This window comes from Pleurodeles waltl, chromosome 3_1 (genome assembly GCF_031143425.1).
Source record: "Pleurodeles waltl isolate 20211129_DDA chromosome 3_1, aPleWal1.hap1.20221129, whole genome shotgun sequence".
Taxonomy (NCBI): domain Eukaryota; kingdom Metazoa; phylum Chordata; class Amphibia; order Caudata; family Salamandridae; genus Pleurodeles; species Pleurodeles waltl.
The window spans coordinates 1,184,353,675-1,184,425,763 of NC_090440.1; positions in this window are offsets into that span (position 1 = coordinate 1,184,353,675).

Here is a 72,089-nt window from a genome sequence, read left to right on the forward strand (position 1 = left end):
CCAAAGGACTCACCTGTCTGCTTTCTGTGAAGGACTGCTGCCTTGCTGTTGCCCTGCTGCCTTGCTGCTCTCTGGCTGTGGTGAGAAGTGCTTGGATATAGTTTGCCTCCTGTTCCTGAAGTCTCAGGCCCAAAAAGACTTCCTCTCTACAAGAAGGACTCCTTGTTTGACGCACAGCCTGCCAGAAACGACGCACAGCCTGCACCGCAGTGAAAAATTCACTGCACGCCGAACTGGAACGACGCAGCGCGACTTCGCAATGAGAAGATCGACGCAGCACCAGCGTAGCGACCAGAAATTCGACGCGCGGCCCACTGGATCGACGTCCAGCCGAGCCGGAACGAGACAGCCCGACTTCCAGAGAGGAATCAACGCAGCACCTGCCGTGTGGTGGAAATTTAGATGCAGCACCCACCGAATCGACACAGTTCTTGTGACTTTGTCCTGTCAGCACAGGAAATCCACGCATCGTCCCCGTGGCGTCTGAAAACCCCACAACCCGAAGAGGATCCACGACCGAGCGCCGGAAATCGATGCACAGCTGTCCCTGCGTGAAAACTAAACGACGCATGGCCGTGTGCATGATGCATTTGTCCTGAGGAATAGCAGCATCCCAAATGTGATGGGCCAACTGCAGAGGCACAGTGTGTGGCTAATATGTGATCCCTAGTTCCCACACTATGGATTATGTTGGTGTATGGGTATGGTGTGGGCCATATAGGATACATATAAATCTTTACACATTGTCTTCTAAGTTAAGCCTGACTGCTCAGTACTGAGCTACCAGAGGGTGGGCACAGGATAATTTGGATTGTGTGTGACTTACCCTGACTAGAGTGAGGGTCCTTGCTTGGACAGGGGGTAACCTGACTCCCAACCAAAGACCCCATTTCTAACAGCGGTGAATTGCTTTTGTGTAGAATATTGACCAGGGGTAGTCTCCCTCATCACCAGCACCGGTAGCTGATTGTCAAGCAATGACGTTGTGACCGCTTTGATCTTTTATATATATATACATATATATTATCTGCTGGCGATCACCAGTAGGTAGGTGCAGTAAGGAACTAGTTTCCACCGAAAATGAGTTGCCTATATCTTTGTCACCATTTGACAAATCTTCATGACATTTTCCAAAAAAAGATGCCTTCTAGCTTCTTGTTGCACATGGAAAGTTTCGGGATGATCTTTTCAAACGGGATCCAAGCAGAAGGGGGGGGTCAAAAAAAGTGCAATTCCCATGTTAATTCCCACAGACTCTTTGGACACGCCTGCAGCCCGAACCACTAATTGGAATTATGCCACATTTGGCAAAAAGGTAGCTTATGCTCACAGATCGCTTTGTTTGTTATTTGGTGTAAATCCGTTCAGTAGTTTTCAATGTATTAAAGGAAATACAAATTTGTATATCTGGGTGGAGCCTAAACACAAGCCTTTTGGTGAGATCTTATTGGCTGTTAGCACTTCAGCTGGAAAGTGCTGGCAGTCCTCTTGGGACTAATATACGTGATAGCACCCCATTGAAATGCATTGTAGTGAATGGCAGGTTTTGAAGGTTACAAAAAAGGGAACATATATAGGGTGATAACAGATTTTAGTTACAGTATAAATCATTTGTTAATGGTGCTGTGCTGATTTTAGGAACTTTTGTATGTTCTAAGGTGGTTTTACCCTGTGAGAAAGCCTTCTGCTGGGATTTCATGAATCATGTTTGAGAGTGAACTGTTTTCTCATGATTTTCTCATAGAGGTTATAGAAGGTGTTCCAGAAGCTAAAATGGGAGCATATTTCTGTTAATTCACACTGTCTTTCTCAGCCATATGAAAATGAAGTCTGACATTATCAATAGAGCATACTTCCAACAGGAGCAGCTTGTCTGTTGATTCCCTTGTGTTCTACTGCAGTCTCCCAGAGTGTTCTAAAGAACACATAGAGTTTGAATAGTCTTACGTATGACAAAAGTGTGGCACACCTGAAGCCATCTTGATGAATCAGACTTAAAACATTTATTTTAAAAAGGAACATGAGAGGGTTAATTTTGTCATAGGAATTTTGTTTAGTGCTGTAGAAAGAAAAATTAGGACGTTTTAAGTGAGTTCTCAAATATTTTCCTCTTCTGTTTCATTATACCATTCTGACATGCAGACTGCAACATGCACTTTCAACACCAGCACAAGACTGCCAGTTATGTTCATGGTGATCAGCAGCTTTACTAGAGTATTCTGTCAGCGCACCTTGTCCTTAGTAAGTACACTTACAAAGGGACGCGTATAGGTTGTTGAACCTTTTGATTAGCATGGAGTATCCTCGCCATGTAGTAATCGATGACCATCAATAATCAATACATGAATCAATAACCAATAAGCAAAAACATTAATTATCTATGAATAGTGTCAACATCTTATGAATAACCACAACTCAATTATACGTTTTATCAATTTTATTTCCCTATTTGTTACAATTCTAAGTCATATGGTTAATTAAAACTTTATTCAATTCACTCAAGATTAATTCATTAGTGACCACCAATGGCATAACCTAATCATAACTTCAGAAAACATGCATTCTAATGCCTCAACATAAGCCAATAAAGAAGAAAGTGTTAACATGAATAGCAGAGTTCAGCAAATCAGTCCATCAATCCTTTGTCACCGTATAAGTCCACGTCTCATAATTGGAACCCTACCTAACCCAGATTAGCATTGGCATGTGGGACTTCATGCAAAAACAGTTTAGAACATGAATTTAGAAAAACATCTAGCTAGGAGACAAACTATAAAAAAAACAGCGCAGTTGGTACCTAGAAAGAAAAGGCACAAAAAGTAAATCAGTCACATGTCATAGCTACCTATCCACGGTATGGATCAGCAACAAAGTCAGTCTTTGTCTTCAGGTCATCAATCGATCAGCAACACATCAGGCTCTCAAGAGCATGAACCCGATGACAGACTCTCGAATCTCTAATATTTCGCCGTTCTCTGGGTGTCGATTGGTTGACTGTACGATGTCCTCATCACCCAGCTCGAAAATGTTGCATCTTCTTCCCCAGTCAGTGTCTCTGTTGTTCAAGTCCTGGGAAAGAACATCTTGTCTGCTTTACACTGGGTTTGATACAAATTTGATTCCCTCATCTCCTGTCCTTTGGTTCACTGCAGAATATTCTAGCTAAGCAGATTTTATTAACATAAAGTGGTTCATGGTCAGTTCAACGCATCAGCTTTTCTACACTGCATGATTATTCAGCTTCTGCATGAGGCCTGGCAAGACTAGGCCACAACTTTGGTTAAGTTAACTCTACAATATAATGCAAAACATACGTTATACCTATAGGACATATTACTACATTATTATTACGCATTTTTAATATTTCACGCATTTTTATTCATTTTAGTACAACTCGTGCATTCTAGTGGCCAATCTCCGTAGGCACATTTTCAAACATGCACATTATTTCTCTGCATGAATTTTCTGTACATATTATTATTATTATTCAAAATGCATAAACACTCATTAATCATTTTTAATTAACATATCTGCGTCAGCCATTCTAATGAGCAACTTGAATGCTGACATTCTGAATTTATGCCAAAAGTGTGGCCCATCCGAAAGTCATCTTGATGTAATCAAATTGGAAGACTGGAAGCATTTTCTACTGAGGATACTGAAGTAAATGAGGATATTAGGGAGCTTCATAACAAATCAGTTTTCCAAGATGGCCACCAGAGAAAAAAGAGCCCAAATGTAACACAAATATCGCCCAAATGTAGCCCAAAAATAGCCCAATGACAAAAGTGTGCATAACACTTAGGTCCTCATTACGACTTTGGAGGTGTGACCATCGAACTGCCAAAGCCACGGGGATGAGGCCGTCATCAACCCGACGGCCTCACCTCCATCACATTACAAAGTTTTCATCTGGCTGCCCGGTGGAAACATCCTATTACGACTTTCCCGCCTGTCAGCCCGGCGTAAACAATGCAGCAGCATTGGTCTCGGCTCCCTTAAGGGCCAATGCCATCGCACACTAGCACCCTCGGAATGTGCACTGTCTGAATAGCACATTCCAAGAGTGCTGGCAGGGGACTGGCCACAACATGGCCGTGGGCAGTGCAGGGCCCCCCTGTGGCCCACAGCACTGGATTTCCACCAGCCTTGCTGCAGCAACGCCACAGCAAACACTTCGAGGTTTGACAGTGAGACCTTTAAAGCAGGTCCCACTATTAAAAACTGAAGCTTTCATCTCTGTCCCCGGCACTCGTGCAAAGGAAGAGATAAAATACTTAAGCAAGCACGAAGCTGCTGTCAAAGCAGCTTCGTGCTTGCCGAAGCAATGGCACTGCATGGAAGCTTTAAGGCTTCCCTCGTGCTGCCAGATAGCCTGTTAAGGGCTTTTTTATTAAAAATAAATAAAAATAAAGTAAAAAATAATAAATATTAAAAAATAATCAGTAGGGACAGTGGGGGAGCCCTTGAGGGCTCCTTCGTGTTCCCACATAGCCCATAAATGGCTGAAAAAAAAGAAGAAAAACCCTATAGTTTGAAGGTTGCACACCTTCACACTGAGCATTGGGGGTTCGAGTCCAGCTGGACTTATTTTCTTTTTTTTCTTCTTTTTTTTAAATTGATATATTTTTCCAAAATAATAAATACATGTTTTATTTTAAATTGTACAAAAATATGTCATTCTAAGTACATCAGACATCAAAGCCTAAACAAATTCTATTTCTCTCCCTCTCACTTTCTTTCTCTCTTTCTGTCTCTCTTTCAGTCAAGTTCTTCCACTCACACACCCACTCAGACACTTACGCACCCACTCACACACCCACTCAGGCACTCACACACCCTCCCACAGACACACTCAGACAGTCACGCACCCACTCACAGACTCACTCAGACCCTCATGCACTCACTTACAGCTCCTGTCAGACCCTCACGCACCCACACATATACACACTCAGATAGTTACACATCCATCCACACACCCACTTAGACTATCACACACACACACACACACACTCACAGACCCACTGACACCCTCATGCACCATCTCACAGACCCGCACTGTTGCACTCACTAAAACATAGATGTATGCACTCTCACACCCAGACAATCTGACAGCCACTCTCACCCCCAGATACACCCTCTCACACCTATTGTCACACCCAGTGAGGCTGCAGACAACTCCTGCCACACTCAGCCAAAGGGCAATGTGCAGCATGGGGTTCGGTGATTAGGAAGGTTGGCTGCAGGGTCTGGCTGCAGGCCAGGTCTTGCGGGCAACCTCCGGTGCACATTGGTGAAGGCCATGCACAGTGTAAGGTTAGGTGCTTATAGGGGGTTGGCCATATATATATATACAGGGAGTGCAGAATTATTAGGCAAGTTGTATTTTTGAGGATTAATTTTATTATTGAACAACAACCATGTTCTCAATGAACCCAAAAAACTCATTAATATCAAAGCTGAATATTTTTGGAAGTAGTTTTTAGTTTGTTTTTAGTTTAATCTATGTTAGGGGGATATCTGTGTGTGCAGGTGACTATTACTGTGCATAATTATTAGGCAACTTAACAAAAAAAATATATATACCCATTTCAATTATTTATTATTACCAGTGAAACCAATATAACATCTCAACATTCACAAATATACATTTCTGACATTCAAAAACAAAACAAAAACAAATCAGTGACCAATATAGCCACCTTTCTTTGCAAGGACACTCAAAAGCCTGCCATCCATGGATTCTGTCAGTGTTTTGATCTGTTCACCATCAACATTGCGTGCAGCAGCAACCACAGCCTCCCAGACACTGTTCAGAGAGGTGTACTGTTTTCCCTCCTTGTAAATCTCACATTTGATGATGGACCACAGGTTCTCAATGGGGTTCAGATCAGGTGAACAAGGAGGCCATGTCATTAGATTTCCTTCTTTTATACCCTTTCTTGCCAGCCACGCTGTGGAGTACTTGGACGCGTGTGATGGAGCATTGCCCTGCATGAAAATCATGTTTTTCTTGAAGGATGCAGACCTCTTCCTGTACCACTGCTTGAAGAAGGTGTCTTCCAGGAACTGGCAGTAGGACTGGGAGTTGAGCTTGACTCCATCCTCAACCCGAAAAGGCCCCACAAGCTCATCTTTGATGATACCAGCCCAAACCAGTACTCCACCTCCACCTTGCTGGCGTCTGAGTCGGACTGGAGCTCTCTGCCCTTTACCAATCCAGCCACGGGCCCATCCATCTGGCCCATCAAGACTCACTCTCATTTCATCAGTCCATAAAACCTTAGAAAAATCAGTCTTGAGATATTTCTTGACCCAGTCTTGACGTTTCAGCTTGTGTGTCTTGTTCAGTGGTGGTCGTCTTTCAGCCTTTCTTACCTTGGCCATGTCTCTGAGTATTGCACACCTTGTGCTTTTGGGCACTCCAGTGATGTTGCAGCTCTGAAATATGGCAAAACTGGTGGCAAGTGGCATCGTGGCAGCTGCACGCTTGACTTTTCTCAGTTCATGGGCAGTTATTTTGCGCCTTGGTTTTTCCACACGCTTCTTGCGACCCTGTTGACTATTTTGAATGAAACGCTTGATTGTTCGATGATCACGCTTCAGAAGCTTTGCAATTTTAAGAGTGCGGCATCCCTCTGCAAGATATCTCACTATTTTTGACTTTTCTGAGCCTGTCAAGTCCTTCTTTTGACCCATTTTGCCAAAGGAAAGGAAGTTGCCTAATAATTATGCACACCTGATATAGGGTGTTGATGTCATTAGACCACACCCCTTCTCATTACAGAGATGCACATCACCTAATATGCTTAATTGGTAGTAGGCTTTCGAGCCTATACAGCTTGGAGTAAGACAACATGCATAAAGAGGATGATGTGGTCAAAATACTCATTTGCCTAATAATTCTGCACTCCCTGTATGTGTATTGCTCCGTAAATGCCAATGCGCACCCCTGTCAGGAGCACTGTGGAGTGCAGCAATCTGTAGGAGAGCATATATATATATATATATATTACCTACCTGCGTTCGCCAGTAGGTTGTTATAGTTAGGACCTAGTTTCCATAGAAAGAGCCTTTTTTGTTTTGACAATAACTTTGGTGCCACTCGACAAATTTTCACGAAATTGTCCAAATTTATACTTTGGTCAGTTCAGCTGCTGCCTTGAAAGTTTCAAAGTGATCTGTTAAGTGGGGGCAGAGAGAAAGAAGGGGTTGCAACAGGCATTTTCCCCATTCATTTCATAGGGTTTTTAGACTTGCTAACAGCTTAAACCGCTGAACGGAATTACACCATATTTGGCAGGAAGCTAGCTCTTGTTCCGCAGATTGTGCTTTTTGTGATTTGGTGTAAATCGATACACTAGTTTTGGACATATTAAATGATAATAAATATAGATATCTAACTGTCTCTGTGCTGATATCTGCTTGGCTGCCAACACTTCAACAAGAAAGTGTTGGCAGCCATCTTGGAACTCGACTTCAGCCGAGTCCCACCAAAAAAGTGAAAAAAAAGAAAAGGGGGCAGGGAAGGGTCACCTTGAGCCCCTAGCCTTGGTCTAGGGTCCCAATGGACCCCCCAAGGCTAAAAAGTATTTTTTTTTTAAATATTGGGAAAATCTAAGGATCCAGATCTGTGGATTTTCCCACCCCTGGTGGGCCAGGTCCGGGGGACATTGAGGACTTTAAAAGGGAGAGAGGCACACAGCCCCTTCCCCTCCTATGGGCTTATACTAGCCCCAGGGACCGCCTTTCCCCAAGCAATCAGAGATAAAAATGCAAGGTGGCCTCATGCCCCCCCACCGCAGGCCCAGGAACCACCACCTCCCCCACTACAGACATTGAATTTAATGCAGCACTCTAGCAGCCCCAGGAACGTCCACCTCCCTGATGCTAAAATAAAAACATTAAGGGGGACAATTGCGGGCCCTGGGGCCACCTCCCCATGGCAAATACAATGTTGGAGGGGGGTGGGCTGCCCCCTTTGTGGAGCCATACAGGGCCAGCTCCTGCTACGTCCCCAGGTGCTCACCCCGAGGACATAGCTGTTTGCTTTTTCTTGGTGGGAGCTGACAGCTCCCACCAAGCAAAAAGCAAACATAACTCTGATTTCTGCAAGCAGGAGCTGTCAAACAGCTCCTGCTTGCAGAAAGCAGAGTTTGGGAAACAGATGAAAACATTGCTTCCGTAAGCAGGGAGCTGCTATTTAAAGTAGCTCCCTGCTGGCGGGAGCAATGCTGATTCCCGCAGTACGCAGTGAGCTGGTTAAGACCGCAGGTACCTTCAGGCTTCCCCACAGCCCTCCTTTGGCAGCAAGCATCTTGCTTGTATGCCACTTTGAAGTTATTTCATGGAGAGACTATTGCAATAACAATAGTCTCGCCATAGAATGACTTCTAAGCCGTACACAAGCAAGATGTTTGTTTTCAAATGTTATAGTTATGTTTTGAGGCTCAGCAAAAGAGAGTCTGTTTTGGCCTACTGGTAAGGCTCTTGGGCTGTTACTCGGTAGGTTGAAGGTTCAAGTCCTTTTATGTCATGCAGTGTGTCTGTTTATTTGCCAGTGTTTTGAATGTTAAACATTTGTAGTGATGTAATATTTCAGTCTTTTTCACCAGCAGAATCTTTGGCTTTAATGTCAAAGTTATATCTGGACGCTAAACACAAAGGAGTCATCTATGGATTTATGGTTAAGGTTTCAGACCCTAACACAGAAGGTTGCGAGTTCCAGTCTTAGGGGGTCATTCCGACCCTGGCGGTCCATGACCGCCAGGGCCGGGGACCACAGAAGCACCGCCAACAGGCTGGCGGTGCTTCCAGGGCCATTCTGACCGTGGCGGTAAAGCCGCGGTCAGAAAAGGGGAACCGGCGGTTTCCCGCCGGTTTTCTCCTGGTCCAGGGAATCAGCGCCGCCATGGGGATTCCGACCCCTTTCCCGCCAGCCTGTTTCTGGTGGTTTACACCGCCAGAACCAGGATGGCGGGAACGGGTGTCGCGGGGGCCCCTGCACTGCCCATGCCACTGGCATGGGCAGTGCAGGGGCCCCCTAACAGGGCCCCATGAAGATTTTTACTGTCTGCTTTGCAGACAGTGAAAATCGCGACGGGTGCTACTGCACCCGTCGCACCCCTGCAACACCGCCGGCTCCATTCGGAGCCGGCTTCTATGTTGCAGGGGCTTTCCCGCTGGGCCGGCGGGCGGCCTTTTGGCGGTCGCCCGCCGGCCCAGCGGGAAAGCCAGAATGGCATCCGTGGTCTCCTGACCGCAGAGCGGCCATTTGGCGGTGACCGCATGGCGGGCGGCGACCGCCGCCCGCCGCGGTCAGAATGACCGCCTTAGTGTGTTACTGGCCGTTTAGCTAGTTAAATGTCTTGTCAACTTCAAACGTTTAAGGTATGTACTGAAAAGTGATCTCACTCTTTTTACTTGACATTTACATTTTTCTTTTTAATTTGTTCTAAAATATATCATTCTAACTATATGATTTATTAAAGCTTAGAAAAACTCTGTGGGTGGTTGCAGGGAATTGGCCGCAAGGCCTGGGTACTGGCCAGGCCTTGGAACCAACTCCTGCCACACATGGTCAAAGGCCTTGTGCACCACAAGGTAGGGAGGTTATAGGAGCTTGGCTGCAGGGCCAAACCAGAGACCAGGCCACAACTCGGGGTTGGGTGGTTAAGTCAGCCTCCGCTGTGCACGGCAGAAGGCCATGTGTGGTGGTGGTTGGATTAACATATAGTAATTAAAATTACTTTATGTTAAAAAACTTTGAAATTCACTAAAAACACCAAAGGTTACAAGGATGTTATTGTTACAAAATACAATTAAAAGAAACGTAGAAATTCACGTAAAAAAACATAGGTTTCAGGAACGTTAGTTAGGTTCTGAATTTATGTGCACAAAACCAGAGAAATTCAGCAGTTATAGTTAAAGGTATTTCAAGTAAATATAACTTGCTCCGTAAGGTAACTATAACTTGCACCCTCACCATGGACTGCTAATTGCCCACAAATTACAGCACTCATGACAACTTTGATAACATCATTGATAATGTCACTGAAACATCAGCAGTAAACTTATTGATCAGATAACTCATGTCGGATGCACGTTATGGTGTAAATCTGTTCAGTAGGTTGGGAATAGTTAAAGGAAATAAAACATAGATATCTAGGGGCGCGTATCCTTTCTGTATTCACCCTTGGGGATCCGCAGGTCTGAGTGAAAAGTAAGGCCCTGATTGGCTGGCCCTGATTGGCTGCATGCAACCTGACAGGAAAGTTGTGGCTGCTATTTTCTTTGTCGTTTGGCCTGGGAAAAGAAAATATATCCAGAACAAACACATCAGATTACAGGTACCCGGTCCCCATAGGACATATGAGGTCCCTGATGGTCTCCTCACAGGCCAAAATTGGCCCTTTTTTGTGGGGGGCTGATCTGCTGCGGCACCCAGAGCAGCCCCCAGTGTAAGTCTGCAATGGATTGGCAGATCTGCCTAGCAATAAGAAAAAAAGACACTCACACCAAAATAATCCAGCATGCAGAACGATCCATGTGCCCCAGAACAGAAAGCATAACCTTGCTAGTCCCGGTGCTCCAATGAGCATTGCTAGAGAGGAGACTTCTTGTCATGAGGCCCCGGAGCTGCACCTTTTATCTTCCACATAGTCCTCCACCCCCATTTAAATCCCTCTTCCCCAGGTCCCAGGGCCCTGTGAGAAGTTGCACCTGGAGGCGTCCAACAAGGTCTAGAAAAGAAAGGCACAACTGAGGGTGAGTTGTATAGATTGATTACTGCAAGCACTTTAGCATATAGTGATCCCAAAAGTATAACATACCAATCTGCATGGTACACCCGGGTGTGCGTGATGTGCATTGGTACAGCTTGACACAGTAGGATGTCCACCCCTCTAGAGCCCTGCTTGATCCCAGAGTGAAACACCTGAGGGACCCAATTCCAGCTAAAAATTGACACTTTGTCCACAGGAAGTGCATCTCTTGAAGAAGGACTATATTGGGATTATAGATTTTGATTGCTTTGAGCACACAGTGCCCCTCTTTATCTTATCTAATCTAATAACCCATTTATGTTTCCTGTGAGGAGTAGGAAGTGTCCTTTTGCTTGATCTGTCTGGAACAGCAAACTCTGGAAACCATCCCTAAATTCCCCCCACACTTCACTTCCCTGCACGAAGCATCTGTCTCGGACAGCACCAAGACGGCTATCAGTGGGGCGGAAAAGTGTTGTTGTCTTGTTGCAGCATATCCCAAGCATCCATACCACCCCCTCCAAGCAAGCACTAAGAACTCAAAATCGTAAACAGAAAAATAATGATAAACAATTCACAACAGAAATTGCCTGAAGTTCAGGGCCCTGGAATGGGGCAAGGCAACCAGCCATGCATGTTTTCCTCCGACTGGAGAGTAATCAGCAGAAGCAGGGAGCACCTAGTATCTAGTACAGACCACCACGCCCACTGCAGGAGAACTCTGAGTCTCGGTTTCAAAGTCTGCTTATGGGTCAGCCAAATGTCCTGCAGTGCAGTATTTGACTCGTCCATCCCCTCTCCTGATACTGACAACCACGGCCTGTTAGTTGAGAAACTTATTGCTCTGGTCCTTCCTCTAGTCCACAACGTTCTTTGGGTGGTGGGGGGGCAGGTATATTTTGCTTTTGATATACTGCATATCTGAACTGAACTTTCAGATTATTCTAGATTTAGACCGATTCAGATGTTCTCTAGTCATATTCAGACCTGAGACCGAGCAGGCCTTAGACTTTCCTTTGAGGCATCCTTATATTGGATATGCCCTCTGATTAATAAAATGTTAATGATTTTGATTCACATATGACCTGCATATTAATGAAGCATACACATTCAGATTGTGGTTTTTCACTAACCTGACTGATTTTGAGTTCTGTGATTCATTACGTTTTAATAAACCTTTATAGTTTGAAACTGAATATTCTCTGTCATTTCTGTGGTCTAATGTGCTTCAGATAATATTGAATGTATCGGATTTATTGACCAGACTTACTCCTAGAAATCCGATCCATCAGAGTAGCGCTTTATGGCCTATGAAACAAAGAAAAACTCTAAGTGGAGAGGGCACTTCGTCACAAAGGAGGCAGAGTACCCTCTCTGCAAAACTCAAGGTCCATCCTCCTGATTTATAGATGGGTAGACCTTAAGTATATCGATGGAAGGGATTACTCCAACTCCATCAGACTTCTCCGACAGCCAGGCAGAGCACAGACCATCGAACATCCGTCCGCCCACACAATTTACACTGAGCGCTCTGATGGCTGTTTTTTGCTGTCCATTACCACCAGATAAAACCTGGTAGTGGAGGACAGTAAACAAAATGGTGACTGCCACACCATGGGAGAAACCTCCTCTGGTGTGGGCATCATTCATTTTTTTTAGTTTTCAAAAACAAAGACCCACTTTGGGTTTATTTAAAAAGGTATATATATATCTTTGCAAAGGTTTCACAGCCAGCCCTCCTGTTTGACAGAGTTGTCTGTAAAACTGTTACAACACTGGCAGGAACCACCGTAATGGCAGTTTCTGCCAGTGTTGAGTTGTTCTCAAGGCCAACGGTCAGCTCTAGATTTGGGGGGTGGGAAGTCTGTCAGGGCAATGTTGTATATTACTCCATCATCCTGATGGGCATTAACCCATCTGCCCTAATATAAATCAAGCCCAAGTTTTCAAAATTTGATCTAGTGGTTGTGGTCCGACTTTAGACCTTCACTCAATCCTGTCTTCAGAACTTTGATTGCTGGAGAATGCACCTCCGCTTAGCCACTGAGTAAGTTCATGTATCAGCAGGGTGGCCAAATCAGTCTATTTCACCAGGCTACTCTTTCAAGTCGTGGAACTTCATTTAGCAATTCAGTGCATTCCAGCAACTCTAGTCTTCATGAAGTCCAACAGAACAAATACAGCGGGTTTTAATGATTTGTGAGACAGAAATCGAAGAACTGTAAAATGCAGTAAAAAATAGAACCTAGTGAAACAGAGCCAGTTTTTACAGTGAATTTCTATGGTTTTTTTTTACGTAGATAATATATAATTACCTTACATTATAAGAATGACCTCCGCGCACAGCCTTCATTCATGCATGGTGGGGTTTGCGGCAGTGCCTGGTATGATGCCAGGCCTTGTGTCCAAACCGCCCCCCCCCCCCCCCAGCATGCACCCAATCCCACGCTCTGCATGGCCTTTGGCCATGTGCAGCGGGAGTTTTGTGTGTCTTTTTATTTCCTATTGTTAGTCAGATCTGCCAGTTCGTCATGGAGTTACACCGGGGGCTGCGCTGGGCACCGCTGCAGATCAGCCAAAAAATAATTGAGCCAATTTTGGCCTGTGAGGGGTCACTTAGGGACCTCATATGTCCTGTGTTTTTACAGGTTCAATTTTCCCTCCGTCGGGCCAAGCAACAAAGAAAATGGTGGCTGCAACTTTCCTGTCAATTTGTTGTCAATAGCGTTGGTAGCAGGGGTCTGCATTCTGGCATGTGGACTACTTGCCCCAGTGGAGCTTACACTACAATAGGGACCAAAGATTTGTGCCTCTAACTGGTAGTTCAGAGTATTGTGGTTACAAGATTTCTGCTGCAGGGTCCATATTGTCGAGGCCCTTGACTTCTACTTTACCACTAACCAAGGATCAATGTTATCTTCAGGCGCCTTTCAAGCTACCCTTTGGGTAGACATAACAAGTTTTCAAGTGCATTTCAAGGGCTGCTGGTGACAGTAGGTGGCAGATTTGAAGACTTGAGTACTAGAAGTGGAGCGATGCCACATACACACCATCCCTCCAGCCACAGTACAAGACCTAACACAGGCTACGCTCTTCCTTCAACATGTGGTCACAGAGGAAGCTAGCCTGATAAGGGTCACAGCGTAAAGCTGTGTGTGCCATGGGGGGACAAAGCTATAAAAACTCCTTATTTTTTATGTCAGAATGCCACCAGATGCCCCCATTCTCAGTGTTGAGACGGAGTAGGGGCAAAGAATTCCTGACATCCTCGATATAGCGCACACTTTTGCAACGTAACATTTCAAATTATACTCGTACTCCGAAACAAGTGTCAGTTCCTTAGCAGATTTTATGGCAGACTTACCCATTCGATGTTTGTTGGACACAGAATGTGACACTTTAAAAGAGGCCATCATCATACAAGAACCATTGGTGGCTTTTAGGCAACTACAATCAGGGAAAACACCACATAGATTCCCAGACATATTTTTCAAAGCATCTGCTTCCAAAATCCTGGGGCACTTTATGGAGGTGATTTCTGAATCCCTGTGGTTTGGGATATTGATATCAGACCTCCCACCATGGATAGAGTCTCATTCATAAACCAGGCATGCGTCCCAACCACTGCTCATCATATCACCTGATATCCCTGTTAAAAGTAAAGGTCACAATCTTGGCCACAGTCTTGGCCAACTGGATGCTTACTGTCTTTCACTCCCTGATTAGCCATAATCAATCCGGTTTTTTATGAAAGCAGACCTCCCATCATAATATCAGATGACTCCATAAAGTCCGGGAAGATCAGTTGGATACCCCACGTTGATTGTACTTGCTGACTTAAAGAAAACCTTCAATATAATGGAGTGGGCTTACCTATTTGCACTGCTACGGAAAATCAGGCTTTGCGAAACTTTTATCAGGTACACCTGACTTTTATACACTGGCCTTACAACCATATTTAGAATGGGGAACACTGTTTCCAGCCCTTTCTAGATGCAAAAGGGTACCAGGCAGGATTGACCCTCATCACCCTTTCTCTTTGCATTGGCCATAGAATCACAATCTGAATGGATCAGGATAGATGCCCAAATAAGGGGATTCAAATGGTTGACCCAATTGCACTACATGCTGATGATATTCTCATGTTCTTGGCGGAGGTCAAATGATCTTCAGGGAAATGAGTGGGCTATGTTTAAATAGAACAAAATCCTCAGCGTTTCCTGTGAGTAGACATCCGCAGTCTACAAGTTTGCGGGGAGGTGTAAATATTTAGGGGTTTACATTACTCAGGACCAGCGTCCCGCAACTTGCAGCCAATAATAGATACATTAACAGAGGACATAAAATTTTGGTCAGCCTCCTGCTCACCCTGCTGGGCAGATCAGCCTCTTTCAAAATGGTAGCACTTGCACGCCTGTTGTATCAGCTACAAAAATTTCCATTCGAAATCTCCTATACATCTTTTGTCATCATTAACTCCCTACTCAGGGCGCTCTTATGGGATTAGGCACCAAGGAAAGCTCTGACCAAATGCTTCACGTCAACATACGACAATCCTGACATACTCTCCTACTACAGCGTAGCACATCTGTTAATTGTTAATGAATGATACTATCACACACAGCACGACCCGGCACCCACCGGCCACCAAGTTGGTCTTTCAAATCTGGAGGGTTACACTTGGAGACCCAGGCTGGGATCAAAAATTAACTGAAGAAACCCATCTCTTGGTGGGTGCCATACTTCCAAAAGTATGATGACTTTACCCTTAAATCGTTTACTCAACTACAGTAGGATTATTGGTTGCATAGGACCAAAATGTGTCGATACTTACAGCTGTGCAGTGCACTCAGTCCTTATAAAGCATATATTGAGACATCATTTAACTTCAACCCACTGAAGGAGCAGCTGCTATGAGGCAACACTCAGAACTACAAAATAACACACACCAGCTGATCCCTGGTTGTCAAGACCCCAGAGGCATTGGCATCCCCTTGGGAGCCAGGCAGCAGTGGCTACCACCTTATTCAGCTCAAATATTCACACGGAGTATACTTTGCAAGGACACTGCTCTGGAGAAGACTTACGATACCTTCACCCAGGGTTCCTCCAGTGCCATGTGGAAGAGGGGGACTTTATGCACACAATTTGGAACTGTACTGCACTCCCCTTGTTTTGAAGAGGGGTACTTGAAATGCTGGGAAGGGTTTTGGTGTGGCTGCTGCCTCATGATCCTCAAATAGCCATATTACACATCCACGGACACCCGGACTTTAACAAGTACAAAACGTCTCTCCTAAGGATGGGCCTCATTTCAACCAAAAGAAAAATTGCGCAACACTGGAAAGGCTCGACACTCCTAAAAGTCAAGGGCTAGACAGTAGGTCTGGACAGAAGCATGGCCATAGAAAGGCCAATTTAGCAAGCAGAGGGTTACCCCCCAGAAATACTAAAATATCTGTACTTCCTGGATTGAGTATAGAGTCAACACTCCCCCTCCCCCACCACCCCTGCGAATCCCCCCAGCATGGACCGTAGTGAGAGAGAGAGGTCCATCAGATCTGTACTGTTGTAGGAGTGGAGGGAAAGACACACATTTCTGTTACTTTAGTTGTAATATTACAGGGCCTGAACTGTCACATGCATGCATTCCCGAACTACTGTTAATATATGATATTCTGATAGAGATATGGTGGATTGTGGGGAGCCCCAGGGGCTCGGTTGTCTTTTGTTTCAATTTATTTGAAAAACAAAAGAAAAACGAATACGTTTAATTAAAATAAAAAGAAATCCATGATTATTACAAGGGAAAGAAAACAATTGTTCGCATGGGAAAGAAAGCCCAAGAATATGCATTTGTTAATTAAGTCTCCACCTTCACCTAGGAATAAAGTGTTCACATGTCACAATCAAGATGGCAAGTTAATGAAGCCATTTCAATATGCAGGCCCGCATTAGCCACTTTCAGTCTAAACGTGGATAAACATATGTTTTTATACACATTGTATTTGCATGTCCATGTGTTAATTTTGTGTTGAGGCAAAATATTTAATAATACAAATGCGGCACCACAACCAAACTTTAAATCGGTCCCACAGCCATCAGAAGCTTAGATTATATTAATCACATCATCCCACAAGCAACACCAGTTTCTAAATCTGACCACTAATTTACAAATTCTATTCCCAGCCATTTTTACTTGGGTGAAAAACCAGAACTGGACGAGTCACCCGCCAGGGTCGGATGGGATTATAAAGCAGCCAGGCAGTGCCCGAAGGGCTGGTCTGCCACATACAAGTGTATGGGTTCGTTTTTTGGTTGCTAGTGGGCCGGTTTTATGGTGCGGTAGGGCAGGTTTTTACTGTAGAGTTCACTGATACCACCACAAACATTGCCTGTTGCAAGTAAAAATACATGCAGTTTCCCACACGTTGCAAAACACATAGCAAGTTTAAATCTGCCCTGATGTTAGTTAGCTATCAGATTCGTGAATGGAGGGTATTTTAATTTGGTGCCATGAAGACGTGTCCAAATGACCAATGTGGAAACCAAACACCGTAACCAATGAGGAGCCTTCAGTGCTCTCCAATTGTACCAACCATTCCGAGCAACTATTAAAGCTAGATTAGTGCAGCTTCATTTACTGTGCCTGAGAGTGGTTTGTTTTGTTGTATTTCTCAGTGTGGTTTGTAGCCATTAAAAGCATTTGAGGGGCAAGGCAGTCGCCGGCAGTCGCAAAAGCATCTCACTGCAATGCAGCTTTGGAAGGTGCTCTTCCTGCTCTGAAGTTGCTCATTTTAATAATGTTTGCATTTGTTTGTTCAGACACGAGTTCTTCGCCTCAGTACAGCGCTTGTCTGAAGTATCCTGGTAATTTATGTGAATGTTTTATTTATCTATTGGGCAGCATGTAAGAAAGCACGTTTTTCCTGTGACCTATTTTTCTGTTTAAGAGATTCAGCGCCACTCAAAGCTGCCATATCTCTGCAATTTAAAATATACAACGATTCTTTTTGCTAATAGAGATTCTGTAGAGAGTGCATTGTTAAGGAAGCATGCAGTTGAGCATATTTCATATAGTAATAGGCGAAGGGATTCTGTGAACGACACATAGGAAACGAAGACTCCTTTCTTTGTAGGAACTAAATAAATGCTTGTATATTCGATGCCCTTTATTTAGAAAGTGGAAGGTGCTCTAAGTGTCGGAAATACGGTATGACCTATAGTGTGATTTGAAATTTGCCTATATTTTGGAATAATGTCACTTAGTTTTTCCACTATCTAGAGCAGCATAAGTTACTCATACAAATTATTTTTGTTTTTATTTTAGGGGTGAGGCTGTTTTACTTTAGCAGATGTCCGGGCTCGGCCCAGACTTTCCCTCTCTTTTGGATGGCATGACAGGTGGGAAAATATACCAGACTTCTCACTGAGCCTATTTGAATGCCCCCTTTCAGAGAATAACTTGAACGATAGTTCCTCCAGTTGCCTCCTGGGACCAAACACTTCAGGTTGGTTCTGGCCACCTAGTTTGCACTATTGGATTCTAAAAACATCTAGGTCCTTTACGAATTCGCAAAGTTCTTGGAATAACATAATCCACAGTACACAGAAACATATATTACTCATACAAATGAATTTGTTTTTATTTCTCCCCAGTGACCTAGGCTTTAGTGCATAAGAATGTAGATGTTTTTCCTTTCTCCTTCTCCTCCATTCACTTCATCCACTCACTGATCTTGATCGGATGCTACTATTCGTTTTATATTGAAGGCAACTAGACACGTTGCAACTGTCTAGTTTGCTAACGACGTTAGGAACATTTTGAAAGTGTCCCTGGGAAGGCATTTCGTCCATTGCTTACCATTGGCTTTGTGTTTTGTAACTCACATTTGCTTGCTTTTTATATACTGGCTTTATTTGTTTTAAGCTGTCCAGTGTGAGCTCGTTCCTCCCATGGACCGTAGCCTTTTTACTGTATTCTTCTACGGCTCACTTTCTGTAAACAGGCCTTTAAATCTTGTTTTTATCTTGTCACACTTGCTGTACATTCAAAGACAAAGGTTGAATGTCAGGCTCTGTAGTACGAGGGAGCTTGGTGTTTACTTTTTTTTTTTCTGACTTCAAAGTGAGAGGATTCATGTGAGAATCCTCCTGCGTACCCATGTGGGAGAAGAGGCTGTAGGATTTCATTTTTTCTTGCAAACAACAAAATGGAAATGTCTGTAAATAAACTGTGGAAATATTTCAGTACATATCATCTTTAGGAAAGCACAAATGAAGCACAGTTTTTTTAATTCTGACGTTTGGTGGACAACAATAGTTTAATACAATCAAAATAAATCAATACACTTGGTGATGCCATTTCCACACATTATCATTTTTGCACTGTATAGTTCTATCAGTAAAAGTGTATGTCTGTGCAAATGTAAGGGTCATTTCCATTGAAAATGTGTTATCTGTAATGTTGGCGACCTACTGGGCCATGCATACTCCACTCTATGCAACTCTCCTCTTCAACACTCTACTCCACTCTGTAGGAAAGTACCATCTTGCCTGGCATGTTACCCCCATTTTTTACTTGTATATCAGTTTGTTTTTGCCTGTCTCACTGGGATGCTGCTAGCCAAGACCCCAGTGCTCATAGTTGTGGCCTGAATGTGTTCCCTGTGTGGTGCCTAACTGTCTCACTGAGGCTCTGCTAACCAGAACCTCAGTGCTTATGCTCTCTCTGATTTTACAATTGTCACTGCAGGCTAGTGACCATTTTTATCAATTCTGATTGGCACACTGGAACACCCTTATAATTCCCTAGTATATGGTACCTAGGTACCCAGGGTATTGGGGTTCCAGGAGATTCCTATGGGCTGCAGCATTTCTTTTGAAACCCATTGGGAGCTCAGACCAATATTACACAGGACTGCCACTGCAGCCTGAGTGAAATAACATCCATGTTATTTCACAGCTATTTCACACTGCACTTAAATAACTTATAAGTCACCTATATGTCTAACCCTCACTTGGTGAAGGTTAGGTGCAAAGTTACTAAGTGTGAGGGCACCCTGGCACTAGCCAAGGTGCCCCCACATAGTTCAGGGCAACTTCCCCGGACTTTGTGAGTGCGGGGACACCATTACACGCGTGCACTACATATAGGTCAATACCTATATGTAGCTTCACAATGGTAACTCCGAATATGGCCATGTAACATATCTAAGATCATGGAATTGTCCCCCCATGCCAAATCTGGTATTGGGGTGCCAATCCCATGCATCCCTGGGGCTCCAGCATGGACCCTGGGTACTGCCAAACTAGCTCTCTGGATTTTCGCTGCAGCTACCGCTGCTGCCAACCCACAGACAGGCTTTTGCCCTCCTGGGGTCTGGGCAGACCAGTCCCAGGAAGGCAGAACAAAGAATTTGCTCTGAGAGAGGGTGTTACACCCTCTCCCTTTGGAAATAGGTGTTAAGGGCTAGGGAGGAGTAGCCTCCCCCAGCCTCTGGAAATGCATTGAAGGGCACAGATGGTGCCCTCCTTGCATAAGCCAGTCTACACCGGTACAGGGACCCCCCCAGCCCCTGCTCTGGCGCGAAACTGGACAAAGGAAAGGGGAGTGACCACTCCCCGGTCCATCACCACCCATGGGGTGGTGCCCAGAGCTCCTTCAGTGTGTCCCGGAACTCTGCCATCTTGAATGCAGAGGTGTGAGGGCACAATGGAGGCCTCTGAGTGGCCAGTGCCAGAAGGTGACGTCAGAGACCCCTCCTGATAGGTGCTTACCTGACTAGGTGGCAAATCTTCCTCTGAGGGCTATTTAGGGTCTCTCCTGTGGGCTTCTCTTCAGATAACGAATGCAAGAGTTCACCAGAGTTCCTCCGCATCTCCCTCTTCGACGTCTGCCAAGGATCAACCGCTGACTGCTCTAGGATGCCTGCAAAACTGCAACAAAGTAGCAAGAAGACTACCAGTGACATAGAAGCGCCTAATCCTGCGGGCTTTCTCAACTGTTTCCGGGTGGTGCATGCTCTGGGGGCTGTCTGCCTCCACCCTGCACTGGAAGCCAAGAAGAAATCTCCTGTGGGTCGACGGAATCTTCCCCCTGCTAACGCAGGCACCAAATTTCTGCTTCACTGGTCCTCTGGGTCCCCTCTCATTGTGACGAGCGTGGTCCCTGGAAAACACGAGCTGGACCAAGTGACCCCAACAGTCCAGTGGTCCATCTGTCCAAATTTGGTTGAGGTAAGTCCTTGCCTCCCCCACGCCAGACAGTAATCCTGTGTACTGCGTGAACTGCAGATGCTAGGGCTTCTGTGCACTTTTGCAAGGAATCCTTTGTGCACAGCACAGCCCAGGTCCTCCCCAGCACTCCGTCCTGCATTGCTCAACTCGCTGAATTGACCACCGGATTCGTGGGACCCTCCTTTGTAGTGTTGAGACGACCGCCGTGCTCAGTTTTCTTGAACCTGAGTTCAAGTACTTCTGCGGGGGCTGCTTGCCTCTGGGTGGGCTCTCTGTGTTGCTGAGCGCCCCCTCTGTCTCCTCCTCCAAGGTCGACCTCCTGGTCCTTCCTGGGCCAGGGCAGCACCCATTTTCTTTAACCGCGACCTTTGCAGCTAGCAAGGCTTGTTTGTGGTCTTTCTGCATGGAAACAACTCTGCATCCTCAAGCACGCTGTTGGACATCTTCTGTGCAAAGGAGAAGTTCCTGGCCTCTTCCGTTGTTGCAGAATCTTCAGCTTCTTCCACCCAGAGGCAGCCATTTTGCACCTTCATCCGGGTTTAATGGGCTCCTGCCCCCCCCAGGACACTTTCTTGACTCTTGGTCTTGGTCTCCTTCCTTTACAGGTCCTCAGGTCCAGGAATCCATCTCCAGTGCTTTGCAGTCTGTTGTGGTCTTTGCAGAATCTCCTATCACGACTTTAGTGTGTTTCTGGGGAAGTAGGGTAACTTTACTCCTACTTTTCAGGGTCTCAGGGTCTTGGGGTGGGGTATCTTGAACACCCTTAGTGTTTGCTTACACTCCCAGCGACCCTCTGCACACTACACTAGGCCTGGGGTCCCTAAGTGGTTCGCATTCCACTTTCTTAGTATATGGTCTGTGTTGCCTCTAGGCCTATTGCATCCTATTGTATTCTACAGTGTTTGCACTACTTTTCTAACTGTTTACTTACCTGATTTTGGGTTGTTTGTATATTTTGTGTATTTTACTTACCTTCTATGAGAGTATATCCTCTGAGATATTTTAGGCACATTGTCACTAAAATAAAGTACCTTTATTTTTAGTAACTCCGAGTATTGTGATTCTTATGATATAGTGCTATATGAAATAAGTGGTATAGTAGGAGCTTTGCAAGTCTCCTAGTTCAGCCTAAGCTACTCTGCTGTAGCTACCTCTATCAGCCTAAGCTGCTAGAACACTACTAATCTACTAATGAGGGATAACTGGACCTGGCACAAGGTGTAAGTACCATCAAGTACCCGCTATAAGACAGGCTAGCCTCCTACACACTCTATACCAGTCTACTCTACAACACTCTACTCCACAACATACTGTGACAGTCTACTCCCCTCTACACTACTCCACTATAAGCCACAGCACTCAACTCTACTGTAAGCCACTCTACTCCACTCTGTGCCACTCCACAGCAGTCCAGTCTAGGCCACTCCACTCTACTCTAGGACACTCCACAACACTTTGGGACACCCAACCCTATGCCAATCCACAACACTTTGGGACACTCAACCCTATGCCACTCCACGCCACTCCAATCTATGTCACTCCACTCCACAACACTCCATGACACTCCACTCTAATCCACTATTCTCCATTCGGTGCTCTGCCACTCCAAACTACGTCACTCCACTCTGACACTTTAGCCACTCTACACTATGCTACTCCACTGTATGGCATTTCACTCTACAACACTTTACTCAACTCTACGCTACACCATTCTATGCCCCTCCACTCCACATCACTCCTCTATATCACACTCTACTCAATGACACTCCACTCTACGCCATGTCACACTATAACACTGCAACAATCTACACTACTCCAAACTACACCATTTCACTCTGTCACTCCATTCTACAACATTCCATGCTATGACGCTCTGCTCTACTGTAAGACACTGTACACCACTTTACGTCATTCTACTCTACTCCACCGTGTGCCAATCCACTCTACACCACTCCACCGCACTCTACTCCACGCCACTGTTTGACACTCCACGCCAGTCTATGACACCTAACTCTAGGCCAGTCTACTCCACTCTTTGCCACTTCTTTCTAGACCACTCCATGCAACACCACTGTGTGGCATTCCTCTCTATGACACTGCACTCCACACGACTCCATTCTTCTCTATGATACTCCACTCCACGCCACTCTTCACTACGATACTCCACTCCACTCTACTCCACTTTTGTCCATGCCACTCTTCTGTACCACACTCCACTCTATGACACTCCACGCCACTCTAAGACACTCTATGATGTTCCAATTTATGCTACTTTACTTCACTTTACACCATCAATGCTATGGCACTCCACTCTGACACTTTACTCCACTCTATGGCACTCCACGCTATGGCACTCCACTCTGTGGCACTCTAGGGAAACACCACTCCACTTTACTCAACTCTGTGCTACACTACTCTAAGTCATTCTGTGACCTCCATTCTATGGCTCTCCACCTCATGACACTCTATGCCCCTCCACTCTATGCTCCTCCACTCTAAGCCCTGCCACTCTACACCTTGCCATTCCATTTGCCGCAACTCTAGGACATTCCACTCTGACACGCCACTTCACACTAAGCCACTCAACACTAAGAAACTCCACTCTAAGATACTCAACTCCACTCTACAACATTCTACTTCACTCTATGCCACTCCACTCTATGCTACCCTGACACTCAATGCCAAGCTATGACATTTCGATCTAGGCCACTATGCTGCACTTTACAATGCTCCTCCTCTCTTCGATACTCCAATACATTTCACTCTACAACAGTCTACTCTACTTTGCGCCACTTCACTATAGACCAGCCTACTCCACTCTATGCCGTTCCCCTCTATAACCAACCATTATTGGACCCTCCACAACACTCTAGAACACTCTGCTCCACTCTACACCACTCAACAACATTCTGTGCCACTCCACAACATTCTGACACATTTGCCACTCTACTCTACAACACTCTATGCCACTTTACTCAACACTATGCTACTTTACTCCACTCTACCCCAATACTGGTAGGTTTTTGCAGCCCCTCCCCAGCCCCAGCTGCCTACTGCTGGGCTTTTCCTGCCCCCTTTCCCCTTCCAAGTTATCTACTACTTGGCTTTTCATGTCCCGTCCTCTCTTACCCCAGTTTCCTGCATGACTTTTCTAGTTACTCCCTCTGCCATCCATTGCTGGGCTTTTCCCGTGACATACCCTACCTTCCCTCTACCTCTGTCGCCCAAACCCCCAACAGGGTTGGTTTTACTCAGGTAGCACGTTGGTGGAAACAGGCTTTGGCTCTCCTCTCTTACCAGCCATCTTTAATTGTATCTGTATTGGGAAAATGGTTAGAGTACGGGGAAGATGAGGGTGGACAACTGAAAAAAAGAAAATAGAATTCAGAACAGTGTTTCCTACACTTTCCTTTAAAGCCATGTTGAAGGAATAGTTCTGCTTCTGAGCCCCCCTAAAGGTTGGCGCTAAGGGTCCGGAACACATCTGGCCCCTTTGTAATCTTCACCGTCCTGCTCCCTCCACAAGGCTTCCACGTCTGTTGTCTGCTTGAGGCGTCCCCTTTAACCTCACTTTCTCCCTTTCCTCCACAAGCAGAAATTGTGGATCAAACAGCACCTGGGAGACGACTGTAAGAGACACATACTGGGCCCTGTCGAGGGCCAGAAGAGGAGCGGCTCTGTCATGTTTATAGTTACCATGCAATACTCTTGCATGTATTTTGAACACTGTAGCCCGTGTTTATATACCCTAATTTGCATATATATATATATATATATATATATATATATATATATATATATATACAATTTTCTTGAGTTTGCTATGTAATGTTTACATGGTGTTCAGTTAGTTAAACGTGACAATCAACATCACTTAGAATATATTTATTGCAGTTATATGGACTTAAAGTTGGACGGTGTTTGCCTGTGAGCACACTGAATAATGTCTAGTTTGATATTTTAGTTGACCTTGTGCAAAGCACCTGTGTGTAGTTACATATATGTTCACGCCAGTGTTGCAATCTTGCTCACTCTAATTCGGGCGTAATGAGTTGAACGGCATGCAGTTAACTCGTGTCAGTTTTGAGATTTTCATTCTAAACCTTCCCTTATACATGTAACTTATAGCCTTCTTATTTATGTACAACTCTAATTATTCATTGAGCAACTGCACTCTTACTAGTTAAGAAACTACAGTATACGCTCTTTTGTCAGACATAACATCTTGATTTTTGTATGTCACTCAGAAGATTAAAGTTGATCTGTGAAGTTAGAAGCCTCCTGCCTTCTCTATAGGTTTCTGTGCAGTCGAAGATTGATGCGCTGCCTTGATGTCATAGAGTCGTACTACTCTGCGTCAAAACTTGCATAGAATTATTGTGACTGATCATCTGGTGACCCGACTTGCTTTGAGGACAGCTTTATAAAAGTCCACCGAAAAGTCTGATTTGTCCATGCTGGTTAACTGCATTACATTCAGCTGTCTATTGTTCCTTCAGGGTAACTTCTGCAATTCATCCCCTGACCATTATGTTTGGAGAGAATGGCACACCACTGTTAATGGGTCTTCTTAAAAAAATCCATTTGCTTTCCACCTTCATGTGAATCCTGTTCTATAGTGATCATGCCTTTTCCTTCAAGACACAGACAGAAAATACAAAGTCAAAAGAAAATCCTGTTTTTAATTATGGTCTTGTAGCTTTCTATTTACAGAATAGTGAGGGGAAGATCTTTAAATGAGACTTTTTCGTTTTCTATGCCAACTTCCCTTAGGAGGGGCACAGACCCTGTATCAAGGTTGGGTACTCCGGATTATATTTAAAAGGGATGTCTTAGGCTTGGGACACAACGGGCAAGGGCTTTACATGTTTAAATGACACATACACTCAGAATCACATGTTTAGGCTGTTTTCCCTGGATATGGAGCACTATGCATAATGTTGTTTCTTTCTACAGCTTACTACAGCTTACATTCGCCAATAGCTTGTTTACTCAGAAAGCTTTTTCTCATTACACTCCTAAACCCTGCATGAAAAGTTGAACTTGACTGTTCGATTCTTCTTTCTTTCTTCAGTGACCCTCTTCTTACCTTACGTTCTCTGCATACCTTCTATTCTGAGAATAGCCTCCTCTCAGTCTCAGGCCTTTCAGCCTCAATCCTTCCTATTTTAATTCTGCAATTGGTTGATAACTCATTTAATAGATTACAGCCTCTCCTCTTTAAACGGCTATCCCTATAATCTAACATTACCTAATCTCGGCCAGCCTATCTCAGCAACCATCCACTCTATGCCCCTCCACTCTATGCCACTCCACTTTGCCTCTCCACTCTACGACACTGCCCTCCACTCTATGCCACAACACTCTATGCTCCTCTATTCCACTTTATGCCCCTGCACTCTACACCCCTCCACTCTATGCACCTCCACGTTTCGCCCTTACACTCTACACACCTCTCCATTGCATGCAGCTCCACTCTGCACTACTCCACTCTGCAAGCCTGTACTCTATACCACTCCACTCCACTCTAATCCACAACGCTCCACTCTACAACACCTTCACTCTATGACACTCTATGCCAGTCTAAGACAGTTCACTCCACACCACTCCACTCCATGGCTCTCCACTCCATGCCACACTCATGTATGCCACCAATCTTTAGCCATGCTGAACAGCAGCCATACTGATGTACAGCATGGCTAAAACAGATTGGCAAATCCAAAAGCTCTTGTATAAGCAAGAGCTATTGGCTTTGCCAATGCTTGTTTCAAGTAGCTGAGGAAGCTTTTCCTATCCTGGGCTCATCTTTTGAGCAACTGATAAATGGTTGAAGTGTAGAACTAATAATCTAGAAGTTTTTATCTTGGTTGCTTCGGCTGGGATGGTACAGGCGGTGCTTAATTCAAACCGGGGGTTTCTGGTGCTCAACACCAGCACTTATGACAGTCCGCCACATAGTGGCACTTTCCGTCTGTCTAACTTAGAGATGAGCACAACAGCAGTTGTTTATTAATTCTATATACATTAAAATGACTTATACCTGCCACCCAAGCCATTCTTATTGCGTTGGGAGCCTGCAGTACTCTGAATAGTCACACGTGTAACAGTGCAATAGTGATTGTCATTTGCAGAGCTGGCAGGAACCCAATGGCTGACACAAGCTGCAGTGCTCTCCTGACGAAGGCCCTAGCGCTTATGTGTTTTTTAACAAAATTAAGAACCTGGTGCAGGATCAGGGTCGGTAAGTGTAAAGACTAAGGGCCAGATGTAGCAAGCAGTTTTGACCATTCTGTATCTATGGGAAAATGTGTTCGTACATATGGCCCTAAGTCAGAAATGTGGACAAACACCATTCACCTAGCTCTAACAGCATATAAAAATATTAGACTACTCACTTAATTGAAGATTACACGTGTTTATTGATTTTAAAGCATATCCAGGAATTACTTTCCTGGTACTTCACCTAAGGGTGACCGTACTGAAAATATGTATTTGGTACATCCTAACAGATATACAACTTACTTTTACATGTTTTTTGATTTCTAAAAAAATTATCGTTGACATTTAAATATGTCTGCAAAATATAGGGAGCTTGCAATTTGTGAAAGCACTGGCCGTAGAGAGTTACAGATTGGCACTAAGAGGAAGAGGTTTGTCACTAACACTGTAACTTGTTGCACAAAGCTACACACAGACTCAGAAGAAGGAACAACGACCTACTCATCTATCGCACTTTCATTGGAAGCTATGACCAATAAATCTCTGCTATTGAGCCATAAACATGCTGCTTCACACTAGGCTTAAAGTATCTTTCCTCCTGAATACATACAAATCTCTGCAGTAGGTGCAATGGCTTACTTGGAAAATGTGGTTTGCAGGCTACAAGTGGATCTCTCCAGTCAGTATATTAGCCTAATAAAATAATTCACAAAGATTGGGGCCAGTGACCAGCACATTAAGCATAGACAGGACTTTAATATACATAGCATGTTTATTTTTGTATTGTTTTCTTTATATGTTAACTAGTTTCCTCTTTCTTCTATGTTATACTTCTGTTTCCATTGGCTGTTTTAATTTGTTGCCAATGTTGTCTATTTTCATTTTCTCATAGATTCTAATATGTTATGTTCTACATAATTTTCTACATCATTTTAGCTCTCAATGTTTAGGATTTTTTTAAAAAAAAAATCTTTTCTTGTTTTTACCATTTTCTCCTTATTTCTATCTCCTTATATGTCCACTTTTATACTTTATTTGCCTGCAGTCGCTTTTAATCTTTTTCCTCCACGTTCCATTTTTCAGTCATTGCCTGCTCATTCTTTCACTTCTCTCTTTCGTGTCCCGTCGAGCCATGTTTCCTCTCGTTTCTCTTTCCTCAATTCTTTCCTCTAACAATTAACCTAAACCTTCAGACCCTGAAATAATGAAATGCTAATTTTGCTAGTGCTATCCAATCACTGTATAACCTACTTGGTGCCCTCCCTTTTTTTTAAATAGCTCTTTATTGCTTTTCAGGTTGCGGTTATACATCCATAGACATGTACTTTATAAACTTTATCACACACCATAATAACAGTATATCCCATCGCATGTCATATGGATACAGTAATACAGTGAGAAAAGAGGAGGAGGAAACACACGTTTAGTGCCTTACAGTACAGGTCTGAGTCAATGTGTATGTAGACAGCAATCGTTGAGGAACATCAGGTCCAGGAGGAGAAAATAAAACAAAAAGAACTACAATGAGACATCATTGGCAATCAATTTACCAGTGTTATTAATCAGCGGAATCCAGAATGCAAGCCCCACCTAGAAGGGGAGAAGGAAATTGTGACATTTCCGCCTTAACACTGCTGCCACCAGAAGGAGCTACCTTTACAAAACTGCGATCCCGTGAACAAAGAAAAGTAACACAAAGAAAAAAATAGAAACATCCGAGTGGCAAGGACTCCCTATGGGGACTCAAGTGCATGTAACGCACGCTGGCTTGGCAGAGAGTGGCGGGGAAGGGGACAATCCTCAAATCATGTGACACATAAAGGAGCAGGCAGGGGAAGGGGGAGGCAGAGGGACTCCGAGAGGCCCCGACATGTTCAGATCCCTGTCGATCACGTAGGGAGGGGAAGATCCCCTTCTCCCTTCACGGAGGGCGCTCATCTGTTTTAGCCAATTGCTCAACCATATATGTGTCCCAAGCATTTAGCTCAGGCGGTGCCTCTCCAGTTGTTGGCAGTGTCTTCCACGCCGCTATGTCAGCGGCGGTGCCACAGACTTCAAAGCGATGGGAAACACCCGGAAGCACGACTCCGGAACAACGAAGTCATGAACAACGCAAGTGAAACCACTCGTGAACAACAAATTCTTTTTTTTGTGCCTTAACCATGCATGTGCTGAACAACGCACATGCATGTTTAAGTCACAGAAAAAGGGAGTCAGTATTGGGAGAGGACGCGGTCAGGTAAGAGGGGCTGGGGCGCGGTTGGGGGGTAGTTTTTAGGGGTGGGGATAGTTTGGTTTTTATGGGTGGTGGGTCGGGGTTGTTTTAGTTTTTAGGGGTGGGGTGGGGGGTTGTTTTAGTTTTAGGGACAGGTGTGGGGGTTCAAGGTAGTTTTAGTTTTAGGGGCGGGGTGGGGAGTCGTTATTTTAGTTTTTAGGGGAGGGGCGGGTGGGTTCGGGGTACTTTTAGTTTTAGGGGCAGGGGCGGGGGGTCGGGGTTGTTTTAGTATTCAGGGGTGAGGGTTTGTTTTGTTTTTAGGGGAGGGGGTCGGGTTCTTTTAGTATTAGGGGGCTTGAGGTAGTTTTAGTTTTAGGGACGGGGTGAGGGGTCGGGGTAGTTTTAGTTTTATGGTCGGGTAGTTTTGTTTTTAGGGATGGGGTCGGGGTAGTTTGAGTTTTAGGGGCAGGTGGGAGGTCGGGGTAGTTTTAGGTTTACGGCTGGGGTACTTTTGCGCATTAGGGCAAGTGGGGGGTCGCTTGCTGGAACCACGCATGCCGTCCCACACATGCCTTTACTAGGCATGCCTTTACAACTAAAAATCGTTGTTAAGGCATGTGTGATAAAGGCATTAATGGTAACAACGTGGTCGCTGTTCCGACCCCATTGTTTAGACACGCGTGGTTCCAGCATTCGTTGATCCATCATACATTCTCAAGCAATTGCTATTCAGTGCTATAGGAGATCAAATGCCAGATCCATAAAACGGACTGCATATTTGTTCTTATGAGTCCAGGCAGTTATCCCTAATAGGCAGTGAAGCGGATCGCCTGAGCAGCATTGAGCAATCACCAGGCATTCCCATACCATATGGTAAAAGTCAGCCTCATCAGTATGGCAACAAGGACAGCACGGAGAGACACATGAAAAAATCTGGGGAAGGGGCGCCAGAATCAGGTACGTCTGATTGATATAGTTAAATTGTGTGTAGTTCAAGCAGGATTTTGGAAAGCACCCCAAACCTGTTTAAATGCCTGACTGCACTGTTTGTCCATCAATATTTGCCCAGAGGAGTGAGCCCATTTATCCTGCAGGACTCCAAGTGTGAGTATGCAAGGCTGTAGTAGTCCACCATACAACAGTGTAATCACATGCCTACCAGAGCCACGTTCCAGTTGTGCCTGTAAGGCCACAGACATAGGTGGTTCAGCCAGGTCCAACCCCCACATAGCATCAATGGCAGTTATCAATGCATTGTAGGTCCAGAACTGGCCTTCATGTATTTAGTAGCTGTCTCGGACATCCATAGAGGTCTCCCAGAGTGGTAACCGCCGCATCTTTCCATGACTCTGCATCATGATGCTCAGCAATCTCTGGAAACATGGGGAGTGCCCACAATGGCATAGTAGGGGCATATGGGCTGTGATGTGAGGTCATGTAACAATCCCATCAGGACCTGGCCACCTTGAGAAGGCACCCCATCTTTCTCATGTCACCTTTTGGGCCCATCAGGCATCCCAGGACATCTTGTCCACCGAGATCTTGGGTAACGCAGGCTCGCTTTGGTGAGGGCCCCAGTGCAAGACACTGCATGGGCTACTGCAACTGAGCAGCCACACAGTACAATTTGTAGTGTGGTGCACGTAGGCCCCCCTCTCCTTGGGGGCGAACAGTTTCTGTATCACTACTCTTTTCCCCCAGACCATGGCCGTAAGGAACAAGGTCAGATCTAGAAAGAAGCGGTGCAACAAGGGCAGAGCTGAGAAGTGCTAGAGCAGTTGTGACAACACAAGCATTTTAACTACTGAAACTCTCCCTATAAGGGAGAGAGGAATGGAGTTCCAGAATGAAAATGAGCCACATGCACCAGTCAGCACCCTGCCCAAGTTGCCCTCCACTAGATCGTGTTTGGCATACTCTACATTAACACCAAGATAACAAAAAGTATTGAAATGCCAGGCTAATCCAGCGTAGTAGGTGCCCTCTCTATATGTGAGTGGAATATCCCAGAGGGGAAAAAGAAAGGACTTGGACCAGTTCAGCTATAAGACCAACATCCCGTCAAAGCCCTCCATTGCCTCCATCACCCTGGGTCGGTCCCCACTCCCTGAAGAATATCAAGGCCTCATTCAGAAAAAGTGAAATCACCTCGTGTAAGAGCCACTCCATATACCCCATTGTGATCCCTGTCTCCGGAAGAGGCCTGCAGTGGCTCCATGGCTAAGGCAAAAGGAGAGGGGAAAGTGGGCACCCCTGGTGAGTACTGCAACACACTGAAAACAATGATGAGATGTCTATACCTGTGTGCACTTTGGCCTATCGATTGCCGAATCCCTGGGCCCAGACCCATACGCAAGAACACCTTTTGTAGGTGAGCACAAATGTCTTCTCAGTATCTAATGAGAGGGTAACACCAGGAGGGGAGCCTCAGGGGGATGCTTGTCTATGAGACAGAACAACTGGTGAAGGTTGAGGAAAGTTTTCTTCCCCTGGATAAAGCTGTTCTTGTTGGGATGTATCAACTCAGCCACATAGGGTAGTAGTTGATTCTCGAAAATATTCCCCAGGAACTTGCACTACTTATTAAGAAACAAATGAGGTCGATATGAACGCACCTCCAATGGATCTCTAGCTGGCTTGAGGAGTACCACAAATATTGCCTCACACAGCAACGGTGGGAGGGTGCCCGCCGATTTGGCTGACTGAAATAGCCACAAAAGCTGTGGGGCCAGTGTTGCACAGTATGCAGAATAGAACTCCACTGGAAGTCCATTTATCCCTGGTGTCTAATTGTGCACCATCGGGTTGAGAGCTAGTCAAACCTCTGCAAGTGTCAGTGAAGCATCCAATGCCTGACTATGAAGTGGATCAAGGTGAGGTATTGGCAGAGTATCCACATAGTCCAATAGCTAAGGTTCTTTAGCCACCCCCTTGCGCTTGGTAAAGGGTGCTGTAGTAATCAAAGAAAGTTTGATTGATGGCCATTTGTGACATGAATATGTCACAGTTTGGGGACCGAATGGCTATCAGCGGTGGTTGCTCGTACTTGGGGTATAACAACCAAGCAGGCACTTGCTGTTGAGCAGTATACTCAGCATAGTCAAGTCTTCCTAATCTATTCAGCAAGGCAGTATGTTCTGCCCTCAATGTAGTAAGCATTGATCTTTGATCATCCTTCGCCCTAGAATGAATCTCAGCTGCGTGGATAGTAGTCTCTAACCTCGTCAACTTCTGCCATAGAGTCACCTTCACACAATAGGCACTTTTAATACAGAGTCAGCAGATGACCACCTTAAAGGCTACGCACTCTACCTGTCCAACGCAGTGCCCTTGTTGTGTTGTTGTGTTCAAAGCATTGAAGCACATGTGTATCAACAGTCTCCTTAACAGCTGCATCCAGTAGCGCTTGAGTGGGAAGTTTCCATGTGGGTATCAAGGTGGCAATGGTCTGATAGGGTGCTGCCTATGTATTCAGCCAATCGAACAAAAGGGAGCATTCAGCTTTACCCAAAAGGTGGACAATCCTGGTACGAAGCTGATGGACTTGTGAGAAATAAGAGTACTCATGCCAGGGGGTTTGGGGTGCACAATGTATCTTTAAGTATACTATGTTGAAGCCAGTCTGCTAGGAAGTGAGCCATCCTGATTGCTTGTGTGCCATTAAGCAGATGAGTGGACCTTTTCATATATAGGTCCCATACACAATTAAAATTCCACCACACAGAATCTCGGAGCCTGTAGATCCTGCACTAGCATTAGTGGAAGGGAATCTACATAGTGAGACTGACCTGAGTTAGATGCGATAGAACTACCAAAGCAGTGGGCGTGCCGTAAATTTGTTCCTCAACCACCACATACTGTCCATCTGGGTTCACCCTTTGACGCAAATTCTGCAGGAGAACTGTGGATGTCACCTAAATCAGTACCTCCCGGGCAAGCTGAGGCAGCTCCCACTACCTGGCCCCTCCAGCGGTGTCGCAGGTTCAATGGTTCCATTGATGTCGTGTGTCCCTGTAAGTAGGCAATATTGATATGTCTGCGCCTGAGGTATGAATACACTCTGTGATGCCGCCTAGGGGTCCCCATCGCTTTCATGTTCCAGGATAGGAAATTGTAAATAGGAAGAGAGTCAGTACTCCCCTTCGTCATCATGTTGGTGTCAAAGTGCCTCCCCCACCCGTCCCCATTTTTTGTCCCCTGCCCCATCCCCTACCTGCAACCCATCTGCAGCCACTCACAAACAAAGCCATATGTTGAAAAAAGGACAAGAACAACCATAGTAACAAAAGCCCCAACACCCCTCCCCAGGTCAAAGTAAGCACAAGCCCATGACCATAACATCAAAGAATAGAAAAGACGGAAGAAACCCCTACCAGTTAAGCAAAGTCCACCAAAGTTGAGGGGGGCTATGGGTCAAAACGTAGAGAAGGCATGAAGGGCTTGGTCTGCCCACTCTATCATTGTTATGGGACACCCACGAAGTCTGTAGTGTAATTGACTATGTCCCCATGCCAAAAGTAGTTATTAGTTGTAACAAAACAATCAAAGGGTATGCTATCATTGTTCAGATCACCATTTCAGTCATTGGAGTGAGGGCTGGTCGGACTCAAAATTCCAGAAGAATGTCCTTCACCATGCGTAGATGTTCCCCCTCCAAGGAGGACATCAATCGGGCAAGAGAATTTATGGCTTGTCTATGGCGGAATCCTAATTCAGCCATGCCGGTGGGCCTCCTCTTTTGTGGCTTGCTCCTCTGATGGCCTGCCTTTTGGGGGTCTGTTGTGCTGCTGCCACTGGCATCAACACCCCTCCCCCATAACCAGGCTGGTATCCTGGTGGCGGCATCACTCCCTTCAACTCCTGCCACTCTCAGGCCTCCACCAGGGATGAAAAAAAAAAACAGGTAGTGCCAGCAACCAGGAGCCACTGTTTGGCTAGGAACATCAAGTAGCATTGCAGTCCTTACAAGCGGAGTTGACGCTTGACCTGCATGAAGGAGCCTGGTTGGGACATTACGTCTGCTGTGTAGTCTAGGTATATATTTACTGGGCTGTTTTTCATTGCCAGGGCCCTTTTGTGCACTCAACCTGCAAGATGTGATCTCCACAGCTGTGCCACCACCGGCCTAGAAGAGGACTTAAGTGGGGACAGCCTTCCAGGCACCCTGTGTGCGCACTCGACATCTAAGAAAGTAAATTTCCGTCCCCTCTAGCACTGTGTTGAGCAACCAATTCTCAAAGAAAAGGTCCTTATGGGGGCTCCCTCCAGGAGCCACACAATTTGTACATTGTTGCACCGTGATTTGCCCTCAGCATCGTTTGCCCTATGGTGCAGCTGAGCTACCTCGGCCTGGGGGGGTCTTTAATTGAGACTGCATGTCCATCATCGAGAGGCGCAGGCCCACCAAGGCAGATTAGTTGGATTCCACTCTGTCTCTCAGTTGGCTTGACCCGCCCTGAGTAAATTTATGTTGACAGTTAATGCATGGAGTTTAGGGTCTAGCATGGCCTTTACATCCCTGATGACCCCAGGAGCTCATCTAATCCATCCACAGTTGTGTGATTGTCTGTTCAATCGCAACAGTCGCCAGGCTGCAGGGGAGCAGCGCCCTTTGGTGCCCACCTCCGGTCTCCATTGACCCTTGTTTAACCATATTGACTTGATGAGTACTCACCCCGTGATGTCAAATGTGACCCTGAGGGTTACACCCAGGCCTCCGGTACTAAGCTCATCCCGACAACTGTGGGTGCAATGTCTTAACACCAGTACAGCACTCACTAAGCTTTCAGGGCAGAGTGCTGCCAACCATCAGGCAGCAGTGCAGTGCCTGGCAGATTAAGGGACTGGTGTGCCTCTGGCAATCTCTTGCACCCCAGGCTCCCTCCAATCTGGTGGCTGGGGGCAGCTGAGCAAGTAAAGTAGCAACACGCCGTATCTCCAAGCCGTGCACCAGGTTCTCCGCCAGTCCATACAAGAACCCACAACAGATGTTATGTTATGGTGAGATCCTGTGGAGAGGGAGCCCCAATTTCTACTGTTGGCCTCCACGTGCTCCACAACACCATGAGGAAGGACGAGTCGGCGTCAGCCCTGCGGAGCGATAGCACCGCTCACATGAAAGGGCAGTGAGGCCCCAGTGCATATATTGCCACTGCACTGGGGGCTGGTCGGTGACTCCAAAGGGGGGAAAACACAGGTTTGCTCTCCCGCTGTTGCCTGGCCCAGGCCGTGGATTTGAAATGGCCTGCAGTGCAGCAAATCGTTTACCCAGCTCTAGTGGGAGTCGTTGGGAAGGGAGGCGCCACAACCCCCCACCCATATATCTGAAGGCCTCCCCGGTGGAGGTGCCTGCTTCTAGGATCAGTCTGTGGCCTCAAGGCCCACGAGGTGCTGTTTCATGCACCGACTGCTCGAGTCGTCACCCTGTCCTCGAGTCTCCAGGGTGATCTTTCCCAGCCCTTCACTTACCGTCGGTGGTTCACTCAAGTCCTCTGGGGCCCTGACCAAGTTCACCCAGGCCCGCGAGGAGGGGCCGAGCCATTCTATCATCTGCCGGGACCACACCTTTGAAGCAGGCCATCTATCAGTCTCACCACATCCACTTTGGAGGAGCGATCTGCTGCGCTGTCTCAACTGTTTCCAGGCCTAGGGGCGGGACCAAGCTTCTCCAGTGGCTGCCAAGGCCTCATCAGTAGTGCGGGCCCTGGGTTTGAGGACTCAGTCACGCTGCCTCTGATGCCAGGGATTGCAATCAAATCCCACTTTGGGAGCACCAGCTCCACTGTCATAGGGAAGGGCACGAGGAGGGGGCAGTGCAGCAGTTTATGGAGAGCTATTGTGCGGCAGGTTGCAGTCTGTTGGGCAAGGTGTGCAGAACTCCTTCACCACGCATCCATCTCATCTGCCATCTTGGTCACGTCCCTAGGTGCCCTCCCTTGACCCTGAAGAGCAACGAGCTTTAGGCAATGTGTTGAAGGACTATATGAAATAGGGCATGGATATCATAGTTTGTCACAGGAACTGATGTCCCAACTTTAGCAATTAAATCGTACTTTTTAATATGAATGGCTCTATTTTATGGTCAACAATGCGTTACACACTTAGGTATAATATATGAATCTAATGCAGTTAAATTGTAGATTAGTTCATATACAAATCCAAATTCAAATCCATCTATTTCAGAAGTCTTTAAGCCTTTATGTCCCTAGATCAAACTGAGCAAATTATTTTGAAGCTGAGACCCCTTTCAAAAGTTCATGGTAAAGAAGAGGATGGAACCGTAGCTGGATGGAGGGGGCAGAGTGTTTCAAATCTTTTCAGTGTTCTCTTTTACGAAGACAATATTCCATCTTAAGTGTAAGAGTTAGAAAAGAGCACATGAAGTGAACGAAAAGAATTGATTGATTGCTCCCTATAAAAGGGGTGAGGTGAGCCACTCATCCCCTGGGTCCCGATGCAAGTGCACCTGTTTCACTAATGATAGCAAAGCAGGTCGGGCCCTCTGATTCTTTTACCTCCATCTTCTAGCCATCGCTCCAATACCAAATCAGGCCGCCTCTGTTCCTTTGGAGAAAAAAAAATGAGATCCCCTCCCTGCCATAAGAGTACTCTGGGAAATAACTCTACAAGCTAAATGGGCCCCTACTGCCCTTTTGTGAAGTAGACAGCCATAAATGGGCTTCAGTGGGTCCCTCACAGCCCTGGGTTTAGGGCCACTGCACCTGCTTGCAAGGTGGCTGCTACACTGTTATAGGCAGCAGCATCCGCCGCAAGTCTCAAGGAGAGGGGCGGGGTGGGCAGGAAGGGGGAACAGGGGGAAATATAATAATGATAAAATGTTTAAAACTTACCTGTTCCTACCGCCGGCCACCTCTCTCCTTTTCTGATGGTGTTGGTTTCCCAGCAGTCCTTGTCACACCAGCATGGACTATCCATGCAATCCTGGCACAGCTTCTATGCTATACCTAGTATGAGAGCAGCATCAGGATTGGTCTGAGTGGCTTGGTCTGCCATTCAGACAGGGCACTGGAGTCTGTGCAGTTTCTCCAACCTGGCTGTGCAACACAGACGGCTATGAGGAAACCTAAGTGCACATGTCAGTTTGGCTGGCCTAAGACATGTGCACTTAGTGCACTCACCCCACTCCTCGTCCTCCCCACTCCTGTGGCCCAGCCCCGCCTCCTTGCACATGCTGAAAAATAAAACAATGGAAAAATATTGTTTTAATTTTCAGCTGCTTGCTCATCCAGTGGGCTCCTTCGCCATTGTGAAGGAGCCGCCCCTGGGCATAGGTACTGCAAATCAGCCTGTATCTTCTCACTCTTTCATTTCCACCCCTATGCCTTCTCTCCAAGGCCGAAGGCTCAAAGCACGCGGTCTGCCACTGTGTAAACAAACAAATGAAAAAAAAGCCCCTTCATCTTACCCCCACTGACCTCTCTATCCGTTGGCCATCGCGCTGATGCCATAAACAGCAGTTGTGCAGCCATAGTGCCTTAAGCCCTCAATGCTAGCTGCTTTAATAGTAGCTATGGCATTGGTGATTGGGAAGTTTTCACTTCCTTTTGCTAAAAACATTAAGGAGCCCAATATATTCTCCCCAGGCCATCTTTCAGGGCCCTATGATATCTTTGCATCTTTGTAAAAAAAAAAAGAAGCGCTCCTTCATCTCAGTCCATCCCTTGTCTCCTGGACCATTGCTGAGAGGCCCCAATCAGGCCTTTTGCATCCCCCCAAGGGCCTTCCTCACCTCGACTGCCTCCCTCTTGATTCACATTGAGCAAGTCTGTGTGTAAATGAAGGTGGCCTGGAAATGGTCAAGAAAACAAAGTCTTGCTTCCAGGCATTCTTTATTACAACTCCTTCCTGAGGCATTCACACCTTATTGAGTATACTGACAACTTCAGGGACTATTTTGAAAGGCACACAGGCCCTTTTTTGGTTCTCAGCTCCATAAAACATTAAGGGGCAGATTTATGAAAAGTGGCGCTGCAACTAGTGCAGCGCCACTTTTCTTGCAGCCCTTAGCGCCCCCCTAATACCAACATGTGTGCATCATATTTAATATACGGCTCACCATGGCGGTAGTTAGGGAACTAGCGTCTGAATTTTTTATACTAGTTCGGCGCTTTGCAGGATTAACATCAAAAATGTTTATGCTAATCCTGCAAAGCAGGCAGAGGCCCATTGAAACCAATGGGAGCCTCCTTTTAATGCCTGCTTTGAGCAGGCATTAAAAGTGCTGAAAAAAATGACGCAAAGGAATCTCTTAGATTTCTTTGCACCATTTTTGTGGCCTCCCTAATAGGGGAACGCCCCCTTTGCTTACATAATGCTTGGCACAGGCATAATGTAGCGGAAAAGGCTACAAAGTGGCGCAATGCATGCATTAAGACATGCATTAAGCATCAAGTTGTGCGGACTGCGAAGACAGGTGAAAGCAGATGCAAAAATTAAATGCATTTCAAAAGCCATGAAAAGTAAACAAGTATTCTGTTCAAACATCTTCAACATCTGAGTGAGCTTAGGGGGATGTATGCCCTCACCACACTGCTCAAATCTTTTGCACAGTAAGGAGTTCTGTGTTGTATCCCCATCTAAGAGAAATATTAATATTAACTGGCTTATTTTGACAAAGCGCTTTGCTGCATTTATAGTATAAGATAGTGCACTAAACCACAGTGCATTTGTCAACAGTTCAACGGGACTCGTTTTATTGAATTTGGATAAAATGCTGAGTAGCCCTACTAAGTTTTAACATTTAATTAAAAGGTTGCAAACTGATGGCTACAGATGTCACATTAGCCCTCTGCATTGCCCTTTACAAAGGTTTGGAATTCTGACTTACTAGCCATGTCAGGTGATTGTTGGTTTCCAGAATGGAGGCAGCAAGAGCACAATGCCGATCCCTCCTATGCCGGTTGCCCTGCCTACGGTCGAGGCATATCCAATACATGGACAGCATGGGAGATGCTTGCTATGCCAGTGTGGGCAACCTCATTGATCTGGAGCACGACCCAGCGGTCAAACTGCCAAGTGAGCCTGCCATCATGCATTACACGAGGCAGATTTTCCGGAAACCAGGATGAAACTTAATAACGAATTACTATGGGATTCCACAGAGCTTGTGCTCAATGCAGGATCACTCTTCCCTGGTAGGAAACGCTGGCAAAGTGCAGTGCAGGTGAAGCCACATTTAGGTGTTGTGGCAGGACCCACAAGAAGTGTGGTACAGAAAAGCAGATGTCATATAGAGCTCACTCTTCACCCTCGCCCCTTGCACAGAAATGAGCGCTGGGACCAGAACAAAGCACTGAGACAAACAATAAAGCAAACATGATCTTTAGGGAAGAGGTCTTCAGATCCAAGTATTCTAATATCGTCATAGTTAGTTTATAATTAGGGAGTGTGTAAATATCCCCTTGAGGGCATGATCCCCTGCACCCCACACTGTGATTCATTAAAGGCTACTTAAAAATGCATGGATATTGGCATCCAAAATACGGGAGCTAATCGTTTAAAGCTGCTTACAATTCCTTTGACCTACGGAACATCAGATAATACTGAAGACATTTATCCAATGTATAAAAATGGAGTACTTTCTCTAATGTTTAAAGAATAGGAAACAGAGAATTCGTGATGATAAAATCAGTTTAATTTATTGTTCTTCCCAGCTGAGAGACAATGCTAAAATGTTTTACCTCGTCGTGGCCCGCAGGCCTGGGGCCTTTTCAAAGCTCAGATGTTGGAAAGTGTTCAAAAACCATTCACAACGTATGGCACTAGATCAATTAATTCCACAGCAAATTTGTTATAGATCATTAGAGCAAGCAGATTGTTAAAGCTGTCCGGGTTTATCACTTGGAGTGAAATCTCCGGATCTATCTTTTGCGCGTCCTCTCTGTATCAATCTCTAGTATGATTATGAACATCAGGCTCATTCGGTCTGGGAGGAAGGTCGACTGTAATTGTGGCATGTTTGTCGGAGAATATGTGTTACTAACAGTCTAGTGTATATTTCTTAATCCTTTTGTTTGAGTTGTATTAAGTAGTTGTGTGTTTCTGCTGTTATAATTCATTGTCACCCTGTAAAGTGACTTTTGTGGGTTATATCACATCAGAGTTAGTCATTGAAGATTAGCTTTGTTGCAGGTCATCAGTTCCTGTGAACATGCTGAGATTATAAAGCATGTCGTTCCATTCACTTTGTTGGCGGGCTGTGAAAAGAGAGAGAGAGTGCTGGGCTGTGAAAAGAAAGAGAGTGTCGGGCTGTGAAAAGAGAGAGAGAAAGAGAGACGGGCTGTGAAAAGAGAGAGAGAGAGAGAGAGAGAGAAGGGCTGTGAAGAGAGAGAGAGAGAGAGAGAGAGAGAGACGGGCTGTGAAAAGAGAGAGAGAGAGACCGGCTGTGAAAAGAGTGTGGTGGGCTGTGAAAAAAGAGAGAGAGAGAGGCAGGCTGTGGAGAGAGAGAGACAGAGTGAGTGGCGGGCTAGGGAGAGACAGAGAGAGAGAGAGTATGTTTGTGTTTTTTTTTGTTTGTTTTCCTTTTTTTCATGATGACATTCTTATCAACGTTGTGTGTTGTTGATGCTGAACGTGTTTCTTCAATCAGTACACAGTCTTCCCCGTGATCCCAAACTGTCCCAGTTATACTTGCTAGATGGTCCGTTATGGAATGTATGAGTAAGCCTGCAGTCTGAGGTTCTCTCTATATATATTGTAGGTGAGGACATTTGATTGGCAGTTAATGGCAGGATAGGTGGTTTTGAGAGTTCACAGAGGTGAGCTGTAATACGACTGAGTTCTCTCTCTGTCAAGAAGTAAGCATTCACAGACATAAGAATGTTTCAAAAAGGGCCATTGGTTCAACTTTGGTAGATTGCCAGGAGCGGCAAGAAAATGTGAAGTGTTGCTCGAACACTCAAACAACACTACAGATCTAGAGATAAATAGCATAAAGGTCCTCATCAGGTTGATATGAAATGTAGCAAGTAAAAGAAACTGGACAAGGAGCTCAAAGTTAGGATAAAATGAACAATGGTGTACTTAAAAGATGGCACAATTGATGAGAAATAGAAACATAGCTAAACATAGCCCAGTTTCCTCGACCATGCTGACATAGGCATAATGAATGTGCTAGTAAGCAAACGTACAAGGGGACGCGTATAGGTCGATGAACATTTTGATTTGCATGAAGTATCCTAGTTAGGCTAATGGCTGATACACTAATGATTAATACGCAACTCAATAAACATTAGTCATCATCAGTAATGAAACAAGAACATAACACCTCATGTCCCTTCAATCATGAATAACCACCACTCACTATACGTTTTCGTAATTTTATTCCCTTTTAGTTACAATACTAAGTCATGAAAATTAGTTCAAACTTTATTTGAATCAACAAATCTGTATTAATTAATTAAAAGGCGCCAAAAACATAACCTAATCAAAACTTGCATCAGAGTACATTCTAAAGCAGTAGCATAAGTCAATAATAGAATCAGGAATTAATAAGTCAACATAAGTAGCAGAGTTCAGCAAATCAGTTTGTCAATCACTTCTCTCTGTGTTTGTCAATGTTATAGGGTAGGAACCTCACCTAACCCAGATCAGCATCAGTATGTGGGACATCATGCGAAAACAGTTTAGGACATGAATTTGGAAAAACATCTAGCCAAGAGAAAAACTATTTAAACAGCACAGTTGTTATCTAGAAAGAAAAGGCACAAAAGTTAATTCTGTCACATTGTCATATCTACCTATGCTCAGTATGGATCAGCAACAAAGTCAGTCCTCGTCCTCAGGTCATCAATAGATCAGCATCACATCAGGCTCTCAAGAGCATGAGCCCAACGACAGAATCTCGAATCTTCTTCGATCTCGCAGTCTCTCCCCTAACATCTGCACGTGGCATCTGTCTCCATCCATCTGAAGTTTTCCCCCTTTGTCACGGCATTATATCAAAGTCACCCGGACTATCCCCCAATTCCTGATTGGTCAATCACACGATTTTACTTTGTCCAGTAATTTTCATAATTCAAATCTCTGAATTCTAATATTACACAGTTCTCAATTGTTGATTGGTTCACTGTACGATGTCCTCATCATCCAAAAATGTTGCATCTTCTTCTCCAGTCAGTGTCTCTATTGTTCAAGTCCTGTGAAACTACACTCAGAGTGCTTTACACAGTTTGCTACATTCTAGTTCCATCGTCTCCTGTCCCTCAGTTCATGCAAAGGTTTCTGCTAAGCAAATTTTATCAGACAATGAGCAGTTCACAGTTAGTTTGATTTGTTAGCATCTTTTCATTTGAACGTTAATATTGATCTTCTGCATGAGGCCTGGCAAAAATAGGCCACGGCTTTGGCTAAGTGAAGCTCTACAAATTACTAAATATGACATACTATTAGGTTATTTTAATACATTTTGAATATTTCACATATGTTAGGCGTTTTTAAAATATAATTTGTGAATCTTGGCGACGGGTCTCCGAGGTCACAATTTTTAAACGTGCACATTATTTTTCTACGTTAGTCATTTTCTACATTTTTCATTATTAAAAATACATAAACCTTCGTTCATTTCTAATTAAGACATTTGCGTTAACCAATGGCTGAACCACGCATTCATTCTTTTGGATTACATTTGATGTTTGGGTTCTATCAAGAGTACTTAAAACTATTTCTGGAGCACTAAAAGTGAAGAGTGATCAATTTACAAAGTATTCTTCCTGGGTTCCAGTGGGTCAGATATGAGAGTTCCCTCAATGGACATTAAATATCTCGTAGTAAAATGTGCAAGCAAAGCAAGGAGACCAGGGGCCAGAGGTACAAAGCTTTTTCTGGTTGCAAACTGCCCGATTTAAATAATCAGGGCGTTTGCGACCAGAAGAAAAGCATTTTTTGATGTACCAAACCCTATTTTGCGAATCAGTAATCTACTACCAAATCACAAAATGGGTTTGTGAGTCACTATTAGGAAGGAGTGTGTAAAAGGTGTCCCTTCCTAATAGTGAGTCGCACTGCTATGTATGAATGTTTTGCAACCAGGAATGCGGTCGCAAAACATTCATACTTTACCTACTCTGTGCAGTAAGCCAATCGCAAACAGGAAGGGGTCCCCAAGGGACCCTTTCCCCTTTGTGAATGGGAGCGCCAACAAATTTTAAGAGCAGACAGTGGTCCCAGGGACCACTGTCTACTCTTAAAAAATTAATAGAAGGGGGTGTGGCCACGTAAGATGGCCGATTAGACAACTTTCTCCACACTTCCGCCGGCTTCTGCTTGATCCTGCTTAATCCTGTAGCATCCTGAGCATTATATCCCCATACTTCATTAAGAAACATGGCGTGGAATCGCTGCACCACATAAATACTTTTTTTCTTCCTAATTGCGTTGTACACAAGGCGACTATCACTGCTATGGCCTGACTACGGGGAGCAGCTGCCATCTTGCCCTGGGCCTCAGTGCTGGCTCGGAGGGCCGAGACCCACGCTTTGGCCTTCCACCTGCGTTACTGTGCGCACTGGTATGTGGGAGGTAATGGCGAATGGATGGCCCCTACCACTGTGTGGACATTCCTGCCAGAAGTGAGGAGGTGGAGCACGGGGACGGAAGCCGCACGTGTCCCAAGAGAATACTGGATGCTGCTTGGTGGCTCTGGTTGTCGCTGCCACGAGACACGCTGCACCCCTGCCTGCTGTGAGTCCCTGGATATACTAGGTTGGCGGGGGTGAGACTGCCATGTCCTGTGCCTGGGCTGTGCGGGACGCGCTCACCCTGGGCTGAAGACACTGATGGGCGTCAGTTGCCGAACAGGCCTGTGCTGCCTACTCTGTCCCACACCAGACAGCGGTGTACTCTGTCGCCGCACACTATGAAAGACCGGGGACCTGAACATTGGGGAGCTGGATTGCAGCCCGGGGGATCGACAGAAACCTTCAAGGGCCACTGGTGATTGAGCTGATGGGCCCCACCCTGAGAGGTGCTTGTGTTGGGTGCAGGAGTGAGAGAAAATACCCACACGGCCCGACTCATAGACGAGGTAGGCGCTGAACTGTATCAGGGCCTGGCACTTCATATGGCGCCTATTGTAGTTGGGGTAAAAGATACTCATCCGGTGTTCTCCGGGATTAGCTGCATTTGCCCCCTGCTGAGAGTGCACCTTCGTATACTGATCGTCCCTGCGTTGAGATGAATAGTCTAGAAGCTGTATATATACTGAATGGGCCCTGAGGGGAGGGAGAGGTACCGGTCCAGGGTCCCCAAGCTTCAAACACAGGTGTGACTGACCTAATCTTAAAAATAACACACAACACCCTGACCAAATATTGATTTTATTAATCCTAGACACGTCGCCTGCACATGGTTGTTTGCCCCGCTCCCCCTGTGCATGCCCCTTGTAGAGGGGAACTGGTGCCACCCCTATTGAAGTACAGAAGAACCAGCAGCACGTCTCGGCACACTTTCTGGGGGCCCACGATTCAGACTGCCACTTAGGTTCTGAACACTAAAGAGGGTGTGACACAAGACATGGTGGAGTCCAGTATGGTGAAAGGCAAAGGGACTAAACACACCGCGGCCAACAAGATATTGGGATACACACACCCGGCTCCCTTGGTGGAGCAGTCGTAAGTGGAGACCATGCACTCAGGAGTGGAGGCACATATTGAAGAAAACGTATCCTTATCGGATCTCCTGGTGGCGGTTAACACCTTGCATGATGAACTGGCACAGAAGATTGACTCAGTCGCTATAGACTTTAATTTACTTCAAGCAGATTTGCGCAAGGTAACAGAAAGTGTAACATCTACAGAACAAAATGTAGGCATGTTACAGCAGAGGGTCAAGACACTCAGAGATACCATGGTCCACCTACAACAGCAATTAGCGCATCTAGATGGTAGACTAGAAGACTCTGAAGGAAGGTCACGCAGGAATAACCTTCACAGAGAAGGCAGAGGGTCAGTCAACTGAAATCTTCCTGGAAGACTTGATTACTTCTGTTTTGCAGCCCAAAAGGCTATCCAAATTCTTCACAATTGAACGCGCCAACAGAGCCCTTATCCTGCCGCCTCAACCGGAGGCTCCGCCAAGAGCAATTATTGCTCATCTGTTTAACTTTAGTGACAGAGACAAGATCATTCAGGTTACATGCACAAAGGGAACCCTGATGTTTGAAGGTCACTCCATGTCCATTTATCCTGATTATGCTCAGAGAGTGCAAGAAAAGAGGAAGACCTTCCTATTGGTTAAGAGATGCCTCTGAAACATTAATCTGAAATATAGTCTCATGTTTCCAGCAAAGCTGCGGGTCCAAGATGAAGAGAAAGCCCTCCTTTTCTTTACAGCCACAGAAGACAACAAATCGGTTGATTCAAAAGGCCGTGGATCCACCCAGGGCCGAACCCAAACAGCGTCCATTGGACAGAGTACACCGGGCCTTGCCTCCTGCCCCTGGCGTGGTCACAGTCGAAGAAAAAGCAAAGAATGAGAAACTGAAACTAGTAGGCCCTGATGCCACTCTGAGAGCGACAGACATAGTACCTGATTCAGGAGAAGGGCCCCAAGACCTGCAAGACGAACATATAACAGCAGCTGATGAAATCTCCTGAGAATAGATTCACTGAGAAGCTGAGCACCTCAGCATGACGGAAGCTGGGATCCCGCAATCTTGGGGCTAAATGAAGAACTGAGACGTGAAAGATAACGCCTGATAATGTGAATAGACTGGCAGCACTGAGGTCCATGTTGGAGTCTTGGGTGATGCCCTGTGATAGAAGCAATAGGACTAGAAAAATGTGTGCATAAAATCTCCTGTTACCCTATAATTCTGCTATCTAACTGTGCAGACCTGGTAGAGACACCCCTACATAGAGGTAAGGTAGAAGCAGTTAGGGGGCTGAGAGCTACGGTCTTGCTTCTTCTGCAATTAACTACCCTCTTGCGTGACACAAGTTTCACTGTTTCTATTGCTTTTTACAGTTTATTGTGGGTGGTATGGGGCCAGACTGGCTGACTTCAGACTCAAGTAATATAAGATAGGAAGGATTTGCATCACTGCCCACGGTGAGGGGTAGTTGGGATTGGAGGTTGTTTTTGTTGTTTACTTGTTGCATGAAACGTTACCACTACTGTTGTGTAGTCTCAGTCTGGCATTGAGAATGGGGGATCCCTGTGTAGGAAGTGTGCAATGGGACATTCCTGGAGGAGGATGGAAGGAATGATGATTATATATACTTAATGGCTGAAACCCTCACAAAACGTATTACATGGAATGTCAGAGGGATTGCCACTTATGAAAAGCACAGGCATATACATGCATACTTAAGACGCTACAGGGTGGCTGTCTACTTTCTCTAAGAAACACATGTGTCAGGGGAATGCATTCCCAGCCTCTGTAAATGGTGGAGAGGCAACATATACGCCACAACCTACTCAGGATATGCCTTGGGGTTTTCTTATGTAGGTGGCCCCCGGAGTACCATTCCAACACTACAACCACATTGTCGATCCGGAGGGCTGCTGCGTAATCCTTAATGATAGTCTAAATGATAGTGAAATATGTCTAATTAATGTCTATGCTTCCAACGTACAGTGCCCAGATTTTTTCCCCTGAGGTACTGGGAGTAGCAGATCCACTTTTGAACGCTGCCTTATTGTTAGCAGGGAATTATTATTGTATTATGGATGGTGGGATGGATTGAAACCCCACCCCTCGATTGTACACAAAACCCAGACTTACTGCAACACTCCAAGCTGCGTTGGAAGGCCTATGCCTACCTGACATCTGGCGCTAAAGACACCCTGAAAAAAAATGTACTCCTGTTATGTGCTGGTGTTGAACACATTTAGTCACCAAGACTATTGCTTCCTCTTTCCCGAACTTGCCCCACGTCACTTATACATCTTATCTGACACAATATATTTCCGACCACTCCCTGCTGTTGCTGACTCTAGGGAACAAACCTGACTGCCCACGGATACCGTTATGGCAACTTAGGGTGGAGGCCATGCTGATCTGCCATTTACCCAAATGGTACGAGATACACTGACAAATTACTTTGAAGAGAACTGGGGATCAGTGAGTTCCAAATCCCTTGATAGGAAGGTGATTATAGTAGTCGTAAGAGGTGTATGCCTCACAACTTCCTATGGGAAAAGAATTCACGGAGTTTAGAAGAAACTCTCCCCACAGACCTCAGAAAGTTGAATGATTAGCGCAAAACGCGAACGACTTGCTAGAGACTTGGCGTAGACTGGAGAAACACGACTATAGAACCTATAGACAATGATTACATAGAGAGGAAACAAGACAGGGGCCCTTTTGGCCAGCCTGCTACGCAAAGAGTCTCCTGACACAATAATCCTTTCATTGCGTATGCCAGAAGGTGCCAGGATTTTTACACAACAAACAATTAATGGTATGTTCCATGATCACCTTAAAGGTGTATATACCGAACAGATACAACCGCAACCTGTGGACCTGGGGAGCTCATGACAGAGATAAGCCTTCCATGCATCTCCGCAACTCATAGGAGATCTTTAGACTCCCAGATCTCTAAAGAAGAGATCGTCACCACAATTAAGAATCTTAAACCTGGGAAAGCACCGGGCAGCAATAGGTTTCCGGATGAATTCTACCAGAAATATGCGGATGTTCTCGCAGATAAGCTGTTGAAGGTATATGATGAGGCCCTGGCTAGTGGTTCTCTCCTCCATTCTATGCGGGAGGCATTGGTGGTGATGATACTCAAGCCAGGTCGGGACCCTGACTCTGTAACGGCCTACCATGCCATTTTGCTATTAAATTTCAAATCAATCAATCATGGATTTGTAAAGTGCGGCTAATTACCCTTGGGGTCTCAAGGCGCTGAATGCAGGCATGCTGCTCAGTCGAAGAGCCAGGTCTTGAGGTCTTTCCTGAACTGCTTCAATGATCTGCATGAGCTTGAGGGGAAGTGTGTTCCATGTCTGGGCTGCTAGGTATGAGAAGGATATTCCTCCTGCTGTACTTTCCGGATCCTGGGGACGGCTGCAAGGGCGAGCTGGGAAGAACAGAGATGTCTGTTGGGTACGTAGAGGGTGAGGTGGTGGTTGAGGTATGCTAGTCCTTTGTTGTGCAGGAGTTTGTATGCGATGCGCTTGTTGACTGGGAGGCAGTGTAGGTCTGTGAGGTGAGAGAAGATTTGGCTGTGTTAGGGGACGTCCAGGATGAGTCTGGCTGCTGCATTCTGGACTCTTTCTAGTCTTGATTGAGGTTTCTTGGTAATGCCGGCATTGAGTGCATTGCAGTAGTCCAGTTTGCAGGTGATAAGTGCTTGGGTGACTGTCTTCCTCATGTTGGGGGGAATCTATTTGAAAATCTTCAGCAGGAGACGGAGACATGATGAGGAGACAACGTTAACTTGGTGGGTCATTGATAGAGATGAGTCCAAGATGATGCTCAGGTTGCCCGCAGGGTCAGTGGGGGCGGGGCCGTTACCCAGAGTGGTGGGCCACAAAGAGTTGTTCCAGGCAGAAGGGGTGGAGCCGATGACGAGGATCTCTGTCTAGTCCGAGTTGAGCTTGAGGCAGCTGGCCTTCATCCAGGCGGCGACTGTTCTCATCCCGATGTGGAAATTCCTTTTGGCTTGCGCAGAGTCCTCGGACAGGGAAAGGATCAGTTGAGTGTAGTCAGCATAGGAGACTATGTTTAGCTTGTGTTGTTTGGTGATCTTAGCGAGCAGGCCTTGTAGACGTTGAAAAGCATTGGGCTGAGCGTGGATCCTTGGGGCACTCCACAGCAAGTGTCTTTAGGTTCTGATGTGAACAGTGGCAGTCTGGCCCTCTGTGTTCTTCCGGTGAGGAAGGACCTGATACAGTTCAGGGCTTTGTCTTGTATGCCGGCATTGTGCAGTCTGTCACAGAGGGTGGAGTGGGAGGCAGTGTCAAATGCAGCGGAGAGGTCAAGGAGGATGAGTGCAGCAGTGCTTCCGCGGTCCAGTATGATGCGTATGTCATTGGTGGCTGCTAAGAGAGCAGTTTAAGTGCTGCGATAGCTTCTGAGTCTGGACTGGGAAAGGTCTAGGATGTGGTGTGTCTCGAGGAACTCAGTGAGTTGCAGGTTGACGGCTTTCTCCGTCACCTTGGTTGGGAAAGGGAGCAGAGAGATGGGTCTGTAGTTCTTCAGCTCCCTAGGGTCAGTGGATATAAAAATCTTCAGTGGGGTGTTGGCAGCTAGACTACTACCCCAAATGACCACACTATTACATACGTAACAATTGGGGTTTACTCCACGACACAGTACCGTACATAACCTACGCCGACTAACATATATATCATGCACCAAAACATCAGAACAATGATTATGCGCTGGCACTATAGGATATAGCTCAAGCATTTGATTGTCTAAATTGGACGTACCTCAAGTATATGCTGAAGATGGTGGGCCTGGGCCTGGGTTTTATTGATTAGATTTTTCTTCTTTACACAACCCCATATGCTCATGGGTGGTCTGGAGGTGTGGGATCGGAATCTGTGCAACTGGAGAGAGGCACACAGCAGGGCTGCCCCCTGTGCCACTTCGTTTGGCCATTGCCATGGAATCTTTAGTGGAGCTGCTGCTACGGGTGATGAGACCATGGGGAATAGTGTTGGGAGAGGCCAACCATGTGGTCTACCTGTACGCTGATGATGCGCTGATATATCTGTGTCAACCAGTCTATTCGGTGCCTATCCTCCTCAGTCTTCCCCAAGCATTTGGAGAGACCTTGGGGCTGCGTGTTAATCCAAATAAATCTAAGCTGTTACCCCTGGGGCAGATGGCAGATAAACCAGGGGATGAATTGCACTGGGTGGGGGTCCTATGGACAGTGACGGCAACCCGATACCTGGGTATACAATTAATCCACGCGGTCCCGGCATACCATGAGCATAACCTGGGAAGGGTGGTGGAGGGTTTTCACACCTCGATTCAGTTTTGGAGAAAGTTGCCGCTATCCCTTATGGGTAAAATAGCTCTTGTAAAAATGCGAATAGTTCCCTGATGTTTATATACCCTACAGAACACGCTACATGCGATCCTTTACTCCTATTTTTGAACTCTGGATCACTTGATCGTTGATCTGCTGTGGGGTTCCTGGTGCAGGCGGGTCAGGCTTACCACACTGCAATGGCCACAGAATAGGTGGGGCCTAGAAGTCCTGTGTTTAGAGCTTTATTACATGGTGGCCCAACTGCAGCATGCAATTCATTGGTTCGATTAAGCTGATAAGTGGTCAAGTGCCTCAGGAGGCACCCTATATTAACCACCTAGTGGCACAGGTAGGGGAGGAAATGGTCCGCCGGGTGCTTCGCTGAGCTCCATATACTCCGGGTATGCCCCTGTGGGTGGTGCATCCCTTCCTTCGTATCGCCGACTCCATGCTGGTGGAAGAGAGGAGATTGCAAGGTTATGGGAGATCTATACATTGAACAGTGCTTTATAACCAGAAGAGAGGCCATAGAGGCCTTCTCCCTGGGAGAGGGACAATATTTACAGCACATGAAATCCTGCCATCCTTTCCTCAAGAACCAATTAAATCGACCACACTAACCACTATACTAGAGATGACCATGGGTCGTCGCCTGGTCACTGACCTATATCAAGCCCTCAGAAAAGACCACCCACAGATGACCCTACTCATTCAGACTCGATTAGAAAGGTTCTTGGAGTGACCCCTAACACTCAAAGAATATGAAAAGGTACACAAAGATGTAAAGAAGATCAGCTCCAACACATGCATCAAGCTCATTCAATATAATTTTGTCCATCAGATGTACCTTTCACCAAAAAACACTGCACACAATTTATACAACCTGCTCGGAGAATCGGCCACGATGTAATTGTAACCCGGCAGACTTTCTACATATGGTTTGGACATGTCAAACCTTAACCCCTTTCTGGCAGACAGCTCTTGATAGTCTGAATACAGCAATGGGCTGATACATGCAGCCAGAAGTACTGCTTGGTCTGCTTCCGTCCCCTGCTAGGAAACATCTAAGACACTGATTACTCTTTCTAATAATGGTTTTGGCAAAGCGACGCATAGCTATAGGATGGCTCTGATCAACACCCCCTAGTATGATGACGTGGCCGCGTGATGTCCTAGTATGGGCTGGTCCAGAGGAAGTGCGCATGCGGCAAATTCTTACGGATTAAAAATTAGAAGATGCTCTAAGGGCATGGGCGGCCATGCTAACTGACCTACAGGAGGCAGTAAATGGGAGTGGGAGTGGGAGTGGGTTAGGGGCTGCAGACAACATTATATATCCGGACGGATGGACAGATCGTATGTGATCCAGTCCCTGCTAGCTCCCGATAGGATTCTGGAAATTCCCCAGGTAAACACATACTATCTTATTGCAAAAACTAGGCCATCTACACAAAGTAGGCATAGGGAGGGGCGGTGGGTTCTATATATTTTTTTGGGAAGGGACCAAGAGAATGGAGTGGAAATAAAACAAATCCCTATTGGGATAAAGGCTTGTCTTTGAAGCATATGTTGGTAATGTTGTAACAAACACTACTATGCGTAAGTGTGTATTAGCTTATTATTGCTATTTAAGCTGTGAAACTGTATGCCAAATGAAAGATGAACTCCATTGTCATTATGTTTTATTCATAAAACTTAACAAAGTCTATTGAAAAAAAATGAATTGAAAACTTTTAATTTCTATTTTTGAAATGCATCTTGTTTACCTTTAGGGAAAACTGTCTGCATTTTTTTTTTAAACTGCTTTATTTAAAAAGCAGTCACAGACATGGTGGTCTACTGACCTCAACAAGCCACTACCCCTGTGAGTACAGGCATTCCCAATTTGTCACAAATTGCAACCTGTCTCATTAATATTAATGAGGCAGGTCCCTTGCGGCCCATTTGGTAATCGCAAACAGTATCTGAGACACTGTGGTACTGAGTTGTTTGTGATTTCCTACTAGCAAATCACAGAAATTTGCTCCTAGGAAATCACAACCGCTAAGCTACGCTTATCTGGCCCTAAGTGAGACCGGCCTGGAAATGCTCATCGCAGCATCCAGTGTACCAGTTGGTCCACGTGCATTTTTCCACATTTGGACTTAATACATTTTTTGGATCTCAAAGCAATCCAGTAGTTAAGAGTTCAAATATTGTTTTTTTCAAGGACTCAAACAGTCAGTCTGACTTTACCGTAGACTTCATTAACATCTTTTTGGGAAATTCAGTAGATCCAAACGGGATGAGGCAGTGTAGCTAACCTATTCCATAACATCTCCGTTGCTTGAATATTTTTGGTGCAATCGCCTCTCCTTCAACCCATAAGTAAGAAGCTTTTGTCTTCTTAAACAACACACCTACACATAATAGTCCTTTTATCTATTTTGTGATTATGATTTCTCTCTTAGCTGATCTCAACAGTTCTAGGAGTCTCACTGCCCTGGCAATAGGTGTAGATTTTCACAATCTTCATAGCAGAGGAGCTGTTAGCTAGAATTTCTGGAATATGTGCAGAAGTGCCCTCTGGCAAAGGGCTTATGCAGCTGCCAGGACGTTCTCAGGATGCAGGCTCTCTAGTTAAAAAATTAGCTGTCATCCAGCATGCAAAGATCCATATGCTCCTGAGAGTCTGGCAGAGGACCAAACACACTCGCACCCCTAGGCAAGGCAAAGGGTGTTAGATGTTACATTCTCACACTGAGAAAGTAGTAACGGGTATAAGCACATGAGCAAGGTACAGGATGATGGAGCAATTCTCACCAGTCTTGCTCTTTGGCAGTGCAGTAGGGGGAGGTGGTAAAATGTCCTTGGCAAAGTGGTGGGAAAGAGGTTAATAAGAACCTCCTTCCCTAGGCAAGGCCGGTGAATGTTTGACCAGTTTCCCTTTCACCTGTCTTCCCTGTCCCTTAGTCAAGGAATGGTAGATCTTAAAAAATAAACAGCTTAATTTATGGCAAGGTGAGTGAATTCATTTCAAAAGGGGGTGGGACTAGAACTACTTCTGTGCCACTCAGCATATCTGGAAAGTGTTTTATTCCTCTTCCTCAGCCTGTCAGGATCAGGGAATGTTTGTAAACCTTCAGTCCTGGCCAGAAGACTGAAAGTAGGAGGCCCTTTTTTTATTTTCTAGCACCCCATAGCCTACATGACAAGTCAGGGATAAATCTGCATAAGTGGGTGGGTCTACTTAGGCATCATGGATCACTGCATCTCACATTGTGCTTCTTATTATATTTTCTCCCAATGTATGCAGAAGTAGGGAAGATTACGTTTTTTTTTATTGTCCATTGTTAATGTAATAATTCTTGCATATTTGTTGTTGTTCAAACAGCCCAAAAAAATCCCCAAAACCAGAACAGGCACACAAAGACAGTAGGGTTGTTTTAACATTAAATTCTGGTGGATTTTTGTCCAACGGCTTCAGCGTGCCACACAAACAAACTTTCCTAACACACACTGTTGTCAATTTCTGTTATTTCTTTGCCTTTCTGGCCAGGGGCCCATAGCTCTTCTTCCTTTTCACTGTATTCTTCAAAGGTTACAAAAATGCATGTTCAGCAGACTAGACCAAGATATCGGGGTTCAAACCCCAACACATCCCACCCCCTGGCATTGTTGCAAGCAGGTGCCACTGCCTGGTTCTCAAGAGTTCTGCCTGTGGTGCCTGGTGCTTGGACACGATCTCTTGATGTCCGACTCCTATGACTTCATGCTACAGAAGGCTATCAATAGGTGTGAATTGGCCTGGGTCTGTAAGGACTCCCAAACGGACCTTCGTCCCTCTCTGTAGTATGTTTCCTGACAAGAGAGATCGTCTAGGACTCTTCTTCATTGCTGAAGAATTGACCCCAGTTGAGACATTATTCAGAGAGCCAGTGATGCTGTTCCCCAATGCCAGCTTCTTCCACTTCTTCTTCAAGTCGATTCCAATTCTCAAGATGAGGCCTTTAGTCAGGCCGTATTGGAACTTTTCATGGCTGTCCATCCTTGCTCTGAGCACTGTCTGGCTCCCAAGTGTGGGCCAGATTTTTCAGGCCCAGCAATTCGGACAACTCCTGCTGAACTTAATGCTTCCATAAGTGCAAGTGTGATTGACTCCGAAACTGCTTCTGACATTGTCTCCAATGTCATTTTTACAGGCCAACGTCACCTCAGCTCTCAGAATCAGGGGAAATGTTTCAGGTGACTAAGGAGAACCAGCCCCTTACTGATCGCAGTGCCCAGATATTTACAAGAGTGGAAGACTGTTTCTGCTAAGATGTGCTTAATATGCCTAACCAGGATTTCATGCGCTTTAGCAGCTTATAATGTTCTCCCTTCGTATCACTCAGATTCTGGGCTTTACTAAGATCTTGTAAATGTCAGCTAGCTAAAATCCTGCTTCAAATCTGTCTCTGCTGAACATTGGGCCACATTTTTTGTGCCGGTTTAGAGGTTTAAATCCTTTTTTGATGCTCATCAGTGTGATGTTCTTCACTTTGCATTTTCCTTTGCTACACCAGTTGGTGTTTATGATATGAAAGGATAGTTGGCCATGCCATCTGCCTATTTATGCCTCCAGGATTAGCCATTCTTGTTTACGTTACCCATTGCAGCTCATTTCCTGTAATGGTTTCCCTATATATTTTAATCATATCCTTTGCTGTTCTGCACTACGACTTAAACTTGGATCTAAATGTCTGCATTGTATCAATGTTAAAACCGATGCATAGTTCTATTTTTGCTCTTTACCCCGAAGACTGTGGTATTGCTGCTGATTGCTTTGACTTGTAGGGTTAAGAGTTGCAGACCAGTCTGTTCACTGTTTATTGTCTTCTATCCAGACAAGTTGGCCCTATGTACTTTCCCCTCCTTTCTGCCAAAGGTGGTGTCTGCTTACCACAAGGGTCATTCTATCAGTCTTCCATCTTTCTTATCCCTCCTCATCCTTCCATATCAGAGTGACAGTACAAGCTCAATCCTAACACCCAAAAAGGGAGAGAGAGCCCTCCTGAACCTATGACCCCAAGGGGACAGAGCACTGTAACAGTAAAAAAAGAAAATCCCAGGGGGAACAGAAGACTATTCGATACACAACACACTATATCAACCACTCATTTACTCCAATGATGAATCTCAAATAAAGGAATAAATTAGAAAGTTATTTAATTAAAAAAAATCCCATAAAAATACAATATAAAACCACCATTAAAAAGTCAGCAAAAAACTGTTACAAAAAAAGTTAATAAAAACCATACATAAGAAAGACAGAATTAAATATGAGGGAGACAAAACAAAAGACATCCATCTTAGTTTTTATATTTAAGCTGTCCCTATTTTGGTATGTAGAGGCCAATCGATTTATGCACACAATTCCTAATCAATTTTTAGCCCGTTCCAATGGGTCCAGCAGTCCAATTTGCATCAAATTAATGTTGACATATTGTTACCTAACTTCCTAGTTAATCCTTGACGCATTCTTGACGTAATGAAAAATGCATGCAAATGCTCCATTAAACCCATTAATGAATTAAATAGCTGGCTCATGTTTGAATCTGTAAAAACATACTGTGTAGGTGTTTTGCAAAGTAAGGGAGGCTGCACGGATTTGAGTTTGCTGCAGGCAATACTTTTGGTAGTATCAGGGAAATCAACAGTAAAATTCGGCCCGGCAGGCCATAAAACAGGCCCAAAAACAGCCAAATAACAGCAGCTAAATGACATGTCAGATCAGCCCATTGGGAACAGCCTGATTGCCCTATAGGCTAGTCTGACCCTTCCCTATGCAAGCTGCCTCTTCCTGCGTTGTTTGGACAAGACTGGAACGAGTAGATGACCACCCTTTAATGATTTTGCTTGGGCTACAAAGAGCATGACAACAAAAACACATTTTACTTCATCTTTGGTCACTTGCTTCTTTAAGATCTCCTATGCCTCGGCAATGAAAGAAATTAAGTTTGGCATTCATGTACACTCTATGAGAACCATTGTGGCTTTTGTCCTGACTAGGGCTGTTTCGGTTGTGCATACATTTCCCAAGCATTATTGCCTGCCAACTCAGGAAGGTAGTAATGGACACTTCGTTAGGGTTGTGCCTAATTATTTCCTTGGTTAATCAGCACTTCTCAGCACCATCTCCTGGGGGGGTGCGGATCACTCACAAGGTGTGGAATCTGTGAGAATAAATATGCATTAGAAAATAACTACTTACACTCAGTAAAAGTATTTTTGGTGAATACTATGGGCCTAATTCACAAAATGCACTATGTAGTACATGAAGTAGTGCTATAGTAGTAAAATGCAACTCACAAACTTATAGTTGAGATATACACTTCCTATCATTTTAAATGGGGAATCTCCGCACACGTAAGCTGTCTACTTAGTACGGAGTATGGTAGGGACTATTTGGAATAGTGAGAAAATGTGGAATATTTCCTAATAAATTTGAGGACTTTGAGGAAAAGTAATGAGGAGTTAAGAAAGGGCTAGGCTACTATAAGCACCCACCCACAAAAGAGTAAGCCCAGTGTAATTCACAAGCTACACTTCTAAAGTTACTACATTCCTAGAGGTAACAAAACAGTACAGCCCAGCATTGGAGTTAGTGAAGTGGCACACATTGCCTCACTACCACAGAAAACAATGGTGACAGGGACTTAAATGAATATGCCATAGTAAATAATGTGAAACGAAAACAAATATTTTGATTTAAGATAATTATTTATTTGTTTAATGTTAAAAATATATATAATTATTAAACAATTTTTTTTTAAAGTAAACATATACTTAATTTGAAAATAAAATTAATTTACACTTTTAAACATTTGTTAAAGTATTTATAAAGAACTTTAAAAATAACTGTTTCATAATAAATAAAAATAAAAATGTTACTGGCATAGGGATTCTTTTAAACTATTATTTAGCAAACAGTATTTATAAATTTAAAAATATATATTTAAATTAAATAATTATGTAATACACTTTTAATTTAATGAGTTAATGTGTTTTAAACATTTATTTTATAAGCCCTGTGTTGTTAATAAATACTTTCAATTATTTCACATTTATATTTTCCAGTAAAATATTATATTTTTATTAAAACAATTATACACATATTACATTCTTTCTATACTTTCCAATAGGGAGATCTCTGCCACAGCTGCAGAGATTTCCACATATGTGTGAAAAGTCACTAGTAGTAATTTACACTGGTAAATTCAGTCTTAGATGTAACCACCTCATTATCTGAGGGAGTGGCGACATTTCAGTCTATACATAAATGCGTGATTTTAAAAACACATTCCAAATATAATCTGTTAAATTGAGTTATAAGTCGCTAAAGTGGTCATTTCAGCCTATACTTATATGTAAATCTACAAATGGAAATGGTGAATAGCACAAAAGTGTAACTTTATTCCTAGATGCAAGAGTAGATTTGCACATGAGTAAATTTACCTTTGTGAATACACACCTGTATATTCCAGTGGATTCCTCATTACCATCCCTCCAATGCTTCTGAGGTACTGCGTTCATAGGAAGGTACCAAGGTTCAACTCTTACTTCTGGTGCTTTAGTTCCTGTTGTTGTCAAGCTCACTTGGTTTCTCTATGCACCCAGTGATGGGCGAGGAAGGAACTGATGCCAGAGCACCATATGGTGCCATTGGCCGACCAGGGTTTTTACTTTCTGGGTGGGCCAAATTTGAATGGACGCCTAAGGATAAACTTAAGTTGACTAATCTGCTGCAAGATATAGGCACGGATATTCTAAGGCTTTGCGCTAGATTTTTATTACTTTTGTAATGCGAACCAGACACAAAGGGCCTGATTACAACTTTGGAGGAGGTTGTTAATCCATCCCAAATGTGACAGATATACCACCAGCCGTATTACGAGTTCCATAGGATATAATGGACTCGTAATACGGCTGGTGGTATATCCGTCACATTTGGGACGGATTAACACCCTCCTCCAAAGTTGTAATCAGGCCCAAAGTGTTATTCTGGGGTTTACAATCTGACACAAATCAGGATTTGAGTTGGGTGGTTTCCCAAAGCAACACGAAGTTGTGCTATGCACTGCTTTGCATTACTTTTCGCCAAGAGGGCATTCCAGGGGTGGTTCATAGGCATTTCCATGCAACCACCCATGGGTTTCAGCACAAATCCCTATCTACTAACATTCGTAGACATGGATTTGTGCCAAAATATTACTCCATCTCGAGGCAGGCATAACAAGGAGAAATGCTTTCATTCCTCCTTGTTAATCGTACTTTTCATGTGTGCTGTATTGCACATCACACATACAAACCAGGAAAAGTGATAAAGCATAGTTTTTGTACTGGAAGGGTTCCTTTTCGGTACAAAAACGATTCCTTACAGAATACACACACCTTTTAACTACAATGTAAGTGTGTGTGTACCTTGATGCATGGCAACTTAAAGTGCAACCAGCACATGAAGAGAAGAAAAATCACTTAACGATAATGACTTTGTTCTGGTATCAGCCTTTCTCAAAACACAGCCCAGCAACTTATATTTTTTAAGGGGAGGTTTAAAGTTATTAATGCTGCAAAAATGGTATTTCAAATTGAGTGAAATATAAACTTTTGCTGACCGTGCATTCTTAAATGAATAGTTTTAAAAGCACATTCCAAATATAATCTGTTAAATTGAGTTTTAAGTTGCTAAAGCGGCAATAAAGCCACACATGATGCAATTTACATTCACAGCCATATATGACTGAGCAGTCTTTGGAATTTATGTTGGTGATCATGGCTGTAGAATTCTGTTATATGCTCTTACTTACCTCATTGCTCTTTGATGAGTGTCTCCCATCCTACATATGATTTTGAACAGTCCACATCTGCAGCATAAATTAGTTGGTTGACGGCAAATTTTGGAGATATTGCAAATTATCCAGAGATATTTTAAAATCCGGAAATTATTCACATATTTTCTCGCTCTTTCAAGCAGAGAGTATGAAGAAACCTCAACAAGGCAAAATGGAGTGCCTGGGGAAAATACGTTGGGGCTGCAGTAGAGCTGTTAGCATAGCTCGTAAAGAATGCCTTTTTGGAGAAGTACATTTCACAGAAAAGAATTGATGCTATGTGTGTTCTAAACCATTAGCCATCAAACTTTCTTTTTCTCTGTGCCGCTGCCAAAAACAATATTTCCCCATCTTTTTATGTCTCTCCTACAAACAACTCTTATCTGTATATTTTGGAAAGCATATTGATGACAAAACAAATACTTGCAGTTGTCTTTGAATCAGTTCATTGTTTCCATCGGTTGACTAACGTGTGAATCTCATTTGTTTGCTTCTTATTTGATGTCTTTCTTCCTTATGGTGTCCTTCCTCTGGGTCATGGCTTCTCTATCATCCTTTTGGTTGGATAAATTGTGCCATTCCACTGCTTACATGCAAGGAACTACTTTTATCCCTTTTCTCTTCAGAATTCCTGAGCAGTGCATGTGTTTTCTTGCTCTCTCCCTTGTGTACTGACCACATTGAAAAAACCCACCTCATGATTTCCTTGTTGCTTCTTTTGCCCGATTTACCCTTCGCTGGCTGGCTTTACTTAATTTTATTTTTCCACTATTCTCCAAGCTCTTTCATTGCTCTGCATACGTATTCCTAATCTGGTTTTGACTCCCCCACCCCATCGGCTCCACTGTTGCTTTCCTACCCATCACCATCACATTCCTTAAAACAAGTTTTTTTGGAGACCACAGCTGCTGCAATTTGCTTTTCTTTCAAAAATATATATATTTTTTAAACATACCTCTTCACAATGCCCTGCCACCATCTTGGAAAGGTACATTAAAACATAATACAAAATGGCTGAACCATCATTATTCATGAGCACACGTGCATGGTGACAGATGCTTGTGTATGAATGTAGAAGCATGCACGTGCATGCTTGGTGCTACTGGGGCACTGTAGCATAATGTCATATACATCCATGTGGAACACGTGTGATTTACATTTGCGCATGTTTTGCATGTGTGTGATGACACATTCACCTGAATGAACCATCACGCGTTTTTATTGTTGCTGGTGTTGCAGAACATTAGCAATACAATTTTTTTTTTGTTTTGCTGAGGCTGGAAAGCATCGGTAAAAAGCATTTGCAAAGAAAATAGATTGGCGTTGGCAAAAAAGGCAAAACCTATTGGCTTTGCCAATGCTTGTTTCACAAAGAGTTCCAGTAGTTATGTTTTTACATTTCTTTCATGTTTGCATTCTAAGATTATATGGGATTCGAAAATAATAGACTTTATAAAGGTCTCATTTTAACAAAATATAGATACTGACCCTGGCAATGCCCTCTCAATCGTCTACACCCATCCTCGCACCATGTTTAAATGGTGGGATAGGCACGTGCTTCAGCAGAATCAGTTAAGAGGGCGCATGCAGTACAAAATATTTCAAAAAGCTCCTGTCTTCAGGGCCAGACTCGCCTTTAATCGTGCATTTCTCTGTGACCTGGAACTCTTGGAGGCCGGCTTTGAAAGACCAGGGTCGCTGCTGCTGCCTCTGCAACTTTCCCCAGCTTCTCTAGGTTAATAGCCTACACTGGTGTGGAGTGCGGCTGGGCTTTAGGAGAGAAAGGGAATGAAGGAGTGGGAGAGAGGAAGAGGAAGAAGAGTAAAAGGAGAAGAGTGATTGAGAAAGGATGGATTGAAAGAGGGAGCAGAGACAGGGAGAAGGACTGGGTTGAGAATTTTTTCCAGGGCTGCTTCTGTTCTGAACAACGGCAGCTCCTCCGTTAGAGCGGAGGGGCATCGCCCCCCCCTGCAGCAGAAGCTGCAATCCTTTCGCAATGAAGGGATAATAAACTTTACTATCCCTTCGTTGTGAAAGGTGCAGGGATGACGAGCACTGGTGGGAGTGCTGTCTCCATCCAGCCAAACACACATGTGCAGTAACTCCAGCCCAGCAACACAGGTGCCGGGCTGGAGAGCAGGCACAGGCTCCCAGTCTGCCTGGGAGTGCCCTAGCTGGGCACTCCCAGCCAATCCTGACGCTGCTGGATTGGCCGCAGGGCAGGCTGGGAGCCTGTGCCTGCACTGCAAGCCGGAGAAGCGGCGAATAAGTTTATTTTATTTATTGTTTAAGTTTATTAAAATTTCTCCTCCCTCCCACCCTCTCTCCCCCATCGCGCAGTACCACCCCTTGTAACCTCAGTAAGCCGCGACTGATTCTGAAGGGATTCTGGCCTAGCAATGAGACATTGTACAGTCATTGCCCATGTTTGTCATCCCTACCCTGCAATTCTGAAAGCTGAGGCTGTTTCATTATAAGAGTAGTGACCGGTGTTATTTATCGTTAACCTATAGGTAATTCTTTTGGACGGCCCATTTTCGTTTAGGAAAGGAACAGTTACTCTTTTTTTGGACAGAGATTTACATTTTGCCTTTTATATGTCCGTACACACCTAAATGATACAGGCCAAATATTGATTATTGTAGTATCTGTGCTAAAATAAATCTCAGAATTTCACAACCTGTATTAAAACATACATTTAGGTATTAGATTGTAAAATACATGTTTTCATTTATTTATGTTTTTCTTTTTTTGAATATTAAACCGATTACATTGTCATATTTATTAATAATGTGTATATATATATGTATGTATATATATATATATATATATATATATATATATATATATATATGTAAATATACATAATATAGTATACATATAATAATGTGCCTGCAGACATTGTGCCTCCATACTCACTGATTCATGCTTTCCAGGCTTATTTCTCACAAGTTGGCGTTCATAAACATTTATGCGCTAACTACAGTTAAAACATAATTTCTCATATTTGCTATCTGTAGTTTTAATATGCTTTCTGCGATCAAAATGAAAAAAACATGGCAACTGCGGGTGTTTGTGGTGATCAGATCATACAAAGTTTGAGAATATTTGCCCAAAAACTGCCTTCTTTCAAATGTTGTTGTGGAGTGCAGGGTGTTGAGAAAACACCTAAAAACGGAGAGAAAGTTGGTAATAAAGTGTTCATTCTATGTGTCAGTGGATAAATAAATCATGAGCCAATTACAGCAAAATTAATCATTGCATGCATATTTAATGTAGTCCCTCTTTCCTTTGCAATTTTAGTATCCTGCTTTTATTTTCACATACACTTAAAAAACCCTCAGTTACATGAATTCCAAAAGCCATTTTTTCAGGCCTTCTAGCGGAAAACCCCCCTTGCATACATTATACTTGGCACAGGCCTAATATAGCGCAAGGGTTTACAAAGTGGCGCAATGCATGCATTGTGCCACCTTGTAAATATGGCACATGGGAAAATCCACTTTAGCGCCGCCTTAGCATAAAACAAAATGATGCTATGGCAGCGCTAAGGTGGCCCTAGGGGCTCTTAAATATGCATTTTCCATAGACTTTTTTAAAAATGGTTACAGCGAAATTGGCAGACATTTGGTTCCCTGACTGTACTCTTCTGGGCAGAGAACCTCAGAATGAATACATGCTCCAGCAGTGTGGGCCACACGCCCCTTTAAAAAAAATGCCCCAGGGGATGAGGGTCCCCAGTGCCCATAGAGGCTCAAAGAGGGGAGATTCCGCCCTCCTCCGTATTAAAAAGAAAACATCCCCACCCTGGGGCCCATACAGACTCAGAATTGGGGGCTGTGTGCCCTCTCCCATTAACAAATAATTACATCCATAGGGGATGGGATCCCCAGGGCCTGCAAAGGCTCAGAGAAGGGGCTGAACTCCTCCAAGATAATAAAAAAAAGGAGTGGCTCATGTGGGTACCAAGACACCCAAGATATAGGAAAAAAGTATACTAAATGAATGGCAGGATAATTTACTATTCCCATAATGCGATGACTTTTTAAACATTTTGTTTTGTTTAGATTGGTGGTGTCCCTAGAAGTGGCACATGCACCACCAAACTTTTTTTAATGCTGGGTGGGGGGGGGGGGCAAAACTCAGGGAGAGCAAGAAAATGGAATATGAAAATTACTAATTTTTCAGCTTGGCATGGATGGCGCCGTGCTAATCCTGCGCTTAAAGATTTTGCTGTAAAATTGGTAAAAGACTGTCAGTTTCTAGCGCGGCATGGATGGCAGTGTCCTAATGTTGTGGTAGTTTGGGAACTTTCACTGTAACTTGCAAATGTTCCATGATACATAGCGATGACAAGGCAATATGTGATGGGTTAATGAATGCCTTTACAAACATTTTAGGCAACCATATTGTTTAAAGTACACTTTGGCTGTGTTCTGAGTTACAGCCTTAGATGTAGGTAAGTACTAGATATGATATTTTCCCTATCATATTACTTTATTAGAAGTGTTATACCACTCCACGCCACTCCACTGTATGATATTACACTGTACACCACTCCATTTTACAAGACTCCACTCTGTGCCACCTCACTGTATGCCTCTCCACTCTCCACTAATCCACTCTACGCTAGTCCTCTGTATGCAACTCCAATTTACAACACTGCTCCGTACGTTGTTCCACTCTAGACCTCCGCATGCAACTCCACTCTAGGTTTTTCCACTGTACTTCACTACATTGTTCCTCACTCCACCCTATGCTACTCCGCCCTACACCAGTTCACTCAATGCTAGGCTGCTGTACGCTATTCCATTCCATTGTATACCACTCCATTGAACCACATTTCACTGTACACTACTCCACTTTTCACCACTCAGCTGTACACTGTTCCACTCTACACCACTTCATTCTACACCACTTCACTGTATGCCACTACAATGTACCGCGCTCCACTCTACGCCACTCTACTGTGAGCTATTACACTCTATGCCACTCCACTTTGTCACTCCACTATACATCACTCAATTCTATGCTGATCCACTCTATGCCACTCCACTGCACTCCATTCTATGTCATGCCACTGTACACTATCACACTGTCACACTGTGCACCACTCCATTCTACGAGACTCCAGTATATGCCTCTGCATTGTATGGCATGCAATGCTATTCTCTCTATGCAGTGCCACTCTACAACACTCTACAACACTACACTGTACTCTGTTCCACTCTATGCCACTCCATTCTGCGCTTTTCCACAGCATGCCACTGCACTGTACTGCACTCCACTCTAAGCCACTTCACTATACACCACTCCACGCCACTCTACTGAACGCTATTCCAGTCTACTCCACTCTATGCCAATTCACTCTAAGCCATTCCACTGTACTCTCTTCCAATGTACCCTGCTCCATCTTACCACACTTTACTCTACACCTCTTTACTGTACACCACTCCACTGCACACTATTCCACTCTACTCTACTTCACTCTACACCACTCCAGTGTACTCCATTGCACTGCACCTCGCTCCACTCTACGCCACTTGATTCTTCACCACTCTACTGTATGCTATTCCACTCTACACCACTGTGCTTTACACCACTCCACTCTACACTATTCCATTGTATGCCAGTACACTCTACCACATTTGTCTCTCCACCACTCCACTGTATGCTATTCCACTCTACGCCACTCCACTGTATGCCACTCCAGTCTATGCCACTCCATTCTCCTCACTATTCCACTGTAGGCAGCTCACTCTAAGCCACTCCACTGTACAACACTCCACTCTATGCCACGCCAGTTTACGCCACGCCACTCCACTATACACCATTCCACTGTACACAACTACACTCTGCCTCACTCCACTTTATGCTATTCCACTCTACCCCACTCCTTGTACGCTGTTCCACTGAATGCCACTCCACTGTACACCACTTCACTCTATGCCACTCCAGTGTACCCCACTCCAGTGTACCCTACTCCACTCTACACTATTTTACTCTACGCCATTCTACTGTACTCTATTTCAGTGTATGCTATTTCAATGTATGGCACTCCGCTGTATGCTACTACTTTCTACACTACGCATCTGTACAGTGTTTCACTCTTCTACACTTTACATCACTACTCTCTACGCTATTCCACTCTATTCCACTCCACTCTACCCAACTATACTGTATGCCACTCCATTCAACTTTATTCCACTGCATGCCATTCCACTCTACCCCAGTCCACTGCAAACTATTTCACTGTATGAAACTCCACTGCTATTGTATGCTAGTATACTCTACACCACTCCACTAAATGCCACTACACTCCATTGTGTATTGTATTGTACACCACTCCAATCAATCAATCAGGTGTTTTTCGCATAGCGCAGCCTAACACTCGAGTGGGTATCCAGGCACTAGCTGCAGATATTTATTCTAAGAGCCAGGTTTTCAGTCCCTTTCTGAAGTAAGTCAGCGGGGTACAGTGTGGAGGTGGAAAGTGTTCCAGGCTTTGGTGGTGAGGTGACAGAATGAGCATCCTCCGGCGTGGCAGCAGCAGATGTGTGGTATCTTTGTTAGGGCGATGTGTGCTGAGCAGAGGTTCCTGGTCGGTTGTTGGAGGTGAAGGCGGTGGTTCAGATAGGCGGGTCCTTGGCTATGGAGGGCTTTGTAGGCATGGGACAGGAGTGCGATGTGGCATCTTTTCTGGGTCGCGAGCCAATGGAGCTCCTTCAGGTGCTGGGTGATGTGGGCTTTCTTGGGCAAGTTGAGGATCAGTCTGGCAGCTCAGTTCTGGATAGTCTGGAGTATTTGCATGACTTTGGTGGTCGTGCCTGCATATAGTGTGTTGCTGTAGTCTAGTCGGCTAGTGATGAAGGACAGCATCACTGTTTTCCTCACACCGATGGGGAGCTACTTTAAGATCTTGCAGCGCATGCAGAGCATGTGGAAGCAGGCTGAGGAAATGGTGTCAGCCTGGCGTTTCATGTAGAGTTTCCTGTCAAGAATGATGCTGAGGTTGGGTGTGAACTTTCAGTGTGGGGGTGAGGCAGAGCTCTGCTGGCCACTACGAGTTTTTCCAGAGGGTTGAGCTTCTGCCAAAGATCAGAATCTCTGTTTTGTCTATGTTGAGGTTCAGGTATTTATTCTTTATTTAGGCAGATACATTCTGCATACAGTTGTGGAATTTGGTCTTTGTTTTGGTGGGGTCTGTTGAGAGCGAGAGGATGAGCTGTGTGTCATCAGCGTAGGCGATTATGTTGATATTGGGCAATCTCACAATGTCTGCGAGTGGTGTCATGTAGATGTTGAAGAGTGTTGGGTTAGGGAGGCGCCCTGGGGGATGCCGCAGATGGTGTGCTTGACCTCTGAGGTGAAGGGTGGAGGCGGACTCTCTGGGTGCGTCCCGTGAAGAAGGATGTCATCCATCTGAGCGCATCGCCTGTGGTCCCAGTCTGGCATAGTCAGTTGATCAGTGTGTGGGGGAGACGGTGTCAAAAGCAGCGGAGAGGTCGAGCAGGATCAGGGCAGCTGCTTCTCCTCTGTCTAGCAAGGCGCGGATGTAGTCTGTTCTGGCAGTCAGAGCTGTCTCGGTGCTGTGATAGCCTCTGAAACCTGATTGGAAGGGGTCAAGCAGGTTGTTTCTCTCCAGGTGTTTGGTGACTTTCAGATTAATGGCCTTTCCCAGCACTTTGGAGGAGAATGGAAGCAGTAGTTTTGCAGCTCGCTGGGGTCTGCAGAGGGGTTCTTGAGGAATTCTTGAGGACAAGTCTGATCTCTACGTGCTTCCAGGTATCTGGAAAAAAGGCCATGGTTGACGAGGCATTGAGGATGGTAGTGAGCTGGCAGCTGATTTTGTTTCTTCTGAGGTTGAAGATCCTGTGTGGGCAGGGGTCGAGGGGTGCTCCAGAATGAATGGAGCTCATGAGTGTGATTGTTTTTGTTGTGCTGAGTTGTCCCCATGCGGTGTACGGATGGTCAGCAATGGAGGTTGATGGGATGCTGGGGAGGTCAGAGGTTTGGGGATCGAAGTTACTGTAGATGGTTTCTATCTTGTTGTGGAAATGGTAGGTGAGGGCATCACAGAGTTCTTGTGAGGGGGGATGGAGTTTTCAATGGCTGTTGGGCAGGCAAACTCTCTGATGATGGTGAAGAGTTCCTTGGTTTGGTTGGCGCTGTTCTCGATCCAGGGACTCAAGGCCTCTTTTTTGCAGCTTTGATCTGGCAGTGGTAGTCACTGAGGGCAGTTTCGAAGGTGGCTTGCTCGGTGGGTTTTTTGCCTGTGGGCCATCTTCTCTCCAGTTGTTTGCAACTGCATTTTGATTTGCTGAGTTCCGGGGTGCACCAGATTGCTTTTTTAGTGGTTCTGTGGGTCTTAGCTGGTTTGGTTGGGACCTCCATGTCAGTAGAGCTGATGATCCAGTCGTTATAGTTCTGTGCTGCATGATCCAAGTTGGTGGTGACGTTGGGCTGTGAGGTGCTGAGGGCGGTGGTCCGCTGCTGCTGAGTGACCTTGGTCCAGCTGTGGGAGGGGCTCTGTGGAAGATGGAGGCAGTGCAGGGTGATCTGGTGAGGGTGAAGTGTACGATGTAGTGGTCCGACCAGATGAGTTCCATGGTGTGGCTGTAGCTGATTCTGTTGCTGGAAGTGAAGATGGTGTCCAGTGTGTCCTCATTTGTGCCCGTGACCAGCTGCTTGAGGCTAATATTGTCCATTCTTTCCACTAGGTCAGTGGACTGGTGTTGGTGGGGTCGTCTAGGCGGTAAGGTGGTAATTGAGATCTCCCAGGGAGATGTAGTGTTCAGATTTAATGGTGAGTGGGCTAATGAATTCAGTAATGGCATCCCTGAGGCCGGTTCTTGGTCCTAGAGGTCTGTATGTGAGAGTGTTTTTGATGGTGGTGGTGTTATCAGAGTGGAGCTGGAAGTTCATGTGTTCCATGATGGGTGTTGTTTTTTCATTGGTGATGGTATAATTGATTGATTCCTTGTGTATGATGGCGATGCCCCCATGCCGGTTGCTGCAGTTGCGATGTTTCATTTTGTAGCCGGGGGTGTTGCCTTGGCGATGTCGGGCCCGAGACTGAAGTGAGCCAGATCTCTGTGATGAAGGTTACATCAGGGGCTAGGGTGCAGATGGTATCCCAAACTTCAGTTGCATGTTTGCAGAGCGAACTGGCATTGAACAGGATGCACCTGAGTTGTTCCGAGGCCGTCTTGGTCGGTGGGGATGGTGATGCATTGGATTCAGTGATAGCGATCTATCATGGGGTGGAGGAGTATGGCGAATGGTACTGCTGTGTGGCGGGGTGATGTGAGGCAGCAGTTATTGTTGCATCCGGGGTCGCGAATAAAGAGAACAGCAGAGGAGTATCTGTGGGGGTAAGTAGGGCCAGGGTTCCAGGCATTGGGTGCGGTCCAGGTGGGGACAGGCGCAGAAGGGTTGTTGTGCAGTGGCCTCCATAAGTAGTCCTGGGAGGTGGGAGGGGCTTGCAGGGAGACAAGAGAGCAATGGGTGGGGGAGGGAAAAAACAGCAGGAAAAAATTGACAAATTATAGTCGACAGGGCACAGCAAGGAGGAAAAATAGAACGGGGCAACTAAGGGTCCAGAAAAACAAGACTATAATTACACTTTACAAAAAAACAATTACCGTGACAGCAATTACACAAAGTAAAGAGTCAGTCCAGATGGACCGCAGGATCAAACCGGCACCCTCATGTACTGCAGCTGGGCAGCAGGCACGAGGAGCTAGGCAGAGGCCGTGGGGAAGTCGTTCAGTGGCCTCCATCAGTTGTCCTGGGAGGTGAAAGAGGCTGGCAAAGAGGTGGGAAGGTGGCAGGCGGGGCAGGGAAAAAACATCAGGGAAAAAAAGAAAAAGTCCAGGCAACAACAGGGCACAGAAAGGAGACAAAGCAGAACGGGACAACTAAGAGTCCAGAAAAACAAGACTAAAATTGCACTTTACAAAAAACACTTTACAAAAAAACAATTACTGTGACAGCAATTACAGGCGGTGAGCCAGTCCAGGCGGACTCCCACCGAATCATTATTGGAACCCAGGGACCCCCACTGAGTCATTACTGATAGCTTGGACCTAATATCATTACATTTTTTAAGCAGTTGCGGACCCCCTGAGGAGGCTTCGCTGACCCCCAGGGGTCCCCGGCCCACAGGTTGGGAACCACTGCACTACACCACTCAACTCTACGCCACTTCACTCTACCCCACTCCACTCTATAACACTCCACTCAATGTCACTCTATAACACCCCACTCAGTGCTGTTCCACTTAACGCTACTGCACTGTATGTAACTCCACTCTTCTCCACTTCAGTCTACTCCACTCCACTTTATTCCACTGTGTGCCACCCACTCTACTGCATGCCTCTATACTCAACACTATTCTTCTCTACACTACTTCAATCTGCGCTACTCCACTATAAAACACTCCACTCCATGGCACTCCACTCTACTCTATTCCACTCTATGCCACTGCGCTCTACGCTACTCCAGTCTGCGCCACTCTACAGTGCAACACTCCACTCTGTGCCACAGCACTCTACTCTATTCCACTGAATACAACTCTACCATACTTCACCCCACTCTTTGCTATTTCACATTATGCCACGCCAGTCTACACCACTCCACTCTACGCCATTCCACTGTATGGCACTACATGGTACAGCATTCCACTCTGTGCCACTCCACACCACTCCACTTTATGCCACTCTACTGTATGCTATTCCAGTCTGCGCCAGTCCATTTCACACCACTCCACTCTATGCTATTCTACTCTACAGCACTTCATTCTATACCTTAGGTTAACCTCTGTCAACCTGTAGTAGTGGTACACACTAGAAAGTGTGCTCTGTGTAGACCCTGTGCTTCCGTCCTGAAGAATGCTGTGGACTCCTTTTGAGCCAACAGGCAGAAACTTGTTGACAGTGTGAGTGGAGATGGGGTTCTAGTTCCCCTTATTTCCACGTTGAATTTTCAATACCAAGTGGTATCCCTCAATTAAAAGAGTCCAGTTGGGTACACCACATTGGTTTTTAAGTTTCACTATGTCACAGGTTCACAACTAAGTAAAAGTGACTCCCTGAATGTAGGTGTAGGCCCGCTCTCCATCCACCAGGCCCACTGTATTTTTTAAGGGGAGTGTGGTCCCCTCCCTGAGCCTTTAGAGGCCCCGGGTACCCCATCTCCTGGGGCCGCTAACCTAAGTAAAAGGGAGGGGGCCATGTGGCCCTCACTCCCAGAGTCATTAATAGCCCTAGGGACCCTATCCCCAGGGTCACCACACTAGCTATATCCCGGGCAGCCCATCCCCTGGGACATGGCGGTTTCCCTATCCTCACCGGCATAGGCCGGGAAAACAGTGTTTGCTCCTACTTGATGGGAGCATTTTCAAAACTCCCACCACTTGGGAGCAAACACAGAGGGGGTGATTCTAAGTCCGGCGGGCGGCGGAGGCCGCCCGCCAGACTTCCCCCACCATAATACCGCTCCGCGGTCGAAAGACCGCTGAGGGTATTTTGGGATTTGCCCTGGGCTGGCGGGCGGCCGCCAAAAGGCCGCCCGCCAGCCCAGGGCAAATCAACCTTCCCACGAGGACGCTGGCTCAGAATTGAGCCGGCGTAGTGGGAAGGTGCGACAGTGCAGTGGCACCCGTCGCGTATTTCAGTGTCTGCAAAGCAGACACTGAAATACTTTGTGGGGCCCTCTTACGGGGGCCCCTGCAGTGCCCATGCCATTGGCATGGGCACTGCAGGGGCCCCCAGGGGCCCCGCGGCACCCCCTACCGCCATCCTGTTCCTGGCAGGTCTCAGATGGCGGTAGGGGGTGTCAGAATCCCCGCCATGGAGGATTCTGCAGGGCAGCAGGAAACCGGCGGGAGACCGCCGGTTTCCCGCATCTGACCGCGGCCGAACCGCCGCGGTCAGAATGCCCTGCGGGGCACCGCCGGTCTGTCGGCGGTGCTCCCGCCGAACCTGGCCCCGGCGGTCTCTGACCGCCGGGGTCAGAATGACCCCCAGAGTCTGCTCCCAGCAAGCGTGAGCTCTGAAAGTGTTCCCGCCAGCTAAGAGCAGACATGTGATCTGCTCTTCTGCATGCACTGATGCACGCATGGAAACAGATCTAAATATTTGTCCCACTTGCCCTTGGTAAATAACTGATGCAGAAAAATAAGTGCCGGTCTCCAAAAATAAGTGCCACTGACCCCCACTGGCAACCACCGGCTCAAATTAAGCACTGCTTAACCAGCTACAATCCAAACCATTTGAATCACTAGGGTTAGAGAAAAAGGAAGGACTGCTTATCTTATAGCAGACCTGTCCCACATAGTGAATCCACGGGATCTGTGCGCCCTATCACGGGACAAAGCACCCTGTATAACCTCCCTTCTGAATGTGGCATGAATGTTGCACCAGATGGAGCACCATAACACTAGGGGAGCCATATTTATGTAGTTCTCCACATAAGATAGCCCAACTTCCTCATGGGTAGCATAATTGGCAGAGCTAGCTGGGGCTCCCAGGATGCGCCTCGAGGCTCTATTTTCCTTCAGCTGCAGAGCACTAGCTTTCCTATATCCCCACACTCCCACGCCGTATGGTAAACCTGGCAAAAGCTTCCTCTTATACACTTTCAGAAGTGGCGTAAGAGGTTTCTTACCAATCTTGGCTGCCAGATTAAACAATAAACCAAGAGAATTTCTAAAACCCAGGCACGCAGGTGCTCAGTAAATTGAAAGTCACTCCTCATTGGAGGAATTAATGGAGTCTGTCAATCGATTTCCCTCGGATGGAAATACAGCGATATTTGAGAATCGTTTTTGTAAAATTTCTACAAA